The 72089-nt window shown below is 37.0% G+C and overlaps 3 protein-coding genes across 18 annotated transcripts in view; all 3 read right to left on the bottom strand.

The window, feature by feature from the left end:
- RBP2 (retinol binding protein 2) overlaps positions 1 to 1223 on the bottom strand; it is a 10236-nt gene extending 9013 nt beyond the window's left edge. Inside the window, exon 1 of the mRNA XM_008492522.2 lies at positions 1094 to 1223. Within this exon, the coding sequence (XP_008490744.1) occupies positions 1094 to 1166 (73 nt within the window). The 5' untranslated portion in view covers positions 1167 to 1223. The remainder of the gene's footprint in view (positions 1 to 1093) is intronic.
- Positions 1224 to 19395: 18172 nt separating this feature from the next.
- RBP1 (retinol binding protein 1) lies at positions 19396 to 35201 on the bottom strand. The gene is made up of 4 exons (XM_008492521.2): positions 34207 to 35201; positions 33441 to 33619; positions 22780 to 22881; positions 19396 to 19608 (listed from the first exon to the last, which is right to left on the bottom strand). The coding sequence occupies exons 1-4, from the start codon at positions 34277 to 34279 to the stop codon at positions 19555 to 19557; spliced, it is 408 nt and encodes a 135-aa protein (XP_008490743.1). The 5' UTR covers positions 34280 to 35201; the 3' UTR covers positions 19396 to 19554.
- Positions 35202 to 35298: 97 nt separating this feature from the next.
- NMNAT3 (nicotinamide nucleotide adenylyltransferase 3) lies at positions 35299 to 52118 on the bottom strand. Of its 16 annotated transcripts, none has more exons than XM_030456502.1 (9): positions 52083 to 52118; positions 51588 to 51621; positions 50175 to 50221; positions 47219 to 47266; positions 46919 to 46987; positions 44545 to 44681; positions 41696 to 41879; positions 37660 to 37769; positions 35299 to 36195 (listed from the first exon to the last, which is right to left on the bottom strand). In XM_030456502.1, the coding sequence occupies exons 6-9, from the start codon at positions 44651 to 44653 to the stop codon at positions 35786 to 35788; spliced, it is 813 nt and encodes a 270-aa protein (XP_030312362.1). In that variant the 5' UTR covers positions 44654 to 44681; positions 46919 to 46987; positions 47219 to 47266; positions 50175 to 50221; positions 51588 to 51621; positions 52083 to 52118; the 3' UTR covers positions 35299 to 35785. The 16 variants fall into 16 exon arrangements, with proteins under 16 accessions (XP_030312362.1, XP_030312361.1, XP_030312364.1 ...); XM_030456501.1 differs by having other exon boundaries at positions 51570 to 51621; positions 52083 to 52096; XM_030456504.1 differs by lacking the exon at positions 52083 to 52118 and adding an exon at positions 51958 to 52054 and having other exon boundaries at positions 51570 to 51621.
- Between the last annotated feature and the right edge of the window lie 19971 nt (positions 52119 to 72089).

The raw sequence follows: 72089 nt of genomic DNA, 5'->3' as shown, positions 1-72089 counted from the left end.
TAACAATGTTTTAGTATTTTAGCAATTATGAAGTTTGCTTAATATCCTGTACAATGGAAATGCAAAGGATAGCTATCATATATATATGATATATGATAAAAAGGCTAACAAAGTAGTAAGTGAAAGAGCAGAACTTCTCTTTTTACATGTACATCTATATTATTGTCATCAGTGATGGTCATAGCCAGGGGATATTAAGCTTTGTTAATCCTGTAAATATATGTTTAGGAACTCTTGTGACCTAAGTCTCCTTGCTGCATAAGGATGAAAGGATGACTCCTAGAAAAACTGTCAGAAATATCTGCCCATTTATCTTTTACCATTGTTAAAGGCTTTTATTGCCTTTACCATGCAACTGGTACATATAATTTCTAGTTCAAAGCATTAATTAAGTACTTAAAACTATTTTTGCTTTAGTGATACAGAATATGCTATTCCTCTCTAACAGAGCTAACTAGATTGTGGCCTTACTGTTACAGCAGGCATATACCAGGAATTAAAAAAGCCTCTGTATCTGAAAACCTGTTCTGTTGTTTTTTCCCCCATTTGTATCTGTTTTTTCTTCCTGAAATAAAGACTAATATTATGTCTGCAACTCTTCTCTTGCATATACCTGTGGATCATTGTAATATAAGTACATTAAAATTATTTAATTTGTAATGTGATTGGCAGAAACCCTATACCAAAAAGCACATTACAGAAATTAAACCTATTGCATAAGTATTACATATTATCAATAGAAAACAATGTTTTAAGCACAAAGACTTTGAAATTTCACTTTCACTAACAGTGTAGAAATTCCTACAGTGATTACCAGTTCCCCTGAGTAAACTGGTTTCTAGACAAAGCACTGCATAGTTCAGAACACAGATATGTGCATTCACACACAAATTCACCTGACTTCAGCTTTCAGTTCCTGCAGTTCCTTGAGCCTTTGTTTGACTGAAAATGCTTTTAATAGACCTTGTAGGTACATATCAAGATAATTCTTTTGCTTCTTTAAAATTATTTTAAATTAATTTTTAGAATTAATTTTTAGAATTATTTTAATAGAAACATTTCCTTTTTATTAAGTTAATGTTTTTTCATTTACCTAAAGCAACCATGTAGCCTTCAAAGTTTTCATTGGTTTCCATTTCCCACGTCCCATTGTAATCAGCAGGCATGGTGGCATGAGCTTGAAACCAACTTCAGATCAAAATGTGAGCCTGGAAATAGGATCTGCTAGGAGAATGTTTTATAAACTTTTCCATATCTATTTTTTTATGGTTTATGGTTTCCTAGATAATACAGTTTAAGGGTTAGAGTGATAATCCTAGAAAACTTTGCCTTCATTAACAAAGTTCAGTTGACAGCTGGCAGACAAGGAACACTCGATGAAAGATGTAGTAATACAGGATATGATTTTACAGTGACCTTTGTAAGGAACTACAGGCTATTACAGAATAGCTCTGAAATATACTGAACACAGTGGTGAATTGTACAGCCCAGTTAAAGTTTCCAAGGTGAATCCTCTTTTTGTGTTCCTCTCTATCTGCCACATTTCCCTATGAAGAACCAGCCTTGCTGAGCTGACACACACAAACTCTCTTTTAAATTAATGGAAGTTTTCAATTTGCAACAAATGCAAAGCAGGGAAGAACAGGGAATACTTCTGTGGAAGACAATTTTATTTTCCTTTGATTTTCAAAATCTCTAAATACCAATAGCTGCAGTTATACCAAATGCTGTTCCATAATTTTGTTTTAATTTAACAGCAAGTTTAGCAAATATAAAGAACCCTACCAATTATAATTAGTATCAATCCTACCCTACAACTGATTTTTTAATAACTCTGAAACATAGCAGTAGCTGCTATGAAAGTATTTTTCATCCAGCAGCATTACATTGTTGTGGAGGAGTGCACAGATTTCAGTTGTGCAAATAAGCACATTCAGAATGTGCCTGAATGGAGAATTTGAATGGAGAATGTGCAGTAGAACTGAATCAGAATTTAAAATAAACACTAAAAATTAATATAAGTTAAGGTTTTTAATTCGTTGTCTTTAATTAGTCAGTATTACTTATAGATGGCTTTACAAATGGAACGATGGAAGTGATCAGGAGTCCAAACTCCTCACTTTCATTTCTCTTCTTGTTTTATTTTGATGGGAATATTATTAAATTTTTACTAGAAAAGAATTAAGATGTAGAACTCCAACTCATAAATAAGTAAACTGAGGGGTATTGTCTTCTTTGTGTTTTCACTTAGTTGAAATTTAATGTAAAATTTCACAAATGCTGACAAAATATGCAGACATTAAAAAAGAAAAGCTAAAAAATGTTGACAGGCTATGTGAGCTAAGGTTCTTAAAAAACTTCTGTGTGATACTAAATTTAAAATAATTTTAAAGAAGCAAAAGAATTATCTTGATATGTACCTACAAGGTCTATTAAAAGCATTTTCAGTCAAACAAAGGCTCAAGGAACTGCAGGAACTGAAAGCTGAAGTCAGGTGAATTTGTGTGTGAATGCACATATCTGTGTTCTGAACTATGCAGTGCTTTGTCTAGAAACCAGTTTACTCAGGGGAATTGGTAATCACTGTAGGAATTTCTACACTGTTAGTGAAAGTGAAATTTCAAAGTCTTTGTGCTTAAAACATTGTTCTCTATTGATAATATGTAACACTTATGCAATAGGTTTAATTTTACATACCTTTGTATACCTCCATTCTTAGACTTCACTTTGCATTCACATTAATATATACATTAATATTATTTATACAGCTACCTATATACAAAAACATTCTATAAAAATGTTAAAAGATTCTATAAAAACAAGAAAAAGAAAGGGTGGTTGTTCCCAAGGCAGCCACTCACATTCACTCAAAATCAGCTGTGTAAAGAACATCAGTTCCCTTGTGCACATGCTTAATAATATTTCAGTGTATTATCACACTGTTTTTCCAACTGGAGGTTATTCTCTCCTTTGGTGTACTAAAGACAAGACAATGGATTTATAAGCAGGTATTCAGTGTTTTACCTTATATCTCCAAGTGCCTTGTGGTGGATTTATGAGGAATGAATCAGATTGAATGTGCATAATCACCTTCTAAAGTCAGAGCACAGGCTAGAAGCTCATGGTGAGAGATTTAACATACTCATTGATTTTCATTCTGGAGTCCTTTGCTTCCTATATAACAGGCATTTTGCTAAGATGCAGAGGTGACTGAAACTGTATGATGTGATGATCCACAATTAATTGACATCCATTAAAGAATAATAAAAAAATAGTTGTAGATATACAGAGCTAGGCACATCCAGAGAAAATGAATGATGAGACCATCCTTTACATATAAGCCATAGTTAATTAACAGCATACATATATGTAATTGTATGTAGTTGTACAGGTTTGCACAATGGTGTTTTATTTTGTGTGCATCCATCAGCCTTAAATAGCTCTTTTGAGCCTTTCCAGGTAAATATGCAACTAGGAGGTTTACAGACACTAAATTTAACCAATCAAAAAACTGACTAAGTAGGGAATTAATAAAACATGAAATATTGACTAGACAGAGTTCTGTGATACTTCACAGGCTTTTAAAAAGTGTTGTGTTAAGGTCCACAAAGAGAATTTTCAGCTTACAGATCAATATCTTGATGGGCAGTAAAACCTCTACCCCATTCAAATGCCTTCCTAAATCATACAGATCCAAGAGACTGCTCAGATGCTGTTAAAATAATTGTTTTTAAAGCCCTATGTGGATAATTGTAAGCCTGCAGATCACTGACCCCCTGTATCCTCATCATACTTACGGGTTTGTGCCTTGCTAGTTACACTGATATGCCTCTTGTTGCATTTCAGTTTAAAATTTTGATATATTATCTGCTTCAAGTCTTAGAAAGTATTCTATTTTCTCCGTGTTTATTGTATATCTACTACATACATACAGAAAAACTCTAAAAATGGCAAAATGATATTTCTTTTCTATACCTAAATTATCAGTTTGGAGAAATGAAGAAAAGGTGCTCTCTTTAACTCTTAAAGGTGCTCACTTTAAAAGGTGATTATTTTATTCATGGCATCCTTTCTTTTCAAGACCACCAGTAAAATCACTAGGGATGTCATGTATAGCATGCATTGAACCCTGTGAATATGGAGAGACAGGTGTCTTCTCCAGGTTTTTCAATATCTATGTTGAAAACCTAAATCCTGAGCTCATAGCTTGTGTGTCAGGTTTTGAGTCAGAGATCAGCTTTATGGCTGAGTAGTAAGACCTCAGAAATAAAACAAAGTCGTGAAAAATCCAAAGACTTTTGATAAAAGCCTAGGTAACATTTTCAGTCTTCATTTGTGTGTGAAGAAACAAATTTTTTTCTTGCTTTTGTCCTTGCCTCCAGTTCCTCTCACTGTATCTGAGATATAGCAGAAGATAAATCCTGTATAGGAAGTTGAAAAAAGTTCAGTATTCTTGCTATCTGAAAAAGTTGGTAGTGCACTTTTCCAGGGAGAGTGCATTTAGGAGCACTAAAGAACAGAGCCTGGTCAAACAGACTTTTTCTCTAAAATTTTGGGCATGGTATTTTGAAGAGATGGTAGCACGCTTCCTACTCTGTTCTTGCCTCATTTCATTTTCCTTTTAAATTATCTAATATGCATGTATAACACAGGAGAAAACTGCCTAGTACTCCCCCGATCAGCCCCTTCACTCCTCATGCTTGACAGCTGGGACTTTTGCCTGTAGTTATTTAGTTGTTTTTTAACACATATGGCAAGCTGTGTAAGTTTTTCTTATCAACTGAATTCCCCCAAAGGATTCAGACAGAAGCAGCATGGTCACAGATACCTATTATTATTTTTAACTTGTTAGCACCTACGTGCTCACTAGGTTTATTTTTATTTTTAAGAAAATTAATCATTTGAAATGTATGCAGTGATAGCTGCCACTGCAAAAACTGTCAGAGGTGCTATCTCACCACTTTTGTGGCACTGTTCAGCAAACACAAGTAGTCACACTGACATCTAGAAGTGAGTTGGAGGGAGGCAATCCACTTCTTATCAGTAGGTAAGATGCCTTGCAGAGAATTTACAAAGGCGTGGCAGGAGCAGTAAGAAAGATGTGTACGGTGAAGTGGACTGAATCAAAAGGTTGTTTGCAAAATAGACTCAGAAAATAGTATTTGATTGCCCTGTTGGTAATGGTTGCCCTTTCCCTATAGGAAATGTCACTAAATTACCTTGGCTACTCCTGACTTACAAGCTTTCTTGCCAAGTCAGATACAGCCAAGTATAACTAAGCCTTGTCTTGGAGTTAAAGTTTTGGCTTCTGACTTTTAAGGTTGCTTGCTTATTCTGGTTTGGACACTACAGAGAAGAGGTGAAAGTTAGTTGTTCATTTGGCTGTTGCCTAAACACTTATTAAACGTCAGATTAAATGACAAAACAGGAATCTGCGGGAACTTTTTTTTTGACACCTAAGAGAAGGCAGAATTCCTTTACTGACCTCTCAGTAGAGGAATACATCTATGTCTTGTTAATGGACTAGCAGTCCAGTAGTGGTTGAAAATGCTGTGATAGAGAGAGGATGTACAGACACCTTGCAGTTATGACAGTTTGGCACAAAATTGTGATTTTAATCACTCTTTAAAAAATAAAATAATTGGTTTTCTGTCTGTTTTTCCTTTTTGTTTTTATCAAAGGCTGTCTGCTGTCATTCTTATCTCTCTTACTCCATCTGCTTTTGCTCCTCTCTAACTAAGGACGTTGGCTTAGCTCTTGGAAACTTTACAATATCACCTCTCTGAGTTTGATAATAATACAAAGTCATTCAGTGGCTCTTATTGGCTTGAAAACTCACTTTTATTAAAGTGGTTTGGATTATGAAAAATTATTCTGTAGAGAAACAATAGCCAGTGGGTAAACTTGACCTTGATTTTAAAAATAAATGAGGAATACTGAATTTAATTGTTCCTTAATTTCCCTGGGCACTTATTAAGTACTCTTTATTCCCAGTCTTCAAGGAGGCAAGTAGAAATATGACTTTCTAAAATCAGAAAAACTTAAGGACCAACGTGGTTTAGCCAACATCATGAAATAAGTCAAGAGTCAGAACAAGTTAGCAAGTATAACCCTTTGTGTTATCCAGGAAAACATGCTTCCTCCTGGGCTAATTCTAATGAAGATTGAAAACCTAAAGCCAGTGTAAGTGCTTTGCCCTTGCCCCTAGTGCCGCCTAAGTTTTACCTTCAAAGATTTTTTCAGGATCTGAATTCCCTGCATGAGCTATGCATTAATATCTATCACTGTAATCTATAACTTAATTGTATTTATTCTGTGGCAAAGTTCTGCAATTGCAACTGCCACTTCTTATCTTCATCAGGTAAAGGTTGCATTACTCAGACATTGAACTGGAATACTGATTGATGGGGTTTGAATTAGAAGATTCTATAGAAAGCAGTTTTCTTTGATGCTTCTATGGCAAGCACAATTTAGCTAAGAAAATGTATATCTCCTTCAGCTTGCTCATGCCTGACCATAAAAGCTGCAATGCCATTTTAATGGACGGCCTCATCCATTAGAATACCATTTTGAAGAAGAAATTTCATTAAACAGAAATAGACCTTTCACCTCATATGAAGAACACTTTCTAGGGATACTTTGAAATATCTTAGACCTCCAGTTTTCACATAGCTCATAAGTGGTAAAATTTGGTAATGGAAAGATCTTGCTTGAAGTTCTAGAATCCAGATGAACAGAAGTCTTATCAGCTGTTGCAGGTAGTGCACAATTTTGAATTCACCATGGCCATTTAGAAAAAGATTGAAACCATTCTTATGATAACCTTAAGGACCTAAAGCCACTTCCCCAGAAGGACTGTAAATTAGGTCCAGATATAATGATAAAAAACAACAATAGTATTCTGCCTGTTAGTTTTCTTTCACTAAGTTCTGTATCACTAAGCAGATATAGAACTGCTATCCTAGTCCTAGGGAAATTCTTAGATAGGTGAGTATATCTATTTTCTGAATGCTTACTTTCTGCCATAAATCAGTTTTATTACTGTAGCTAGAAAAAATTACTAACTCAGTAACCCAGAAGCAAAATCTTGTATGTAACTGAATGCTATCATCCAGTGTTGTTGCATATCTCTTAGGACATAAACATAAGTCTCTATTTCCTGTTGATTAAGGGATGCTCTGTGTTGTAAATCTCATAAATTGATTCCTATCACAGTGCTGCATGGTTATTCTTTTCTGCCTGCATCTCCAGCTCCACAACAGCACTCCTGGTGCTGGAAATGCTCTGGCTTCATTCTGCTGTATCCTATTTGTGAAACAAAACCATTGTTTAATTCTCCAACAGATCCTGGAACTTACTAGAAAATAATTTGTTGCAGTAACAGTGGCATTTGGATGTCTGTCTGTCCTTGTGAATGTCTGGCATTAAGTTAGCAGTTATCTGATAGAAATAGCATTGAAGATGGAAATACATAGTCATATTAAATAATCTAATATGAAAAATCCAAATATTGTCTGATATAGTTAAATGAATCAGTGTACTCCATGTAACTAAAATGCAAATGCAGCATACTTGGCACTGCAAGATTTATCTTTAAGCACATATATAATCAGCCAATTTAAGAGCCACTGGTAGTAGGCCAAGCAATATGACTCAGGGAACAGTGCAGAAGTTAAGATTTCTCCCAGACATCTGAGAGGATACTTTCTTAGCAGCTGTGATAACATGTGGGTTCAGGGACTGGATGTGCATGAATGCAAAACAGAGGAAAGGGTCATTTATATCTGATTAATTTATATTGTCCTTGGATATCTGAATTGAAATAGAGAATTGATAAATGTGATAATTTATATCTGTAATCCACCACATAATTAGTATAACAGCTTGCCTAGAGTGTTGCCAAATATAATTTAAGAAAGCTGAATGAATAAGGCAGAACAACCTTTACCTTTCTCTTGCTAAAACTATTTGGTACTTAGTGGAAAATGAAAGTATCCACTCTGTTCTCTAGAGATTTTTCCCACTTTACTCTCTCAGATTGTATTTGAGGTTTTAGTTATTCATTCTTTGGTTTCATCTTCATTATATAGGAATTCCCAAGTGATCTGAGGTTTGAAAAGAGAACTGATCAGGAACAAGTATCTTCTGTTTATAACTACAGACACAGACTGTCAGGTGTGTGAAAGCTGTGCAACTGAAGAGTCAGTTTTGGTTTCTGTGACAGCAACAATTAAAAAAAGAGCTTTAGTGGGAAGTCTTTCTTCAGTACCATTAGACCCTTTATGAGGAGTCTCCCTTCATGACAGGGAGAAAACAAAAGTCCTGTGCTGAAATGAAGTGTTTACTGTTAAAAATAGAGCTACCCAGGTAATTTTTCTAACTTGCTAAACATAAAGAGAAGTCTTTGTAATAAGCTCTGTATCTGTTAGAATGATGCTTGTCATTGCAAGAGACATTGCAAAAGACAAGCCTTTAAGGAAGAGGAGAGTGTATTGGTTAGCAGGGCATTGTGTTCTATTCCTTCATAGTTGAAAGACGAATTTCTGGGACAGAGGACTGCTACCTGACAGCTCTTTTAGCTAGAGACTGCAACTAACTGGCATTTAAATGTAGAAAAAAGAGATCTGTTAGAACAATATTCACCATGAGAAAGGAAAAAAGAATCCCTTTTCCTTCTCCTGACTAATACAGCTACATCTTCAGCCTCAAGTCCTAAGGATTCAAATAACAAGTTGTAACAATGACAGTGGTGAAGTACAACATGGTTGGAGGGTATATGAGCCCTACTAAAGTTGTTGAATTGCTTTATGCCTGCCAGATATTGGAATATGCTCATTGCCTTTGGAGGCTGATTTGCTATCTCTGTTCAACAACATATCCTTCACTTGTGAGTAAAGGTTGTATTACTGCATGGCAATCAGAGATATCTGATGCTTCAAAGAAAACAGACTATCCTTATAATCATTTATATAGTGCCCATAAAATGAACACTTAATAGATTGTGTCTCTAATGGGATGCTCTGAAAGTTCAGATTTATCAAAAGCAGCCTCAAACTGTTCCTCTTCCCCCCATTAATACATTTTTCATTAGTGTCTGACCATGCAGGCTGCTGAGTAACCTGCCTTTTATCTAGAAAGCACATCTACATAACTTCTGCTTTCAGTCAGTGGAGAGCATTGTGTTTTAATAGTTTTTGTATCAAGGTAGAGATCTCAGTGCCTTGCAGAATCCCATTCAAGCACATTTGCAATGCAGACAGTAGATTGAATTTCAATACCTAATTATAACAAGGAAAAATATTTGCATTAATCTTAAAAGTAGTATGCCTTCTAAAATCCTTGGTGCAATTACAGGTAGTTTTGCTGTCCTTTCAAGGAAAAAAAAAAAAAAAAGAATGAAAATAGGGTTATTTTAGCAAATAACTTCAGTGCAAAGAGATTGTCAGCAGATAAGCACTGAGATGACCCCTTATACAGCTTTATAAGGCTGAATATTCTAAAAATAAGGAGCACTTGTACCACGAAGGGAAGTAATATGAAGAAAGGGAAACCTGTTTCATGAGCACTTTTTTTTTGTCCTACAGAATGTACATGGTGCACAACAGCATATAATGTACTCCAAAGAAGTTGTAGCAAGTTCAGAAGAGCTGTACTTCAAACAGAAATGTCTTACCATAATTGTCCTTTTCTGTTGATACATATTACTTTTATTTATTACTCAGACATTTTTAGGAGGAGAAATTACCAGGCAAGTCTGCTATCCTGTATTTAGACATATGATCCAGTGTGTCTTGAGGCTTTATACTTTAGAAATGAACTGTAGAGGACCTTTGGTCAGCTCTGTTATTGAAAGCTGTGTATTTTTTGCTACTGATTATTTTGTTGTTGTTGGTCTTTTCTAGTTCCATTGAGCAGGGGGGGCTTAAAAGAAGAATGATGCTGTTTATTTTAATTGGAGTTGGACTCCACATTTGCCTCCACTAAGATTTAGGTATTTCTGCTGCAAAACTTTGGTGTCTAATGAGAGAATCTGATTAATCAGAACTGATCTGTTTTTGTGTACTGAAAGCCATCCCATTGCTTCAGGGGCATATGTGACTGGGAAAGCAACTTGCTGTTCCTGGAGTTAAGCTGGAGTGGGAAGTGCAGCATGACACTGGGCCAGCTTTTCAAATCACTTATGTGGCTGAAGAAGGAAAAAAAGCTCTCTCCTAAAAAAAAATCCACATGATGTTCAAGCAAAGTAGGTGCTTATTACTTGTTAATTTCAGCTAGTGATCTTCAGCAGTTTAAGTGCCTGTTTCTTTGGTCACCAGAATACATTTGGAAATATAGTCCAAAATATATGCCATCAGGCTGGGAGTTAGAAACAAAAATAGAATGTTGTGTAATGTAATATTTGAAATGTCTAGACATTCTTGTCTTCATGTCTGGACAGACTTGCAGTGTGAGAAGAATACATTATAAAGGATTGTGCATACATTGTGAAAACCATTCTATGATATAATCCTGCATATGTTTGGGGGAGACATTTGCTTTGTGTTCCAAAATACGACAAGGAAAATTCTTAATTTGGGGGTTTGGTGCTTATGAGCGGGAACTAGACTGTTCAGAGACTGTTTTACTATGGAGTAAAACTCCACAGAGTTTTACTATGGAACTCTGATGTTCTGCTTCTTCTTTGTTTAGACTGAAAGAGAATGAGTCATCTGTTTCTGCACCATTTAGGACAATGTGAAATCCAGTTTGCTGTTCTTGTCTGTCTAGCTACTAAGCCAGATCCCCTGACTGAGACTGGTTGAAACTGATCTCAGGCAAAGCTGGTATGATGTGTTACTGCTGCAGAGTGCAGGGAAAGACTGTTCTGTACTTTCTGCTGTTTCTTGGGTATAATAGGTCAAAAACTCACAAGTCATTTTTTCAGAATTCTTTCAGAATAATCTGTGAGCATCTTTTAGGAACAGTGAAAGTGTGTTTATATCTAAAAATGGAACATATGTCTTGGAATAAAGTTGTAATCATAAATAGCTTTCTAGATAGTGGTATTTTAGACCTTATGTCCTGAGCAATTAAGTGTCAGTGGTACAGTGATACAGTAGAGAGAGCTGGCTGCATTGCAGTGAACTACATTGTTGTACCTAAAAATAAGTGTTTGGAGGAGCTGCTTGGTAGTTCTTTGCTGTGCCGATATAAATCGGTGTTTTTCTCTTCTTTTCCTCTCCAAAAATAAATTTGGAAATGTCAGCTTCAAGAATGGCAGCATGTTTTCTGACAGAATAAGTGAAAGATCACACAGCCATTTCACAGAAGTACTACTGAAATGTGTTAACTTCTGCGTGCCCTTAACATGCTCAGCATTAGATAAGTGTTCAAAATTGTAATGGTTATGGATAGTAAGCATTGGTGTCTTGGTAAGAATACATAACTTTACTCATGCTCATTAACAGTTAGAGAAGGGGAGCAATGAAGTGCTATGAGTGGGAACATCAGGAGAGAGAGCGACCTTTCACTTTAAGTGTAACTTCAAATTCCAGTCCAATTATGCATTAGATCTTTCTTCACCTTTTCTTGTATTTCAACTCAACACTTCTGTAATGCTGCTCTGCGTAGCTGAAAGGGGAGGGGAAAGGACAGTCAAGAAGTTACAGGAAAGCTCTTAAACTGATTCCACAATGTAGAGAAAGCATTTTTAGGAACTGCAAATCTTTGCAGTTTACTTCTGATAATCATACTCTGTGTATTTCTGCACATGCACAAACAAGTTCTAAATGTTAGCTACTCTGTCAGCTTATGTACCCATGACTGACTGCTCATGCTTCTGCTCCAATTTTGAACTGCCAAATAGCTGAATATTTAAGTAAAATACTCTAAATTTCAAATTACCTTGTCACAATATTGGCCATTTAATTGGTCATTAGAATGGTGTTTTACCATAAGATTAATGGTCTCATTATACAAATTACTGTGGAATCAATAAACAAACAAACACCTTTCCCCATTCTGCTTTCTGCCCCTCATTTAATAACAATGTGGCCCTTGAAAGAGGGAATTTTGTTCTACCTCCATGGTGTAGAAACTTTATCTTCAGGCTGTCCCATTGAAGGGACTGGTGAAGAAATGAAATTTCATTCTGCTTAAGTGTTTTGTGTTGCTACTTACTATTAGCTAGTGCTTGCCTTGGCAATAAAACACATAGTACTGAAAGGACTCTACTTTTGTAAGCACTTTTGCTAGAGAGGAGTAAATTACTTAAATAAACATTTGCTTAAAAAGAAAATCCTTAAGATAGAAAAGCAGTACCACATCAGTAGCATTCTAAGATAAATGGGTTCCTAATAGAGGAGGAAAGGATGAATGCTATGAATCTGTTATGTGATTACAGATGAGACTGTCCAAAAAAGAATAGATTATAGTATGATACATACGAGGAAGTTTTATTAATATTGTACTGCAAAACTCTTGCTTTTTACTGTCCCTTAAATTTAATATAGTAGAGTCAACCAAATGATAGACGTTGATGAAAGTGGATTATCTAATGGAGCACATCATTCATGACATGCCAGTAGACTATTACCCTCCACAGCTCAGTCCTGTAAGAGACCCTTTGGAAATCTAATTCTTGTTATAAGGTATTTGCTATTCAACTTGCTCATGCTTATTTTACAACAAAAGTTTTACATTTATGACACTAAGCAATTTCCCCCCCCATCTTTCATAGTTAGACTGTTGCTTAAATGTAGACTGCAACCTTAACTCTTACTTCAATTCTGGTTTCCATGGATTAGATTGTAAAAACTGCTCTTAGTCCATGTGTTTCCATGGAGTATTTCATTGATGTGACCTGAAATGGGAACACTGATCTTCTGGTGTTCTGAAAAAAAGCCTCAAGGAATAAAACTAATTAAGTTTATACACTGGAGTCAGCCTGGTGACTCTGATTCTGTTAGAATGCTTTGGTACCTCTTCCAGTACAAGATTTAGGAGGAACTATATTGTAAGGGCAGATAGCATGTTCAAGCATACAAAAAGATGTTTTCTCAACACGTGGCGGAGGTTGTTGTGTTTTTTAAAAGTTTACATTGATCCCAAAACTGACTGGGGAATTTTTTGAATAAAAAATATGATAAAGTGTATTAATTACAAAGATAACATCTTTTGGCTTGAGCTACAGGTCAGTGAAGTGTGGAAGAACACTGGTGTAATGTAATTACAAAGGGCAGTATTCTGCATAGATGGTGCAACAGAATATTCCCAAAGACAAAACGCTGTAGAAAAACTAAAGGCATGTCACAAGATTAATTAATGCAGTTTATTTATTAATGTCAATTAATATTAAAACATTTCTTTAGGTAATGGAATCAGGTTAATTTGTGTTCTCTTTTTGCCAGAAAAATATTTTGGCATCTTAAAAAATGAAAATGCAAGAACAAAAATTGAAAAGTCCTAGAACTTATATGTTATGTATAGATAAGACTAGATTTGTACTCATATCAAATATCCAGTCTTCAAGTACTAAGATAAATGTTTTATGTCCTTATTTGCTCCACTAATATTAATGCCTGCTTTGAATTATTCATATAAACCAGACACAAAGCATTATCCAAATTAAAATATCATCTGTATAGATTAAGCTGTTAGATCAAACATAATCAACTTGTTAGAAAATATTAGTGCTGCTGGTTTTCCCTCTCTCATTTTTACCCTTTCCTCTCCTACACTTAAGAGACCATCCTGTTTTCTTAACAGATCATGTGAGTACAAAGGGTTTCAATTCTGTATCCCATCTTTGTATTTGCAGATATATGGTTTTCAAACACTACTAAAACTTTTTTCATGATCTATTCTGTGAAAGCCTTACTTTAGCTTAGATCATTGCAAGTTCGATGTACACAACCTAGTTATTCCTGGCTTTGTTATGTGAAAACATGGGTAGATCAGATGGGAAACAATCACAGATGCCATGAAAAAGGCACAATTAAATGTTGAATCTTTATTGTTAAAATAGGCTGAAAAGCATTTGAGGAAAAGATGAAGAATGGATTCAGAAGTGTCATTCCTGTGAATAGTCTTTAAAAAGGGTATTCATCTGCCTAACCTGCTGTCCTCTGTGAGACTGAACATTTTACTACTTAAATCTGTAAGAATGTTCAGTAGTATGAAAAAAGTACATTTACAACTTGCTGAAGCGATTTAAACCTTGGATTAGGGCAATGACATTTAAAAGAAATGTATAATTCTAGGAAATAGGGAATTTGGTATTTCCTAACAGTCAGGCCATAAGAAGAGTCTTAGTAGCTGTTTTTGCTCTAAAAAATTAAGAGTAGTCTTCACAATGTGTGAATGAAATACATTTCCCTAGTATCTGTAGAGCAGAAGGTCTGTAATCTGAAAATGTGACGTGAATCTCAAGAGATTATCTTGTCCCCCAGTGATGTTAAAGATGTTTGGGAACTTGGTTAATTTCCTGGGTCCTCCTTTCTGTTGGTGTTTCAATAAGCATTCTCTTAGGAATTCTCATTAGGTTTTAACTACCTGGTTGGATGACATTGTGTACCATCTGCTATCCTATGTACTAAAACAGAGGGCAGCAGGTTGCCATGCATTAGGATTGTTGACTTCAAGGTTAGGAATTTCCTCTGATCTTATTTGCATTTTATACCTGATTTGCACAGAGATAGTAATGTATGCACAGTGCTGCACATTTCCACCATTATTCTAGAACAGTAACACGTTAATTTCTAAGTTGGCTGGAAGCTTACAACTTTAAGTAGGTTGGAGAAGTGTAAAACTGAATGGTAAATCAGCAATTAAGCTTGGTACTTACTGTATTTTACACCAAGTGTTATATTCAGAGTGGAAACTAGCTGTTTCCTATGCCTCCTGCTTTAAGGAAGTGTCTGATGAATAGCAGATTGAAGTAAGACACAAATTCAGTACATTTATGATTTTTACTACCAAGCTTTTTTTTCTAAACTTGGTCTCTGCTTTGATGAAAATTATACTGGATGTATGTCTGTGCTCCTGTGAATATTAGCTATGAGACATGTGGCTTTAGGATTCCTATTATTTGTATCAGTGGAGGTATTCTAAGCATTGGATAGCAGAAAATTGTCAACCCATTTACCTGTTGTCTGCAGTCTGAACACTGAAAATAGAGTTTTAGCTAAACAAACAAGGTGTTGCAGCAAGAAATGGGAATAAGTAATGTAATTCTGCAACTATGCTCATAAAAACGAAACTTTGGCAAATATAATTCTTGACAGATCAGTGCTTGAGATATTCCATTTTAATTTCCAACTGCTATAGAAAGACTTAATGATTGCTTTGTGTTCAAGTATTCTGTCTAGAGGCCAATTTTAACTGTATAACCAAGCATCTGAGATCAAGCAAGTAGCCTGTTGCACTGATGTTTTCAACCATAAATGAATGCAGAAAATTTAATAGCTGCTGCACTAAGCACAAGCCAGGAAGTTCCTTTTCCAAATTATACCATAAGCTTGTTTTTATTTTTAAATACTTTCACAAGCCTTTTCTTTGACTCTGTAGGAAAGACTTTTGTGAAAACAAGGATTCCAAACTAGTACCTCCACAGAGACTCCTGTTTGGGGACTTTCCAAGGTCCAAGTGGCCTCCAGCTGAGAGTTGAAGGTTTTTGGTAGAGCTGTTCGTGTACTTGGCCCAGGTCTGGCACTGGAACTTGGTGCAATAAAGAGTCCCACTACTGCAGCACTCTGTGCTTCTCCTGGAAGTTGTGTGGGAATTCCTGGTGGAGATAAGCCTCAAGTTTTTGTACTGTCCAAATGAACAGAATGTCCTTTGCTGGACAGAGAGCAAGAAAGGATATGATCTACTAACTGAGAGCAGTCCCTGGGGAAAAGTAAAGGTTGTGTACAGGAAGGGAGCTTCTGGAGTAAACGGTTATAGAAATTTAAGGAACAAACATGAAATTTGGGTGGAAGGAAGGAGGGAGAGAATTGTAAGAAAGCCAGTAGAAAACTATCTGTATTCAAGACCTTCCGAGTCAGACTGTGCAATACTGTTGAACAGTGAATGAGTTAAGGGCATCAGGGAAGAGAAACAGGAGGAAGTCACTGATGCTGTCTGTAGGTTAACACTGTGTTGAAAACCCAGTAAGAAATTTCAACATCTAAGCTGCAGTCACTCTGGTCTGCAAAGAGAGAATTGAATTTATGGGGTAGAAATAAAGTAGCAGGATAAGAGAGAGATGCAAATCCAAATTTATGGATGCATTTCAGAAGCAGACATATAAGGGGCTTGTAGTGAAGAGATCTGCACAGAATGCTTTAACAGTGTTGCAAAAGGTTGAGGTTGACATTATCAAAGCAAACCTTTCCTTCCTCAAAAAATCAGGTGATTAGCCAAAAAATTTTGGGTGAGCTTACAGGTATAGAGTTGTAATATAACTCATGTGGGTTAAGTTTGGTTAATCCCTAATGTTTATTTAACTCTCTGTATCTTCAACAAAACTGAACAGGTTGCTCACAGCTGTATTACAGTGCTGCTTCTGTTTGCACAGAACATTTGGCCATCCTGAACTTAAAGGCTCTGAATTTTGCTCTGCTCCACCATGCTTGCTAAAAAATGGTTATCTTTCTAATTCTTCCATAATGCTAAAAATTCATATGCTCAAATGCCTTCATGTGATACAAGGACAGCAAGGATGTATTCTTTCTGTGCGTATCCCCCACTGAAAAGGCACAAAACTCTAAAATGTGGCAGTTGGTTCCCCAGTCATCTTCAGAAGGTCACACTCAACTAGAAAATGAACACAAAATCTCAGACTGCAGGAAGAGAAGAAGCAGAACAAGCATACTTATGGAACACATTCACCTTAATTTCCTCTTTGGCTTTTGTCACCCAGAGTGTTCTGAATTGAGCAGACTATTAAGACTGGAATTAACTTTTAGAAATGGTGAAATGCACCTTTTTTTGCCTTTCTATTTATCCAAGCACTGGTCTTTCCTTACAAAATTAAAACTATCCATTACCTGGAAATAATGCAGTAGTGCAAAAATACAGGGTTCGTATTGGCAAACGATAGCTAAAAGTCCATGGAAGATCAATAAAATTAATGTGAAGTTCAGTTCCTGAGTAGTAAGCAAATCTGGATATGAATTCACTGTTAAGGTCTTGGCTACTAAGTAGCTTTAAAAGTAGTCAGGGAGGCTAATGTGTGGTATGCAATGATATAGTGTTATGCATTCAATGACCAGCTCTTCTATGGAGAAATTTTTAAATTACATTTTATGATAACAAGTTGTTAAAGTTTTATGGAAATAGCATGGCTAATTTTATACACATTATTTGAAGAGCATCATCAGGGCAGCAGTGAATAAACATAATTTCCTTTCCAAGAGAAATGGTTGCTACAGTAGAGATAAGAGGTTACAATTATACTGACAAGCAATTGAGATGATTTGAAGAGAATGTACTCAAAGTTAAATACTTCTGAAGTTTCTGTAGTTTACGTATGTCAGCTGTGGAAGTACTTCTTGAGCTTACCACTTCTCCATAATTAGAAGCCCATTACACTGCTTCTGGTAGATAAGCCATTAGTTATTAGTACAGTGCTGAATTTGCCCCTGTACCAGATGACCCAAAGGGGAAAAGCTGCCTGTTTGATTACAATAATAATAGTTTTTAACAATTGGATTTACTTAGATAGATGTTAATTGATCCACTTACAACCTTCTGCAAAAAGAGTTTGTGAATGTTACACCGGACTGCAGGGAACTCCAGGCAAAAATCAGAATTAAGGGTTATGAACTGCCAAGTTCTACTGAAGGAAAATTGCATTTCAAAAAAGCCAGTGCTGAACATTAAAAAGAATTATGCAAAGTTGAACTGTGGACAGCGGTGTGAAACTTGTCTTTATTGTGTAGTTTAGATTTTCACATTATAAGGAAAATATAGGTGGCCTGAAAAAGTTAAGATCTGTTATAAATGAGAAGTTTGAGTTGATTCCTTATTTTCCATTCTTTCTTGACTTCCTTGGGGCTGATGAGTGCAGAGATATCTGGAGGGTGTGCCTAGTTATGAAATCAGTAATTTAGAAAGTTGAAGGTTTCGGTGTCCAATAATCTTTCAAGGAAAAAAATGACTGATGCACTGAAATTTAGCAACTGGGGTATCCCCAACCTTGTGTAAGGTCATAAATAACATTTTAAGTAAACAGTGATTTGCAATTTCACTTAAGCAGAGCAGTATTTTTAACCCGAGATACAGGGATTTCTGATCCTTTTCCTCCACCACAACCATTTCATCTTACTTAACTGTCACCAGTTAAAACACAAGAATCCACAAGGTGAGGGAGCAATTTTCACCTGTTTATCGCATGGGGATGCTCAAGTCTTCATGGATAATATTTTCTGTGTAAATTCTGATGTAAAGATAAACTGAAAATTTCACAAAATTAGATTAGATGTCCATTACAGCACATAAAATACACTCATAAAATATTTTTGGTCTGGTTGAAATACCATAGTTCAGAAAGATTATCCTTGCTGTGCTAACTGTTCTTTACAGTAACTGTTTCTGAACCTCCATTTCTTCATATTTGTTGGTGCTGCTAGAGGGCTGATCCAACGAGAAACTCCTTGTTTTCCTAACCTGATGTGAAGTGGTGGTGCTAGCTATAGATCTGGTGTGTTACTAGACTGAAAATCTGTTAATTTTGCTTGCAAATTACTATTATTATAGCTAGGGATTACATCAGCATTGGGAACTGCTAGGACAATGCTTTGTTATCCATTCAGTCTGTGTGAGAACATGAGGATTATGATGGGTTGTAAAAACATCTGCACATGATATTTTACAAAGTAATGCTAGTCACATCTTTTGTGTGGTGAGTGTACAGTTATATGGAAATTCTAGCACTGATCTTATTATTAATTGCTTCAGAATAAGAAAAAAACCTGCATGGGCAGATATTAGTGACAGCGCTTAGAAAATACCTGACCCTCGGCCATGCCTCTGTAAGTACTGGTTTTACACACTACTGATCTGTCATTACTTATTTTGAGAAATCAGATTTCTATTTTTGGTGGAATACTTTCAGTGAAGTATTGATCCCCCTGGAGCTGATGGTAAAATTCTCACTGGCTTCAGTGAAATCAAGATTTAAGTGTGAGACACATATAGCAGTACTCATTTGCTTCCCTACAAATACAGTTCAGCATTTGAAAACCAGACTACATGAAAGGTCCTTACTAATGCCATGGAAGTGAGATTCTCACTGTAACTAAAAATTAATTTAGAGAGTCTTAAACTTCAGTATCTTATTTTATAGCTAACAGTCCTATTTCAGTGTAGTCAAGAATTACAGTACACACAGTTAATAGCATTTACTATCTTTAATTGGAAATTCTAAAAATAGTATTACTTGCAGTTATTTCTTTAAAGTTATTTGTTAAAAATACTTAATTCTAACTATGCAGTTTTAATGTGATCTTCATGGCTGTGTTTGCTCATTAATGATGATGTTCATTACTGGCATTTGAAGATTTGTTCTTCACTTCTGTATCAGCAGTAGGCTCACTGTACCTTCTTAAAGACCTGCTTACACTTGACTCCACACACTCTTATTTCCTAGAAAGAGAAAATAATTTAAAATACAAATTTTACGTAGGACACATTCATATGTAGCCTAGCCTAAGTTTCTACCAAATTAGATTGGTTAGCTTATATATATTTTAGCCTGTTTTTAATCCTAAAAGAAAATAGCTTGTTTTTGTTTGTCTCTTGGTGAAAGGTGGAGTAAGAGAAATTGTTTTGGCATTTCAGATCTTAAAGGCCCAAATATACATTATTCTCTATTTTCTGTATAGGCAAATGATCAGGTCTGTGAAGTGGGAATTCTCTGTTTTGGACACACAAAGCAGGTATTTGGGGATGGCTTTCAATAACTAGTTCTGAATCTGTATGTGGATGACAGTTCAAACCTACAAAAGCTGAAAGTCCACTCTAGCAACACGATGATCATGGCTAGAAAAGGAGAGGTAGTTGTGTGCAGAAGATTTGATCTAAGTTTATAAATCACAGCACAGAAGTGAGTTTTGACTGAACGTGGCCATGTTGGCTGCCTGCTGTCCCTTTGTGTTCCAAAAGAGCTTTTCAAAAAATCCCCACATTGGATCATCAGGAACTGTGCATTAGCAGGTACAGTGATGTTTATATCTTGGGAGCTAATTTGTGAGATTTACTGGCTTTTGCCTAATCTCACAAAAAATGCAGTTTAATCTCCATTACTGAAGCTATTTAAGTCAGGCCTGAGAATGCACCCCATATGAATGGGGATGTGTGGAGGTGTTGACTAGCTGTGACGGAAGAAGAAAAAAGGTGTGGAACTTCTGAAGAGATGTAAAGACAAAGTTTATGACCTAGCAGAAGGGATGTACTTTCTATTCCAAGATAGACTTTTTAATAAAGCCATGAAAATATTTTGAGAAAACAGGAGGCAGAGTTTCCTGGGAAGTGATGTACATTTTCTTATGGCAGACTTGGATAAAATAATGTATTAAAAAAACCCACTGAGGTAATTACCTTATTGACATACGTTGGTAGTCCATAGGAACAGAAAGTGCTTCATTGTGAATAGATGAAACAAGCAGACAGACACAGTGATTTTAGCTAGAACCTCTTTTGTTCACCTCTGTATAGGTAACCTCAAACAAAGGATGTGCAATAAGGGCTAGGAGATCTGCTGACAGTGACAAAAACCTACAGAGCAGAAGCAATCAATACAATAGAAAAGGGCAATAAAACTCAGAAGGAAATGGAGAATGGTGGAATAAGTCACTCACATAAAGTAGAATCTAAGGAGGAAAAAGAACTACAAAGTACAGACCATAGAATGAAATAGAGAAAATAGGAGGCAATAAACTGCTAAAGGATGTGGTACTGCTCTCTACAGAACTGTGGGAAAAATTAAATTAACACTTGGCTCATTGTGTAAAGTTCAATTGGATCATAAAGGTATCGAAGTATCAATTTTTTAGAGGTAACTGCCCATTGTATCAAAGGATTCTCCAGAGTACAGGGCAAGATGCAAATTGGGACTCTCTTACTGTATGTTTAATGGAAAGTGTTACATTAACAAGGATTCAGAGAAAAAGGAGGACATCTTTTTAAGTTCATTAAATATAAAAAGTGGTAAAATGGGAATACTGGGGACTGGCCTCTAAAATACTTGGTTGGTTACTTCCTTTGTATTAAGTAATTTCATACTGACTGTTGTGTGCATGAGAGACAGATTGTGATAAATTGTACAGGTGCCAACAAGTGCATGGGTGCCTGCAAAACTGGCAGGGATTCTGCAGAACTCTTCACAGTCTTCTGAAAAAGCAGCATCAGGTCAGGCAGGTTACCCTGGGGTACCTAAAGTGGCATCAGACACATATGCTTGAGCAACTGACTAAGAATTTATGACTTATAAATTTAAACTCCTGACAGGCATAAGTGTAGAAAGTGGACTGGCCTGGAGGTCCATGAATCACAGCAAGGATAACAGAAATTTGTGCTAAATAAATTATTGTTTGGGACAGGAAATGGGAAGAGATAATTACTGTGGAGCTGGTGAGGGACAGAAACCAGGATGCCAATACAGTGAAATTCAGGAGCAACTGGTAATAGTGCTTCATCTATGTGCAGATGAGTGCAAAAATGGGTATGATACGGTGCAGCAAGGTGTAAATTGAACTCTTAGGCCATATACTGTATGGCTAATTGCAATCTGATTGCCAGCAGAGAACCTGAAAGGGCTGATGCTTGGTGTCAAGGCACCAACTGTTGTGAAGCTGGAGGCAGTTTGATTTTATCTAGATAGATGGAATATGTATACACAGGAAATTCTAGAGCATCCTTTTTATTGCTTCTGCTCTACTTCCAGTGAGCCCATGGCCTCAGCTATAAAGGAATCACTTACACAGTAACTTTCTCTCTACCTGCATTGTATCAAGCATGTAGTCCAGCTGGTAAGAAATGCCATATACATTCCTTTTCCAATCTGGTTTCTGGGACATCCAGTACTTCATGAAAATTTTTTCGTGATAAGGGCTTTGGGGTGCTTTTGCAAAGATTTCATAACTCTGCTACTGATTTGAATATTTAGGGAACATTCATTTAGACTTCTGAATGCTAATAATAGTGAACAGCGAACAGAAATGGAGGTTGGATTTCACTGTCTCAGCAGGAGAACTGCCTTCTACCCACACTGATGAGGGAGGGAGGGTGCTATAAAGAGCTGTGTGAGAAAAGAATAGGCATCTTCTTTCAGGTCCTGTTAACTTGGAAAGATAAAAACTATGATCTGAAAGAACATGACATTTCAAAAACTTAATTGCTGTTTTAGTTCTCTATGCTATAATGTATTCTGGCCTGTAATTATTTTAACAGAACAATGGTGTTTTTCCTTTATGGCTTGTTGTTGGTTGCATGATTTCACTAGCTCCCATACTGCATATTTCACAGACTATGGGGAGGACATTCTGTTACATGTCTTCCTCAGTGTAAATATTTCAAACTGGTACGGCTGGATAGACAGTTAACACAGAAAGAGCACTGCTTTGAAATCAGGCAGTCTTTGTAAGGGTCATAAAAGCATAATGGCTCCAAATGAAATTGTTGGTTTAGAAACAAGTCAAATGCTGCACAATAACACCATTATGTCAAAGTAACCCAAGATAACACCACTCACAGCCTGCTGCATCACATCTAACCATTTTAACAGAGTGGCATTTAAAACATTTTACATCATCTTACCAGGTGCATTTCATCTCCTTCAATCCACTGGGTCCAACCACGACCTTCTTTTTCTCCATTCTGTACACAAAGAAGTTTATCTCCATCCCAAGATACCGTGGTCTAACAAAACAGGAGCATTCAGTGTTACTGTAGTATTGTCTGCTATTATGATTACAGCAAAACCTCCAATATAACAAATGATTAATGTACCTCATAAAAAAATAATAGTAGAGTGTTGTAACACTAAGTATAGTTACAAAAGAAATTAACTTAAATAGAAAGTTGCTGCTCAATTGCCTGTCAAAATCTGGAAGGTTGAGGTAAAGCTGTTTAAATGCAAGGAAAAAACACCATAAAAAATAATTGTCTAAGAGCACACTGCATTCTCCCTGCTGACAAATGTACCAGCAGAAGGGATGTGCAGCCTAATACTGTATTTGCAGAAGGATCTGAAAACTCAAGATTCAGTTAGTTTTTTCCACTATAAGAAGGATTCCCTAGTTGCTCTACTGGAAAAAAAGGTACCCAACTACTGACAGCCACGCATGAACAAGACTTTTAAGTCCTGAGCTTTTTCCCTCATGTCTTAATCTGCCTTCTGTCATCAAGCAGAGTGGTTTGGAAGCATCAGCAAACTGGTAACTTTGCCAGCATTCTGCTTTGTGTAACTCTAGCTGGGGAACTGCTGGAGCAACACTGGCAGAGTAAGAGTGAGACTAAGATACTGAAGGGTTCAATATAGCACTTTTGTGAATATTGATGCTGCCCTGAGTAGTTCAGTAGAACTTGATTCATAAAACTACCTCCATGTATGAAGGTGCATCCTACAGCTTGTTAAGTCTGCTCAGTCTTTACTGATAATTTGCCTTACTTGTCTCCCTAAGATAAACAGAAGCAATACCCTGTAACATATCTAGAAGTGGAAAGAAGAGCAGTGACAATTTGTGCTTCAGTTGTGTTTAAAATCACACCTGGCTTTTAAACCAGCTTGTTTGAAGCAAGTCTGAGGACTAAATCTGGAATTCATAAAAGTCTTCAGCCACTGCCTGTATGAGCACTCATATAGAGAGAGAAGATAAATTATGATTTGTGAATCTGAATCTGTGACCTGAAGGAAAACTTATTGCTTCCATGCTGTGTAATTTCTAAGAAAAGAAGTCAGCCTACACTTGCCATTTTGGGAACTAGAAGCAATTCAACATTTAAGAACTCTGCAGCTCTATTTCTTTAATTTCTGTATGTCACAAACAATTAATTCTTAAATGACAACCATGATAACCACCATCTTTAAATAAGTCCAGTCAGCAGACTCCACCCCTGGGAAGCTTTAGAGTAAACAAGCATGGGAAATGAATCACTAGAAAGAGTGACAGCAAAGGCAAGACAGTGTCTTTAATCCCATATAGACAGTGCACCATATGGACTCTCTGAAAGAGACTCATGTCTCTGGAAACTCATGTGTCCTTGCTAAAAATTTCTCTGATAGAGAAAATGCTCTCAGAAACTCTTCTGTACACTCTTGTAAAGTAATGTATTTAAGCCACACAGTAAATAACATTTTTTAAAAGCCATATCATTTTAATGTATAAAATGCTAACGTGGGAAAGAACAGCCCATTTGGGTAAAGCCATAGCTAATATGGTCATCATCATTTAAGTCCCCTGCTGTATCTGTTCTGAATCCGTAGACATCCAGTTGGAGATAGAAGATAACAAACAATACTAGTCAAAGTGAAAAATGTTTAATTTGTAAGAATTTTTTATGATTCTAAAAGATTAATGTATCAGAAAGGGAACATGATTTTGGCAATTTGGTGATAACCACAAAGAGTATGATACCACACACTGTTCATCAAGCTGTTTTAAAGCCATTATTCTTGGTTATCATCCTAAGCCTTCCATTTGAGAAATATAAATACTGAAGGGTAATATGAGCAAGCCATACAGCTTTTAATGTTTCTATGTGGTTACTTTGCAAGGAAGCTTATACAGGACAGAATACATTGCAGGAGAACATAATGTCCTGTTCTTTGTTAGCAGGAAAAAACACTTTGCTACAGTAAGCATAATCAGTAGCATTTTTATCTTCTTTTTCTTTAGGTCAATCTCTAATATCTCATATAATAAAAGACACAGCTGATGGGGAGGATAGAAACTTCTCTATTAACTCAAACTGAAAGAAGTTCTTCCATTCCAAATAGGACACACACTGAATATCAGTTGAGGTTGGTGTTGCTATGGCTCCTATAAATTGCACCAGCTGCTGCTAATAGTCCACCCTTTATTGACAGCTAAGATACAGTAATTAGACCATTTCCACATAGTTGAGTCAGAACATAATACGCTGAAATACCACTGTAGGACAAATGATGGTAAGTAGTATTTCTTTTGTTGTATAGAAGAGCAAAGATTTATTTTTAATGATTGGATCATAATATCACCACTGTATAATTGGGAGTCAAGCACTTGAAAGGACTAGTAAGGCAATTGTGTATGAACTTAAAACTAAAGGTTGCTGTTTTTCTCTCCTGGCACACACTTACATCAAGATAAAGAGATGCTTTACCTTTTATATAAAGCATTTTCTCTTAGAATAGTAGGCTTTTGTAATTAACCTTGCTTTCCACCATTTTGATAATAGCATTAGCTAAGGTTTGCCTGGTTACAGAGACTGAGCTATTGCCTCTTATCTGTAAGGACTGAAAATCTTTGCCAGATCTTGGGGAGCAGAGCATCCCCAGGCAGGAAGTTCCTGTTCTTCCTCCACAAGTCAGAAGACAGAAGGAGACAAGACTTCACAAATCAGAAATAGACAAACTCTGAGAACTGTGGAAAGCTGCAGTTTCCTGATGGCAACAGAACCAACCAGATAGAAACAGTATTTCTGTAACACTGAAGGCTCCTGCATTTTCGAGCACCTTATACTGCTTTTAGGTTAAATGGAATACTTCCATTTATTCCTTTCAACTAGGTAGAGTGTAATCTGGTTCACCATAAGCAAGCTTTAAGTTTTGCTTACTTTCTAACTGATCATACTTAAATCTAAGATGGATACATAGGTCAAATGCATGTAATTCTGAACAAAACTTCAACAAAAAATAGCGATTAATGCGGTGACTTAACATTGCAATTAAAACACTGAAGAAGTGCAAGAAGAGTTAGAGATAAATAGGAGTGTGTTTTGCCTCAATTTAACTTTTATCTGAATTTCTAACCACTAATATTGCACATCGTTTAGATTACAAATACTTCATTGTTGAGGTATAATAATAGAGAATCTCCTCTGAGACGTAAAGCAGCCTTTGAAGGCTGAGAACACAAAAAATGCTGAAATTTTCTTTTGTCTTACATGATTTCAGTAGCCTTACACTTTTTTGTCTATCTTCCTTTTGTTACTTGGCCAGTCACATACTCGTGTTAGTGATTTAATCTCTTTGTGTCATGAAGATTCAAATACACGTGCACAGCAACAGCCTCTTCTTGAAAATTAAAGCTAGAATAAATTATATATATAATTTTTATAAAATTATATGAAGTATTCTATTGTTTTCAGTTTTGAGACAAGGTATATTAGTTAAAATATTATGTAAAACCAAAACAAATGTATTGACTCTGTATTTGCATCTTCTCTAGTAGCAGTTAGAGTAGTGAACTCTTGCAGAATTACAGTAGATATTACTTTCAGCTTCTAGTGGCAAATCATATTGACCCACAGCCAGAGATACTGACTTCTGTAATTTACTGCAATAGTAACCATACTATTTTTTCAGAGAACTTTGCATTTTTCAATGAGCTCAAAAAACATTTGATTTTGACTTGGTGCAGCATTTCTTACCCCCATATTGGTAATTTCTAGTGTGCTTGTTTGTGTCATGTGTTCTGCAGTTGAAAATACATAATGTGCTTTACAGGTGAATCAAAATAGCTTTTTTTTTTTTTTAAAGTAGTCCATGAGCATTTTTTGTTAATGCTGGGTATTTTTTTTTTGCATTTACATAGCATTTACAAATATGAATTGCAGCTACAACCTTCCATCAAAAATATGTTACTGATTTCCCACCTGTAGGAGAAACACAGCAGTACCAAGATTTATTTTTCTTCTCCTTCCTTTCAGAATGTTGTCTCTATATTATTGCACAGCAAATGACTGCAATGCTCTATAACTGTACTATTTATTTGGGACTCCACCTCTATCCAGTAATTCTCTGCTTATGAGTATGGCCAGCCATTTTACATTTGTATTTAAGAACTTTACATTATGATTTAAGAAGAATTACACAGTGGAAAGTAACTGTTTAGGTCAAACGATACAGGAAACTCTAATCTGAGGTGTGTCCTGTATGGTGTTTAAAGTAACACCAAGGAAAATATCCTAGAATCTCTAGTCAAATATGGCAATACATCCAACCAGATATTTAATAATGTCTCAAGAGGAATCTTTTTCATCTTTCATCATACATAGAAACTCTTTCTATGTATCAAAGTGATATAAACCCCCCTGGTAGACAGTTTGCAAGAGAAATTTTAATGTAATGATGTGCTGATAGAATAAACTAATGTTATCAGAGACTAAATCTAATGCAAGTGGGAAAGGGAATTCTTCAATGTTGTAGTAATTACTACAGCATTCTGCATATAGCATGCTGCACACTCCTAACAGGAGGGCTACAACCACTAGGTTTGTCATCTCTCCATCCTGTAATCCCTCTTATCTCATCAAATCTGCATCAGGCAGGTTGGTGACAGAGAAAATACTAAGAAAACAACAATGAACTAAGGGAAAAAAACAGTAGTAAGATTCCTGGATTTTTATCTCTATGTTGAAAAGTCTGTACGTATTTAGCCATCCTGTACCTAAATTGAATGCTAAAATCTATACTGACCTCTCCTTTCCTTTCTAACTTCAGTTCAACCCAGTAGAAGCCCTTACGAATCTCATCTCCCATTTCATCAATCTGTTTTTAGCCATGCAGCAATAGAACTCCCAAAGTTAACTTCTTGGAAATAACTTCTCAGCTGCTTCTGAGGCTGGCAGATGTGATGTCTCATAATAGGTACTTGCAGCTACAGGACTCTGAAATGTGTTTATGCCATTAAAAATTTGCTCAGATTGTTCCTAAAAGACAAGGTGGTTATAATGTGGGCATTCTGCACCAGACAGATAAGCTGAATAGTTCACTGCAGACACTTCCAGAAGCAGTATTTTGCTCCTATGATTGTCAGCATCTCCATTGCAAAGGGACTTATGATTGGATTGACAAACTATAGACCAAAGGGTAAGCTGCTGTCAGATAGGATCAGATCTTAAATGTTCAAATTCCTTTTTTTTTTAATCCTTGCTCACAAAAGCAATGAAGCAAAGCAATGAAATGTTCCAAGGAGAAGGAAAGTGAATGCACCAAAGCTCCAGGCCAAGCAGATCACAGTATGTGGGAGAAGTAGAAATATTCATTTGGACAGTGCATAGTATTTAATTTTTTAGGGATGATGGATTTTTTTCTTACTGAAATGAAATTGTATACAAATAATACAAAACTAGGAAGACGTGTATATATCCTGTGCCAGCAAAAAAGTACAACACAGCACATTCAATTCACAGAATCAATTCTAAGAGGTTTACTGTTTAAATTAATGTGTATAATTGAATTATTCTCCCTGTAACTTTAGCAAGATGCAATTGTACGTATCACTAATGGTCTGTCATTCAAAATTGGATTTGGTAAGCCTAGTTCTCAGGTTTTCAGCTGACTCTTTTTGATTACACTTTCTGCATTCATTATTCTCTGAGCATTTTAGGATTCACAAAAAGCAGAACTGCTAAGCTCACCAAAAAACACCTCTCTTGCAGAGCTTCAGCATGTTAGCAGTGGTTTTGTGGCTAACTAGCTCAAAGCTTCTGATCAGTCTCAGGTTTTGGTCAGGAATCCAGCACTGCAAAATTTGAAGTTAATGACATCCTAAATTATATGGCAAAAGATTCTGGAGATCACATTTGATATCACCCTACATACGTGCTGTGCGTATCATTTACAGGTAATAAGTAGTAATGCCAAAAGAGCACAGTGTGAAAGGCAGAAAAAAGGAGACAGCTCTTCTGTAGTGAGGCACAGAGACTGAATGAACCAGAGTTTCAAAGAGCCCGAGAAAATTCCAGGAATTGGACCTCAGGAGCTCATCTTGCATCTTGCAAGAGAGGTATAATTTATTTTGAGTCTTCTCACCCTGTGGGGGATCCCTACTGAAATTTCAAGACTGGAATGTTGTTTGTTGGCTGTTGTTTTTCTGGCACAAATTCTTCATTCCAATATTCTAAACTAAATTAACAGCTGTGAATTCTATTTGTGGAACACAGGAACCCTGTCTAAACAGTTAAATGAGCTTTGTGAGCCATGAGATTTTATAACAGACCTTTATTCTGACCTTGCAAAAGGATGAATGAAATTATGTCCAGAAAGACTAAATTTCTTTGCATTTTTCCTGAATATAGAGAGCAATCATTCTTATGTTTTCACAGAGGCAACAATGGTTTCAAACAACTGTGCTCCTTTCACTAGGATACGGCACATGTAACTAGCATTGGTTTGGGTGACAGAATGACTGGTCACATGCCTATGAACAATCCTTACGTGAATGTCTTAAATGTTAAGCAACTACATATTTTGAGGAAGATACTTTATCTGGTAAGATGTATGATAGATCAGATGAATTCTACAGTTCCCCAATTCCCCTATTCTACCCTAGCAAGCCTTAACTGTGACTAAATGCTATTTTACTTCCAATAACAGAATCCTAAACAAGCATTTGACATCTTACCCATGGTTATATTCTGCTTGTATTCTGTTTTGTTTAACTAAATGGTTAATAGGTATGATATCCCACCTTCAGTTACAAAGTCTTGCTGTTTTATCTGTTTACCAGTCCCCAGACCTTGCCATATCCTTTCCTGCTTCAATCCAAGAAAATTACCAAAGAGTACAAGGCTCTAAATTATAGAAGCATCCTTCCCTTGCTTATCTAAATACTCAATTCTAATGCAACCAGCAGTTTTTAATTATCCTAAAATATTCTGCTACTCTATACTCAGAACACAGAATTTTCCTTGATTCTTTTAAACAGATCATTTGCCCTTAGCCTCTGTGAAAAGAAATTAATTCTGGATAGTGTGATGTAATGCAAGTCAGTCTCATTCAAATGCTTAAATAGCAGAGAAAAAATGTAATACAAAACTTCAGCAAATACAAAACTTTATCTGACTTTAGCAGCAAAATTATTAGAAAAATAAAAATTTGGGGGAAGGAATTTTTCTATCTAAGCTATCTCATTCTCAATCTTTTTTGATTCATTTGAGTGCAGACTTGGAACATGAAACTTCAGTCTTTGTTTCAGCCTTTAAGTTTTTTCAGTTAATTTTTTTTATAAACTCGACTATGTACTAGCCAAATACACTGTGAGGGTACATAAGGCTAACTTCTCAACTTAGTGATAGATTCTGCACTATTCTTATGTTTAGCAGTAGCCTTTATATTGCACATGTTTCCTCAGCTTCACTGTCTCTTAAAAAGAGAGGCAAAATTATCTGCTGTTGAATGGCACATACTTTCGGAGATGATTTTCAATAAATTGTTGTTTCAATAAGGTCCTGCCTCTTTTGTGCACAGTAAATTCTTTTCCTCAGCAGTTTATAAGCATGAAATAAGGTTTCAGTAAAATACTTGAAATAGTCTATATTAATCACAACTATTATAGGTTATAGAATTTACTTTTAAAATTAAGGAAATTTCATTATGAGACTGGAGCTTCACTGAGAATGAAGACAGCAGGATCAAAGAGTTCAGGAAATACCGAAGTCATAGTTATCATCTTTAAACTTCTGTCTATGGACACTATACGTCTGGTATATCCTACCCATTAAAACCATGAACAAACCCTTCAGAGTACTAGCAACTTTACCCATGGTCTGATTCAAACTTCACATCATATGAGAAATAATGGACTACAATATTCATGTTCTCAACTTCTTTCTACACCATCTAATGTGCATCTTGTAATATTGGCAAATAAAAGACGCCGAAGTATCTTTTACATCTTCAGAAGCACATGTAAACTTTCATTCTACCTTTTTAGTTCAAACAGCCAAGTTTTAATAGCCCTAAATATTAAATATGATTAAGATTGCAGAAACATATATTTCATTTACTTGTCAAACAGAGAAATTTTTTTTTTTTTAATCTAGGAGATAAAATTGCTGGGAAAAAGCTCCAGAAGCAGCATGACAGGCTATGGTGCAGCTTGTCCATACAGGGCTTCAGTACTGCCTAGAATATACTATCAATTGTCTTCTCAGGAGTGCCTTGTGCTGTGATTAGTGATCTCCCCTGTGTCCACACATCTGTGTGCTCAACTATCCTAATCTCTGGTTTTACAGAACAGAGAAACTGAAAATTACAATTGTAAAAAAAGGACAAACTGAGATTGCTAAGGTTTATCCAGCTCAGTTAACTCAACACTCCTGAAAGTTCAGATAGGCTTCCAGGAGTGACCAATTATAAAAATGAAAAAATTCTTACTAAAATGAAGGAGGGAGCCTATACCATTACAAGTGTATAAATTCCTACTGTCTAACTTTTGGCTTCTAAAATAAACATAGCAAAACTTTTTAGTCTTTACACATCACACACAGTTGTACTCTGCCCTGACTGACTCCAGGACATGATTTACAACTGAAAGGTGAACACAATTTCACCACACTAATATGATTTAAACTGATTTTACCTTTAGTTATGTGATATATTCTTTATTAAAAGAAAAAAATTATCTATAGCTATTGGATGAATTACTTCTAAGCTTATTTTTGCTAGTCTCCTGATGATTGCTCTGCTATATAGATTAATGTTTAATGTACCACTTGGATTATCCATGTTACTTTGTACTTTTCATACACTGAACTACTTGAATAAAACTTGTGCAGTGGTCTGCTCAGTCCACAATCTAAATAACAGTAATTGAGATTCACTCTCTCCCAATAAACAGCCTATTAAAGATTAAGTCATTTAGGGCATGCAATTTCACAAGCAATAGATGAGAAAAAACATACCAAGAATGCTATTCAACCTTGCTTTTATGGTGGTGTTCTTCATAACACCACTCAGGGATTGGTCCAGAATCAACTGTATCTTCTCCAAGACCCTTCTGTCACAAGACACTTCCTGGACCATTGGAGTGATTTTGCTGCTTAACAGCATTGCAGTTTTGCCTGACACAGTTGTCAGATTTGGGCTGAAGTGCCTTGCTAGGCAAAGGTCCCACCGTATCTCCTGAATCTGATTTTTCAGCACCATGGTTGTCTGATCCATTTTCTAAGAACTCATCGCAGATACATGCAAGACAGCCTCAGAGCACAATTCTTTCTGCCACATTGAGGCTGTTTCAGTCCTCCCTTAGGTGGACTTTAATGATGTTTAAACTTATAATAACTTATAATGCTTAGATGGAGACAGTTCTGTACATTCATGAACATTACCTCAATGACTCAAACACTGAAGACTTCAGACATTTCTAGTGCTTGAGCAGCTATTTTAAAATTTGCTATCTTTGACAGTCATTTTAGCCACCTAAATCTAAGTCCATTAGGCTCATAATTATTAGGTTGCTCTGAACCTCCCTTCCTGATTAAGAGCCTTCCAGCAGCCAAAAATGCATTATAACATTGGGATACTTCTCTATACACAACACATTGCTTATCCCTTCCATGGATTTTGTATTCTGCACTCTACCATGCTTGTTGAGGCACTCACTAGCTACCTATCCTTTGTTTTGCATCTTCACCATCTTTCCTTTTTCTGCCATCACCAATGAAAGAGCAAATTTGCATACCCTAGGATTAGAGAACAGTATTGGTTTCAAATGGCACTGTCTTTCTAGGAATGGAAACCCATTAATTCTCTTTTATGTGACTTTTCCTCTACAGTCCCTCCTGAGATCATTTTCTTTTACTTATCAACTCCTTCACTATAGGGTATTGCAGATGTCATGCTTTCAAACTAACAGGAAAGTACGTGGCATTCTCAAGTGTTTCCCCTGTTAATTGGTATTTATCAGCCATAAGTTAGAAAATATTGTCTCTCTGGCAAGCAAAAGAACTCATCAGGCAGAGTTCTCATTGTTTGCTTATTGACTGCAGTAAGACTTGTTCCAGTGGGCTAATTAACACATCCGCTCTAATATACTCAGGAAGGAAGGAGCACAGGAACAATAACAAGAAAGAAGAGCTGCAATTTCTAAGCACTTGGCCATTCTGAGACATGAGGAAAAGTGCCTGACCCTGCAATAACTGTCCTTCCTATTTTTCAAAACATTACTCACTGAAGAGATTCTGAAAGCCTGAATCTGACATTTTAAAATAACATCACGGTATAGTTGGATAACTTTTATTAAAGCTATTATTTATATGTATTATCTATTAAAGTTACTATTTATTCACTGATAATTTTTTTGTGCAACTGATTTAAATTAGCTTTCCTTTAACATAGCAGCAAGCCAAAAACTGTTCACATCTCAGCAAAAGTACAGAAATAATTTTAGGAATAGCCACACCAAATGGTTAACAGATGTGGTCTGTGAAACCCCTCAAATTATTAATATGCTTTTTTCCCCCCCAGTTGTTACAGTTCTAATTCTTACCATGCATTTGCGATCATCCACTCCAGCTAAATCCTCCTCAAACTCCTTTCCTACATCAAATTCCATGATGTAGTTTCTGAAAGTGCTTAGCGTTTTAATGATCATATGATCCCCATTCTGAAGGATTTCTTTGTCAGGTTTTAGCAAGTTTGCTATTTTTCTTACAGCAACATTTACATCTGAAAAAGAAAAAGAACTACTTTAATCCAGAAAAGTCTATCACAAAAAGGATCTTGTAACTCTGGGGAGAACCAAAATGAACCCAGAAAAATACATGCCCACATCTTTCAGACCAGCTTTCTCATCAGTAAAAAGTCCATAATTACTTCTTCTAAAGGAAGTTAATATTTTCATTTTCTAATTATGTGGAATCCTACAAATATGCTATTTGTATTTGACTGTTAATAAGGCCATCAGTATTTCTACAGAAATACTAGCAATTTACATCAAGTGCAACACAAAATTGCATTAAGTACGTTATTGTCTCCTTGTTACATATGAAAACTTCACTCTTTCAAATTGTGGTTGTTTTTTAATGTTTGAAATCTGCCACTTTCCTCTTCAAGCTCTATACCTTAAGGGCTATTAATGAAAGCTTCATGAAAGTAAAAATAGAGGCTGCTTAAGACAAAACAATTTTGCATGAGGCAATACTTTAAGTGCAGTCCTGAAGAAAGGATTTCTCACAAAAAGTTCTGTTTATGCAAGAAAACATAGATTCATCTAGACAGCATTATTTATTAAAGAAACATGAAGAGAACCTTACCCAGAGCTTTCAGATACTCCTCAAAATTGTCATTGCTGACCATTTTCCAGTAACCATTGAAATCTGCAGGCATCCCTACTTTAGATGGTTGTCAAAATCAAAGTCTCAGCACAGTGTGTTGAACCTGCACCCCACAGCTCACTGCCTTTCTTTGGGGCAAGTTCAAACTCTGGTTTCTTTTATCTCTTTTTTGGAGCATGCAGCTATGCAAGTCCTCCTAAGCTGATTATTGTTGAAGTGTTGCATTTAAATCCTTCCACAAGGCTGAACCACTGAGATTTCTTATGATAACAGGATGACTTGATTTAAACAGAATGAAACATGCCCCTTCCACATAACTTTTGTAAGGGTGCTGATCATCTGAAGATTTATTTAACCATATTACTCTCCATTTTTCATGCCACTCAAAAAAAGAACACATTTATTTTAGGATATTAGCCAAAGCTATGCAAGTGCTTGTCTTCTACATTTTTTGAGGCAAATCTGTTTTTAAGCATGTTCTAGCTACTTTATGTCTTCTTTTCAGATAATAATCAGACTCTTCCAGTGAGAGCAATCTGTGTCTGGCCTTAATGTAGCATTTTCCACAAGCTCCTAAATCTAGAGAACTAGCAGTAGAAGCTGTTTGACCAACTGAGAGCTCAAAAAGAACCAATTAGGTGGAAACAAGTATTAAGAAGTGGTTAATTCTGCATATTGATAAATGCCCAATAACTACTGAATGTGGGCTTTCAGTTAATTTAAGTAACACATAAGCACTTTACAGGTATCCTATTTTCCATAAAGTTTTCTGCTGTCAAACATAAGATCATCAGCATAGGCAACCAACATATAAAATAAATATTCCTGGCTAACATTAGGGTTCAAATATTCAGGCAGCTTCTTAGTTACGTTCACTTATTTTCCACTGCATATTTTCCAGTGGTACAGCTGAAGTTCCTCCTGAATACGTTATCTATTCGAGAGCAATTACTTAGTCTTATAGAAATCTCTGGATCAGAAAAGCAAAGAAATTCACTTTAAATCTGGGAATGAGGACTGTCTATCATTTATGCATCTGGAGTCTTAAAAGTGACATGAATGGTGCATGCATTTTAAGTGCTTGCACAGAAGAAAGATTTATTTCCATCTCTTGTTCAAATTGCCAAAACATAAAAAGTTATTAAGGGTCCTAAAAAGTCAAAGTTTAGCCGTACTAAATATATATATAAAAAGAAAGTTAGGGTTAATTTTGTTTCTTCAGAACAGCAAGGCCTCTTCTTACTAAAAACGGCTATAGGTTTACAAAATCACAATTGAAGAAAGTACTATGTTTGACCCGTGAGTAATACAGGAGATTAATATTTACTGTTAAGCTATTTTTTTAAAATTATTTTCACAAGGAAGCTGTTTATTATATTTTAAGCTACACAGCTGAACACCCCAATTTGCTGAAATACTACCACACACACCACAAACTCTAAACACCACATGAATTAAAAATATTTTGGACAGATGTACATTAACAAGAAACAACTTTCTCAAGAACTTAACATGAAAAAACACCAGGTCAGTCCTCTCCAAACATTCCATCCAGACATCAGTCATTCAGTGGGTTTACTGTTATGTTGTGCAACTTCAGAGGCTGGAGGAGATCACCTTCATTCTTCCGCTCACTCTCTTCTGTGTAGATATTGTGGTGTGCAATGTAGGATATAACAGAATCTGGTATGAGATATTTTACACTTAACCCTCTGCACAAGGCATAACGTATCTGTGTTGCACTGATCTCATTCTGAATCCATTCTTTCACTAGAAAGATATTGTGCTGAAATTCAGCTAAAAGGTCTGATTCACGGATATACTGAGCAGGATCAGAGCCAGCACGGCTAACACAGACCAAACCAAACTTTTCCACAATTTCTTTGATGTGCTCTTCCTTCCACAGGTTGGGTGTCCTAAATGTCTGTAGAAAATCAGCCCCACAGAGCAGCTTTAACTCTGGTAGAACTGGAAAGACAAGAGAAAATGAGAGATTTCTATTTGATTAGTTCCTACTTAATTAGAATTTGATTAATCTAGACTTAAAATTGGTTTTAAGTCAGTACTTTCTTATTTTTATTATATATTTATTATATATAATATTTAATATTTGTTTTTTTATTTAAACAATGTTCCCTTACTCCAGGTTTGTTTTTTTTTTCCTTGAAAGAAACATACCAGTGATGATGCCTGAGTTTTGCAGAGGTTCAGTATATACCATTGAGTTCATTATACCAAGTATTTCTTCTCTTCTTACACCCCTCACTACATACCTTCTGATCCTCTCACTGCACCTTCCTTAGATCTGAATGTGGTGTAACTACAGAAGGAAGACTGCATGGGAAAAGGCTGTCTAGAAACATTCAAGCCTGACAGAGGCACCCTAGACTGTCCACATAGTTGAAAAAATAATTCTGGCTGGTTTACAGTTTATAATTAGTGCATGTGGTAGGAACGTGAATCCCTATCCCACAAACCACCCAGTAAATTTTATTTTGGTACTCAAATCTGTGACATTGGAACCTTTAGTTCAATGGTCTCATCTCTGACACTTGAGCTAGAGCAGAAAAACCTGTAAAAGTTGACTCTGATCCCTGTCTGGCCTAGAAGAGTATTAAACTCTAAAATAATGTCCCAGATGCTTCTGACAGCTGAAAATGGTGAGACACCAAGAATCCTGGAAGCTCTATCAGGAAGAAGCTGACTTTTCTGCTTCATCCCTTTCAAGCTGTCCTCTACCCATCTATTTCCTCATACCAGTTCCAGTCTTCTTGTCTTTCCACTCACAGATTTTACTCCTCCTTTCCAGTTGAATGTCCTCAGTTCCACATTTAGACTGTTTCTAGTCCCCTGTCTTACCAGAGGGTTTTATGTCACAGTTTGCTTTTTTAACTTAACAGCAGCCTCCACAACCCAACAGTGCTGCTCTGTGTCTCAAGCCGCATGAGAGCTAATATTACCCCAGAGCTCTTATGGAGTTGACGGGTTTTCTCTGGCTGTACACACAACGCAGCTCTAGGGTACTAAGTTAACAGACAGTATGCTTCACAAAAAGGCTGGCATTTTTCCAAATATATGTCCAATATCCTCCCATCTTCTCTACTAATGAGAAAATGTGTCCTTCTCCTTTCAAGGATACTTTGCTAACTGGTGATCTGTGAATTGTTGAGAAGGTAGAGGGTTTTTGAGGGGAATGCTTATAAAACCAAAAATTAATACACCATCAAAGTAATTTTCCTGCCTATGTGGAATTTACTATAAAAGAACTGCACCAGCAGTTGTGCTGTCAATTGGCATGGTTTGGGTTTTTTTTTTTGGCAGGCAGCTCCAAGACTCAAAAATTACTATGCTCAACTTTTTCATCATTTAGACTGGTAAAGCTGTTATCATTTTGAAGGATAAACAGAGTTGTTTTTACAGTTATGAACCAACCTGAGTGCTGGTAAGAAAGGGAACCCCCTGTAGATCTTTCTGTGGACCGTTTGTTTTCCATTAATTCTTTCTTGGACCAGAACAATCTGAGTGCTTCATTGTAATGGTGCCTGCATTTAAAATAAAGGCCTGTGTGTGAGTTAATCCTCTCAGAGATGCACAAAGCGATTACCTGGCACTTTCAGATTCAAGAACACAGTCTGCTTTTATGCACTTTGGATTTGAATACAATTTGTTAAGAATTTAGCATATTCATTCTACTGTGAGATTAATATCAGTGCAGTTAACATTTTGCAGAATTCACAAGCAATCTCTGTAGTGGCATTCTGGTTTTCAACTTCTTTTTAAAATTCTACCATTATAGCCATTTTAGTAGCAACATTACATTTAAAACACTGTGGAGGTTTTTTCTAGAAACAGCATGAGATCACACTTCAATCACTACATTTAATTCCTTGATTAAATACAACCTCTCATGTTGATGTTTCTCTAATGTGCTGAGCATTCAGGGGGAGACATTCTTCTCTCTCATCCTCTTCCCCACAGAAATATGTTCTGAGTTTTCACCTTGTGATTTTCCCTTTTATTTTTAATTAAAATAATCACAATCCTGAGAAACTCAATATATGCAATTCTCACCAGATTTGACATCTGCTACACTTCTAATTTGACTGAGTTGAGACCCACAAAGGCAGGCAAGGATCCTATTGTCAGTTTTTTCCAGGTTTCTATTGCTTTATTCTTTTGCTGCTCCTGAACACTGCTGCACCACTGCAATACTGCTGCTATTGCCTCAGTCTAGTGGCAAGTCTAGGGGAAGTGCCAATCTCAGAACCAAATTTCTCAGCTCCCTTCCTTTTCAATCAGCATGGCCTTGCCTGTTCAGAAGAGTCCCTGACTTGCACCACCCTGAGCTATGCTTAGGCATCACTCATATTGGCACAACCCAAAATCATTTAATGAAACAAGCTCATGGGTAAACAGGACAGACTCAGACTCCAGCCAGTGTCCCATCTCTGTCTAGCACCTCTATGGCCAAGGTGACCAGCAGGTCTCATGTAACTGTATCAAAGCAAAGATTAGGAGTACAAAGTACAGTCTGAAATCAGGACGTGTATAAAGCCATGGATAAACCTTTGAATCTCTGGCTATATAATGACTTTATAGTTTAGGGATTTCTCAAATGATGTAAATACCTTTAGCCACAGGACAAAGTTGCACAGGTGTCAAGAACAGACACCCAGACAGGCTGTGTAACTATCTCCAGTCATTTTTGATGTTTAGCTATCATCTAAAGAAACTGCATAGCAAGAGGTGAGGGCCATATGGTAGGAGAGAATAGGTAGCAGTAGCTTGGCCTGTGCCTTCCTACTTTCTATTTTAAATCCTGCCTTGTTGTAACCAGGCTGATGCTATGCACAGTCAATTACACTACCTTTGTATCATGGACTCATATTAGGCCCTGATTCAAAAAGAAGAACTTTTGGCAAAGGGCTCACTGCAAAACATGACAAGCACTGCAAACGTTACAACTGCCAAAAGGTCTGTTCAGTAGGAGCTTCAAGCGTTGGGTGACGGAAGATTACATTACTTTAAGATACACTAAAAAGGACAAACAAATCTGTCAGTTTATCATGCATTTTCTGAACTGTGTGCGAAGTTTTGACTAATTATATAATTAAATCCCAGGCACAATTAAGCCAAAGTTGGGCAAGACAGATATTTGCCATTGCTAAATTAATTCATGGTATATCTGCAACATGATTAATTAAGAGGAATTAATGTTCTTTGGTTACTGAAAATACTCTTTTCTTGTCTAGGAAGTACATTCAGGAACAGCAGCTAAGTGGGAAATTATCACTCCTCCTCTCTGAAAAGAAGCCTTGAGATAGTCTCCAAAATTTCCATACTCAATATAACAGACAACTGTTAGGAATAGCATCACAAGTGGGATATGAACTTTGCTGCTTAAAATTCTTTCATATCATAACTATTTCAGAGGCTCTGCAAAATCCACAGATTTTTATGAAATGACATTTTCATCACAATCACGTAAAAAAGTCCTTTAGGAAAAGGCCATTCATGTGTCTCAGGACACAGTGTCCTACTGCAAGTAAATGTACAATTCAGAATACTGATATGAAGAGATGCTTAGGTGCAAGAATGTTTCTCGCCTTTGCCTTGAACGAGCAGAATCTCTTTCTTGGTATGAAAGTTTCCTACCTGAAGGAGCCTATACTGAAGGAAGCAGTTGATTCTTGGTTCTTTTACTAAGGAAAAATCTATAGATTAACCTTCAACACATGTGAAGAAGCACAACTCCACAATAAGCCATTGCCTATTTGTACCTTGTAAGGCTCTAGATTAGATGAGGACATGGTTTAGCTCATTAGTATAGGTCATCATTTGGGAAAATTATTTATGTTCATTTCTGTCCTGAACAGCCATCTATTTTATTATTAAAGGCTCACTTTCTAGGCACACAAGAAGCTTGATTGCTCATCCTTCATTGATGCTACTTTCCCTTAGTAGAAAATTGCACATGCAGGTTTTATTTGCTGTGCTTCTTATTCTAAAGGACTCTGAAGTGGATTTACTATTTACAAATCCTTCAAGTATTATTCACTTCAGCTTGAGTTGTGCAAGATCAAAGTCTTTGTAAGTAGGACCACCTGACCTGTAAGATTTGTAGCTGCTTCTCTGGAGGAAAAGTTTTACAAAACTGAAGAGAAAAATCCCAAACCCAACCAATACTACAGGACAGTCCTTTTAGTCATTTCTCACACTGGAATATTCAAGAGTGACCATAGAAAATAGGTTTTCTGCAAATACATTTCTGCAAATACGAGGCAGCATTGCCTCGTCTGTTCTGCTGGCTGCAGGGAATGGGCACAAGAAGCAACTGGATGTCTATGTTCAGTGAAGCAAATAAAAACAGAACTAAAAGGCTCCAACAAGTTGTTTTGTAAGCAAACAGGGTATGCTTATGCATGGCTTTGTACAGTAAGAGGACTCTATTAATAATTTGCTCTCATATTGAGCCATAGGAGATTTCTGGGCAGTCATAAGAAAGAAAATTTTAGAACCTGAAACTATACAAACAACTGTGTCCACGGAGAAAGTCATGTACAAAATATGGAGAGAGATGAACACTTGACTCTTCTTACCATATAGTTTCTTGAAAGACACCTATGAAGTCTTTCTCTTGCACACTATCTCTTGACTTCTGCAGCATTTGCTTTTACAGGAAGTGGCTAGCACAAGAAGGTTGTGCATTCATACCTTGCCCCATAGTGCATTTATTACCAAAACCAACCAAATGGGAACCAGGCACGTTTCAAGGTCACACAAAGCACACAAAGGTGTGACATGCCTTGATCAGGCACATCAAGGTAATGCAGGTTTTGGAAAAATTATTTAATTTTTCCTCCCAGCACAAAACCGCAGCAAATTCAGTGATTTTGAAGAAAACAGCAGCCAGGAGCTGATCTAACTTGCTATTAGAGTTGTGAATAGATGAACCTGCAGGCATAATAATGCCAATGTAGCTGCCCTGGAATAGGGATGCTCCTGTAGAATTGGTTTGTTTGTAAGCTCTCTCTTTCTGATTAAGATCTCAGTACTACCTGCTCAAAGACTTAAACCCCAGAGAAATAACATTAGCGCCAAGAATTTGCTGCACTTTTTCAGTGACTACAGGACCCTTTCTTGGCAGAAGCTTTCCACATCTAACTACTTGAATGGCACATCTACAGTACTGCTGGACGTAAGTCTGGGGAAAGCCTATCTGCTTGGCATGAGGAAAGGAAAGACTGAAGAGGAGGAATACTGTCTCGGCAGCCTTTCCAAAAAAAATGGATGTGAATTTTTATCACTTACAGATTTAATTTTTTATCTCATAGCTGAGGATGACATTAACATACATGTTCTGCTTTGCCTGGGTGTTTTACAAGTGAGTTTTGTGCAATAATCTGGTAGCCTGACAGATTTTTGGCAATCAGAAACTTCAAAAAGAAAGGAAAAAAAAACTAATTACCTTAAAACTTTTACTGTCTCTGTCCATGTCTCCTGCTCACTCTCCCATGGATCAACTCGAATCCAATCAGATGTCTCCAGTGCTAGTTTAGCCATTGCTATCCGGTGCCCTGCTGAAACCAAACCTTTCTTTCCATAGTCGTCATTAACAGGAGACACTATGCCTTCAATCACCTGATACCTTCCTTTTGAAAATAAAAATAAAAAAAAAGTTACCTTCACAGAATCTTGATGATTTAGGTTGGATGGGACCTTGGGAGCTTATCTAGTCCACCTTCAAATCATAGTTAATTTCCAAGTTACAAGAGCCTATGAACAACTTGATCTGTGTTTTATTTTTAATATAAAAACAGCACTTACAAAAAAATAAAAAGCAGCCTTCTAGTTTCCCTGTGAACTGCTCACAATTACTATTTATCCCATTAGATGATTAAAAAAGAAAAAGTAGATGAACATACAACTTCCAGTCAAGTAGAAATGTTTATAGTTCTTCAGGCAAACTATCAAAATTGCTAGGTATGATTAAGATTTATACTCCAGTAAGTACAGCTCTGATATAGCCACAGTAGTGGATGACTGACGAGTACTTTGTTTTTAAACACCTGATGCTTGCTATTTATTAAAATCACTTCCCCTGTTCATAGTGATAAAACAAGAATGATAGCACATTACTACAGATGGGATTAATGCCAATCACACAGAACTTTCCAAAACAAAATGGGGCTAATGGCATCTAGAAGGAGACTTAAAGCACTATGGTCCAAATATTACCTAAGCAGCCACTAATGACCCCTTCTATCTGGCTGATCATGCTAATTAAATTTGAAAACATGCCCATATTTTTCTCCTACTGTTACATAACAATCATTAACACAAGAACTTTTTGTTAAACTGTGCTGTTTTGGTTGCAAATTAGGAAACAAAAATGTAGATCTTATTTTAATAAATCAACAGGGAACTGAAGCACTGGTATGAGCTGTATCCCTCAAGAAAGAGAAAAGAGAAAGGATGTTTCAAATTAACAGAAATTAAGCAAAATTATCTGTAATGTAACACATGCATTTTAAATAACTATGATAAATATGATAATGAGGGGGTAAAACTTCCTTTTTCCTAATTCAATTGTTTCAGCAAAAAAACTTAAAGAATGCAGAACATTCCCTCTATTGCTTTGTAATGAAAATGATACCCTTGGACTCACACTTTCTGATACTGGCACACAACAATTTAATATTCTACAATGACAGGTTAGTAGCTACACATTTATTTGGATGTAACAGGGTCACATTTTCAAAAGAACTTAAGTAAGTTGGACAGCCTTAAAATTCAATGAGATTTATAGGCTTGTCTCCTGTTAGAATGTCAGTCCAAGCTGCTGAAGTTGCACTGTAGGCAACCCAGACACAAATGAAGTCCTCTTTAATGCATGAAGCACCAATGAGTAAGACTCCAAACATTACCTAAGAAGTCAAAGGCAAGTCACGTCCACAACTACGCACTGATGGTGGAGATTTAGAGTATAATGCAGAACTTACACATCAGCCTTTCAAAAATGAAGTTTTAATATCATTTTCACTAGAGTTGTTTAAGTAAACTGCTTCAGGTAAGGGGTAGAATCTTGCTACATAGACCCTGGAGACAATTAGTTGTGATTCAGACAGAATCATAATTCATTTCCCAGTTCAATTCTTCTTTCAAGGTAAAGAAGTAAGTTACTGGACTATAATACACGACTTAAACTCAATTACCAATTGGTGTCCTATTGCCTTTATACTCCTTGCACACCTGGGCAGCAGAAGCAGTTATAAAATTACAGCGAGAAAAACCAATTCAAGCGCCTTTATTTAACCCTTTATTTCCAGTCCCACATAAGCAATAAAAACTTTTTACAGTTACAAAAGGAATTCTCAGAGGCAGCCCTCATAGCCAGTTGTGTAATTCTTTCTCTTCCAATTATTCTGTTTATGGTGAATAGGTAGTTGCTGCTTTTACTGCACAGTGGTATCAGTGGTTTACAAGATTTTCCCCCTGCCTCCTTACAATTTGACAGCTAAATTCCTTTCTATTGTTACGTTCAGTTTGGGTTCCTACTGAACCACCTCCCTAGGAACTTCTTTGTCATGTTACAATAAACTATTCCCTTCCAAGCCCTCCCATAAATGTGTATATTTTAGCTGCCAGACAGCAAAAAAAAAACCAAAAAAAGCCTCAGCAACTAAGTAGCTGATAAGCTTAGAGTTCAATGCTAGTCAGTACCTTTTATGATCCTTTCTCAAGAACTTGTTGTTACCCACCTTTCTACTTTATTCCCAAAACTTTCTATCCTGCTGACATACAGCTTTTCTGATCTCCTTTACGAGGGCATTATTTGTGCTAGGGGAGGTAACTTGTACCTCTTAGTGGAGATGGCTAACAAATAATTAACAGTTCATCTTATCTGCAGTTTCGCTCAGCTTTCAAAACTGATAGCTGTAACACTTCTTCAAATCAAAACCCAATTTATCATAAAAGCATGAACTTTTCTTCTCAGTTTCAAAATCACTACGCTTACTCTTTCACAAGGCTCAGTCTGTTCCATTAACATGATCATAAAACTGCTGATAAAACTTCCAGTTTAACTGCTTGTATGTTCATTTTGATACTGGTTTACGTACTGAGTCAAAGCAAAAGATAATGCTACACTTTCTAAATTGAATATGCAGGAAAGCTTATTACTCAATGATCAAAACCAATACTAAGAATAAGCCAGCTGTAAAGTGACAGATTATCTATAGTGTGTTAAAAAAAAATCTTCCTTCCTTTTTACTGTAAGACACCATCTGTGTCTGGTCCTAACAAGACCTTACTGACCTGTTTGGTGCAGGTGATCTCTAGCCAGCTCAAATAAACGCATATGCATGTTTGTGATGGGGTTAAAGGAGCCACAAGCTAGAAGAATGAGAGGTATCCTGCTCTTCATCCTGAAATCAAAACACTAAAACTCCACCCTAAAAAAAAAAAAAAAAAAAAAAGATAAACTTAACAAAGTTTGTTTCTCAAACTAGAAGAACTGTATTCCTGTAACCCAAGTAAAGTATCAGATGAGTATCCTATCATAGCATACAGGAAGTTCGAGCTCAGAAACAAATGTCTACATTGGTATTAACTGGGAGAGCATCAACAAGTTCTGTTTCTCCACACACAGAGATACAGAAAATATTTACAGAAATTCATATTGCCACTATGATTGAAAACTGTCAGGTTTGTTACATGTTTTTTGTCACTATTTCAGTCAACCCTCTATTGATAATTTTGGAACTTGTGGGCCTGCTACTGAAGCAGAATTTTGTTTTGTTAAAGTAAGTTCTTAAAAGGAACTTGTGCAATATATGTGAACACTTCACATGAACACCCCAACCTACAGGTGTGATTTCCTTGGAGGTGGGCAGGCAGTGGCTGGTGACCCACCACCCAGCTGGCAAATACTTGTAGCCAGATTATCAGCAATTGCCTGTGCAGTTTCTTTGTTGGATGGCAGTGCAAGTGATGGTAGATGACTCTGCACTGCAATTTCTAAACATAGAGGGAAGATGCACAGGCTCCAGAGAAGGAATGCAACCAAAAATTCCAAGAACAGGCACTTTGTTTCACATCATTTTCTCAGCATTCTCTTACTGAGTTTATAAATCGGTACTGTTAAGAAATAAAACTTTTAGTAGAAAAGATCTAACCTTACAGTCTTTCTCTTGTAAGAGATTAAACTAAACTCCCATAGTTCTTCGTTTACTGCAACTTTCAAGCTCCTACTCAAAAAGCAGAGAAAACAAATTGTAGTTATATTTTAGTTTACATTTGTACTGAGGCTTTCCCATCTCTCATGACTACCATACCTCTGAACTATCTTCATATGACTGAAGTGTTTTGTTGCTGTCTTGCTTATAAATGGCAAGATTTTAGCAGCTGGCTTTGCTATTCAAGTGTTTGCTACATCAGTACCATGTCTATGGGTACACCTCAGAGGATCAAATCAAACTCAAAGCTCTTGAAATCCCACTAGGAAAAAAAAACTTATATCAGAATTCTGAAGAAAATATTTATAGTCTGTTAGTGAAAAAAATATGGATGCCAGTTGAGCTTTTTAAGCTTTTTTGACATGATTAATATTTTTAATAATTGCCTATGCTGTTTCTACAGCAAAACTGCACCTTCTACTTTCAACTAGTTCAAAAGCATTTGACAGAAACCTCAGGATAAGTCAGTTAACATCACTATTATCAAGTTTTAGTGAGGTCTGTAGTGTTTATTCTGAGTATAAAACTGAATTAATTTTTAAAATATAATTGGTTTTAAAAAGAAAGAATATTTGATTTTTGAAAAGTCAGTAAACTCTGTGAACATATCTAGTATTTCTGCTTTCCACCCGACATGACAGACACTGCCTTTTTTGTACTTCTAATCTGTAAATGATAACACATCTTCTGTCATATTTTCTGCCCGTCTTCAAAACTCATAATGGAAGCAAAAGAAAACTGTTCTGACCAGAGACTGTGAAGGTTTGCTTCTTTGGAACGTAGGTATTATTTTAATGATGAAAAAGATGTCTTAGAGAATAAGGTTTGCAGAAGACAAGACGCAGCATGTTCCCATTTTCTACAGTAACTGTGGATGGTTCCTTCTGGTGAGCATTTCTGAGGCTGTGTGCTCTGCCCGGGGCAGGCAGGTATCTTTTTTTCTAAGCAGCATAACATAAAAAATATGGTACATCATGTGGCTAGAGATATGAGGGTAGGTATCTCCAAATAAGGAGGCCACACTTAAAATATAAATTTAGGCTTTATGGTGGAAAAAGCATTGTAACTTCCATTAGAAAATTCCAGCAACTTCTTTTTCTGTTGCCTATATTCCTTCAATATGTCAATAACAGATGATGTTACAGATGACCACAATTAAGTTCTGCTGAAAGTCAGTAATTAGAGCCATATCTGATTAATTATCAGAAGCACAGCGGAGTGCTGAGCAGTGCAGTCTGATTCATGAGCTGTTAAATTAGTAAACTGGAGTACAAGACACTGATACGTGCAGACCCACCCTTGAGGTAAAATTTCTGCAAAGAGCAGAAATAAACCAAATCCTAACAAAGCATAGAAGTGTTATCTCCTCCCATGAGGGTGAATTTAGATGAAATTTAGATTTGAACAAGTTCAAAGAGGCCCACATGCAGGCTTTCACTGAACCACATCCTTACCTCATATAAATTCACGTAGCTGCACTGAAGCCAGCTGAGATGCACCAGGTGACAGTAAGGATGTTAGGACTGCAAAACACAAAGTCAGAAAATCAAAAATAAATTTTAGTAGCTGACCCAAATCATAGTGAACCACAGTATACAAATATCCCTTTAAAATGTGACCGAGTATAAGATTTTCTGATGCTGTTACTGGGAGTTAATGGAAGTCACTGCCATAACAAAACCTATTCCAGTCAGTAAGCTCTCAGCATGTGCCATCACTGAAATCAATCCTCCCCAACAGTGACAAATACTTACCTGCATATCTCCACCTTCTATTTTAGTAATGAACATAACACAAATTATCTGAGGAAAAAAGAAAGAAAAATGCATGTTTCCATGTGATATTTGTTCATCAGAAAGTTGCCTATCCCAGCCAAGAATAATTTTACAAGGTGTACATAAATACTACACATAGCCTAAAATGACACACTAATCCTCCAACACAGCTTTTTCAGGTCCAAATGATGGATCATATTATTGTTAAATCCTGGTGAGTCAGGTGCCTTTCATTTCTTTGACTTTCATTGGAAAGTCATTAACAAAGTGGGTAAAATACGTGGTGTTCTATCAGATTCAGCATATCAGAAGTATGAAGCTGCACCTTCCAGTCCCCACACCAGACATGTAGTCAGAAAATGCAAGTCCTGTTGCAGTTTCTAAATCTGCTTCAAAATAACCCCCAAACCTAATCACCTCCAAGCTCACTGTAGTCTTCACCAGAGCAGCAACTTATACAACTGTTTCATAGAAGCTTATAAACAATATCTGGGCTTTTTTACATATGTGAAAATGGCCTAAAGCAGAACAAATATTGTCTTCAGTAATGCATAACATTCTTTTGTTTCTGATAGAATATCACTTTAATTTTGTGGTACTCTCACTTTCTTTTTTTCAGCTATGTCCAGGCAGCAAACTGTACTGAACAAAAAGCTACCCACAGAACAGTTACCTAATAGAAACCTGCATTATGTCTGTTCCCCAAATTCCAAATGCCTTGGCAACTAAAACACTCAGAATTGTCCCCTCCTCTCCTGAGATTACAATCCTTCAAATTGTATCACAATACTACACCCTTGGAATTTATGTCAGGCTGTAGCAGTGGGGAAATGCCCTTTCATAGAAAAGCCAACAAGGCCTGTTCATTAGTCACGAAATTAACTTAAATATGATCTACACTTGCTTTGGCCTTTTAGCAATATTTTCTTCCAAATAAAAACTAGCACCCTTTTAAAAATTTCCATTCCTAAGCATTTAGCTCTGTTTCCAAAAAGAAACTACAACTAAAAGGCATTAGACAAGAAATTGACCATAAAAAGTGCACATAGCAAAGCATGAAAAATATAAATAATTAAATGACCACAGGACATTTTATTATTTTGTCCAGTCTGAAACACATTCTCAAATTAAATCTCCAGTTAATAATAAATATGGTATAACCTTACGTTATTTTGAAGTGCAAAACAACTGCGCAGAATTATTCCTTAATAAAACTTAAAAAAAACGTTATTCTCACACACAAAACAGTGCCAGTAAATTCAAGTCAATGACAACATAATAAATTAAGCCTCTGAGTTGCAGGTTTATAACTAAAATTACAGTGGGACACAGCAGGATCTGGTCCTCAGAGTTTAAACAATAAGATGCCCAGAAATACTCCTGTGATAGCATTCTGTAGGATATATTTTTCTTAATATTCTTAAAGTGGGCCCTCATCCTGCACAACAGTCATGCTTACAGGCTGCCTAGAGCCTGAACAACAGTACAGAATCCAACTCAGCAACATGAAATTCAAAAACCACCATTCATGCACATCTGTAGTAAATTCCCATATAGTTAACGTGCATATATATGTACATTTGCTAGAAATCGAAAGGCTGTCAGATTTATCTGTTTTCTTTAAACAGGAAAAAAAAGTTGAACAAAATACAGCATAATTCTCATGATCTTTCTCTGTTTTCTATGGGAAAACCACAGAATAATCCCCATTTTGGAAAAAAGACATTTGATTCTAACTGCCCATAAAGCATTCAGTAATGTGTGACCACAGAGCCTGCAGCACTTTCACCTGGTTGCCAAGCCAGTGACACTACACTAACCCAGAACTATGCAGCAACAAGAGAAAAAGACCAGCTTGGCAGAGAACAGAGGTTTGGTACTTGCTGGGTGTTGCAGGATCGCAGCACACATTAGACCATAGTCCCTGCACCTTTCTGTAGAATTTCAACAAGGTCAAATAACCCCACAATCAGTGCCTGGCATCTTCTTGTATTCACTGTAGTATCATGTTTAGAATTAGCCAATAACCCCTAGTGACCTCTCAAGATCTAACACTCAATTCCTTTTCAGTTACTTGTACTCTTATCACACTAATGAAAAAACTGATTCTTCTACAGTTGTATAAACTATTTTAAGTAAGCAATAGCCATCCTTTTACTTCCATGTGAATCAATCAACCACAAAGAACAACATATGGATTTCTAGAAAAAGAGGATACACAAAATACTGAACCCTGGAGTGGCTATTTTTAAGTAAACAAATTGCTGATTTAGTGAAAGCAGCAACTTGTCTGTAAAAACAGAATTTACTAAACCTCAAGAGTCCCTTTAGAGAAGCCATTCAGAGTGATTTTTCTTCTGTCAACACCTGCAATTTTCTTTCAATTAGCAAAATACATTTAGCACCTCGGGCAAATCTAGTAACAGAAATACAGCTTGCACACAAATGGTAGATAATTAAGTGGTAGAGTAAACATCTTCCATCACTACAATGTGTTCTTATAAAGATGGCTTGAAAAGGTAGCAAACTAATGAAGCCTCTGACAGTACCACAGGAGAACACAAGAGATAAAAAATAATCATATATAGCAATCATAGGGCAACGCAGGATTTCCAGAACATCCAGCAAGACCAAAAGTAAAACATCAACATCTCACTGCTTACTTTTCTCTTTCAAAAAAGAGATATTTATTAAATAATGTGTTAGGAGCAATTAACTTCTGACACTATTTGTGCAATTAGGAAAGAGTATCTCAGCAGCTGTACAGTTACAGAGTTCACGCAGCTTGTTATCTTTTCGTTTTAATTAAATCATCACCTCAGAACTTCTACTTGCTTTATCATGTATAACCAAAGAATTCGAGAAAATTTTACAAACATTTGTGTTCCCTGCCTATTGTTCAATATGTTTTGTTTGCTCTTTAGAAATATCTTACCTGCAGGGGAATTTCTATCTAGCCAAAGAGAAGTGAGTCAGAAGTAACTGCAATGAAATGAGACACCTAATTACCATGGCAATCAGATTACAACTATCAACCTACATATTTATAAATTCTTACCATAACTGAAATAAACATTAATAACCATACAGTAATACCCTATTCAAAATTTTGACTACTTCTCCTCTATGTTTTGGTGGCAGTCAAAAAGCCAATAAAATGCTGGGCATCATGAGGAAAAATAATGAGCCCAACACATGGGATTATACCAAAACCCTTAATAGGCTCACATTTTTATTGCTGTGAGCAGCCCTGGTCTTAAGAACAACTGTTGAAATGGTCAGGTGAATGGATCTACAAAACAAACAAACAAAAATTGTAGAGCTGTAGGTAACTTGAATGCAAACCTTCTCCCTGCAATACTAAATCCAGGGGGCAGTCATTGAGCAACAAGAAATTTTACTGCCAGCAAAAGTGTACAGCAGAGGTGTTCCTGCGTATCTGGTGGCCTAAGGGGGCTGCTATGGCTGGAACCCAAGGGCAAGCAAAGGGCTTTCCTCAATTCCATCTCCTCTCCATTGCCTGACACAGACTGCTGGGCTCAACAGGTCATGACTCAGACACAGTATAGCATTTTATATGATTCTGAAAATCTCTCTTACAGCTCACCAGCCTATTTGGCTAATTTATTAGGTTCTTCTTGCTAATTAAAATACACAATGCTTGGTGGGCAGAGCGGCTTCTACAGCATTTTTTGACTAATGCATTGCACCAAACCAATACTATGGGGAAAAATTATAGCTGTGAAATTAGTTTTTGATACTGAGGCAGGGCAGACAGTTGGGGGTTTGCAACTTCCCCCACCCAGTTTCAATTGCTATGCCAGATGCAGCAGTAGGCACTTCAACAGTTTAGAAAGTAAGACCTTAGAAATCATCACTGCAAGGAAATCCTATTTCTCTCTTTAAATTCTTTTAAAAAGGAGAACATCAAATAGCTCGAATTCCTCTTTGCAGGACTGTCACCATTGTGTCCTCAGTGTTTCCCTCAGCACCTCTGGGCTTCTCCAAGGTCTTTCAGCTGTGTGCTCATTAGCTTATACTAACCAAGAGAATTTCTACAATTTGCATTTCTGAAGTTCAAGAATGAAGCTAATTTACTGCTAGAATCACATAGTGTAACTAGAATTTAGTAGCACATAATGCCCCAAAAAGGAACTACTGGCATATACAATGTTGCTACAAAACTTTTAAAAAAACCAAACACCAGGGACTGTTTATAAAAATCAAAAAACAGCTACTGCACAGGGGGGAAGCAACCTCTTAATGTGAGGCAGAGAAGATGAGTAAGATAAACCGTGAAAGCCAGATAGATTAAAACATATAAACAAACAAAAACACGGAAGGTAACCAGATCTTCTCTTGTCTTTAACTCTCACGAACACCTGATTAAAAAAAAAAAATGAGAAAGAAAAAAAAAAGCTTTCACTTTCTATTTTATATATATATGGTACTTGACACTGAATATATGTTTATCCCGTATTGGATCTGCATCGCAGTTCCCGAGTTTGAAGTCCTACATAGTTTTCCATAGTGTCCCAGGAATTCACGGGCACTCCCGTAGCCCTAGAGAGTCCAGTCCCGTCCCGTTCCTGCGCGCAGCTCCGCTCAGCCTCAGGGGTCACACCTCGCACCCACCGCACTGCCCCGCGCAGGGCCTGCCCGTTCCCTCAGCCCCCGTTACACGGTTTCGGGGCTCCCTGCCGGCCCCCGGGACTCACTCCCTGCCGGCCCAAATCCCGAGTACCGGGCCGCCTCCGCGGCTGGGACGGCCGCTCCGCGGAGCCGCCACTACCGACCCGTTCCCAACTACCCCTGCTCCTTTCTCCCTTCCTTTCTTTCTTACCACGGGGGGGGGCAGGCCAGGCCGGGCCGGGCCGGGCGGGGCCAATCGTTATGGGGCCTTTTGGGCCGTGCAGAAAAGGGGCGGGATGGAAAGGCCGCTCCCTCCCTTCCCCCTCTCCCCCCGCCGCCTCCCTGCGTTTCCCTCATAGGTGCCACGTGTCTGGGGACTGGGTCTGAGGTGCTACCTGATCTTGATAACGCTGCCTGGGGACAACTTTGGCTTCCTGCTGTTTTTTTGTTTTTAAGGACGAGCTGTGTGGCTCCAGAGTCGTGCTTTAGGGGTGGCGAGGTTGATTTGCAACGGATAAGAGTTTGTGGGTCCTCGAGGGTGTTCTCAGAGGCTTGGAATAACGCATCTTAGGTTTCTCTGATAAAGGGCCTCATAGAGTCACCTGCTTCTCCATCACCTATTGTTTTGCTAAATGTGCAGGTATAATAAAGTGTGTAATAGATTCAAAGTGAAAAGTGAAGTCCAGAGAGTTTTGTCATTTACCTACTCTTTAATTGTTAGGCATGTAAAATTCAGTTTCTTGAAATGGCAGAATGTCACTAGTTTTAGAATCTACACAAACTCTCTTATCTTGATAAAAGGAAATGCAACTGTTCCTCTTGTCTACATGGTGATAAAAAGTAAATAGGATCATGGACTGTATTTTTAAACTTTACTGTGTAAAATACACAAGCAGACAATAAAACTTCACAGCTGGATAGAGTCTCTGAGCCCAAATGTGGGTTTGGTCTCCCTAATGCTTAAGTTCTCAGACAAGCAGATGATCCCTGCAGCTGAGAAATTCTATGCTAGATGAGGTTCTGTCCTTCACCATTTCTATCATAAACTGAATCATTTTAGTAATGTGCTTTTCTTAGTTGTTGCCTTTAAAAATAAGATTTCAATTTAAGATTAGTGTTTTTAAGAAACTTTAACAAATGGAATACTTTTTGAACTGTGTTGTATCTACTATATTTTGCTAATGGTAAACAAATGGAGAAATATATCTGGTCCTACATTGGTCTCCATTGAACCCTCTTGCAGCAGACAAAATTACAATTGTGCCTGAAATGCAGTGATGTAGAAAAGATGATATAGAAGATTAGTGTCAGAAAAGAAAGTGCAAGAGCTGAAGCACCAAGATCCTTCTTTCAAGGGAAGACCAAATGACTACAGAAAGTTCCAAGCTAATTATCATAGAATCATAGAATTGGCTGGGTTGGAAGGGACCTCAAAGATCATCGAGTTCAACCCTTGAACCACCGTTGCGGTTGCTAGACCATGGCACTGAGTGCCACATCCAGGCTCTTTTTAAATATCTCCAGACACGGAGAATCCACTACTTCCCTGGGCAGCCCATTCCAATGTCTGATCACCCTCTCGGTAAAGAAATTCTTTCTAATATCTAACCTGAACTTCCCCTGGCACAACTTGAGACCCTGCCCTCTTGTCTTGTTGAAAGTTGCCTGGGAAAAGAGCCCAACCCCCACCTGGCTCCAACCTCCTTTCAGGGAGTTGTAGAGAGTGATGAGGTCTCCCCTGAGCCTCCTCTTCTTCAGGCTGAACAGCCCCAGCTCCCTCAGCCTCTCCTCATAGGGTCTGTGCTCGAGTTCCTTCACCAGCCCAGTTGCCCTCCTTTGGACCCGCTCCAGGACCTCAATCTCCTTCCTAAACTGAGGGGCCCAGAACTGGACACAGTACTCCAGGTGTGGCCTCACCAGAGCTGAGTACAGGGGCAGAATCACTTCCTTGGACCTGCTGGCCACGCTGTTCCTGATACAGACCAGGATGCCATTGGCCTTCTTGGCCTGTATATTATGAATGATGAACTAATTAAAATTTGTCTTCCAGCAATTAAATTAAGACAAGGCCACTACAAATATCATGTAACATTCTGATAATTGCCTTAAGATAGTGGTAATCACAGGACCAGCTTCTGCTCTTTTTCACAATAGTCTTATTTTCATGGGTTTCAACACTGGACTAGTTCCAGTGGGAGTTTGGATCAATAATAATATTCTGTTATTCTTATCTAAGTATTCAGTAAAACATAAGTTAGAAGGTGTAAAACTATGGGAGTGTAATTCCAAGCCAAAGTTGTGCCAGATGCTATTAATTGGTAGCTGTATGGAAATTTGGCATTCACTGCAGTTCTTGAGATACAATGCTCCCAGGGTTTTACATAAGTTGGGCACATCAAAGCTGTAGAGTTAGACCTTGTAATAACAAAATCTGCCAAAATAGCAGAACAGCAAGTCAGGGTAATCTTTTAGGTTTTGGCATCAGGCCTTCACTGATTTGTTGTTCAGATCTGAAAAATAAGTTCTTTTGGGAGGAGATGGAGAAGAGAAACACAAGAGTAGTGTTCATTAACCTTTAGCCTCCACAACAGAATTGGAAAGCATTAGCTTGAAGTCTTGGCTTGGACAATAAGGTAATCATTCACTTGGCTTCATCTGTGAAGTAAATACACAAGCTTTTATTTTTAAATCCCTTAAATGCTGCAGTTATGGTTACTTTGAACATCAAACCAAATATTACAGATACTGATGGACAAGACAGTATTAACTTTATGTAAATTAAAATAAATCATTTGATTGATTGGTATTAGAATTAAAGGCAAACATTAGCAAATCCATTATTAGGCAAGCAGTAGAAATCAAAAGACAAAAATGCAGTACAGAAACAAAGCGAAACAGGCTCCAGTGTGCCATATTCCTCTGAAGCTGCAGAAGATAAATGAACAGATGTTGAGTCAGGACAGAATACAAAACTTTAATTGGAAGCTAAGAAAAAAACCAGAAATGCAAATAAATATCTTTATAGGGTTCAAATAACAATAGTAAAACTTTTTAACTTGGCTGTGAGGAAGACTTATCTACAAGGTAAAAGAGGCAAATAAATAAAAAATTCTTGCTTGCTTTAGGCTCCATGACAATCATAGCAGTTTGTTGTCACAGGTGAACAAAATGGAATTTGTGGTTCATGTATTTCTTTCTCTTTTTTATTAGCAAGTCTGTGTGACACATGCATTTTTAGTTATTTTGTTGTTGTTTTTCTCTCCTTAATGCTTTGTAAAATTCTGTGAATATATATCAGGTGTATCTTGGTAGGCATTGACTTCCATTCATTCACTGATTGTGCTTGCTTGTGTTTTGAATTTTTGGGAAGGTAAAATAGCTCAACTTGTTTGCATAATGTTTCAATAAAGTTCCATATTATATTTAAGGCATAGTTGTATTGGTTTATAAAATCTCAGAATTGGGGTTAGGTTTGGTAATTTAATGACTCTTGAAAGAATTGTGCAGGGCTGTATCTGGAAGTAACAACAACAACAAATATGCAGGCCAAGAGAATTTCTGTCAGATCATTTAAAAGTGAGTTTTTTAATATAAGAAACTTTGTAGTGTCTCTTTCAAGTGGATTTTGTAAAAATTATTAGACACCTGGCTTTTCATTCCTAAATTCTTTGGGATATCTGTTGGTGGATGTTGGCACGCTAATGTATTCTTCCTCTGTAATCTCCAGACTTTTACTGCACATATTTTCAATAACCACAGCATCATTTTTGTCAAATCTCAGCTTTGCTATACCTAAACCCTCTACATCATCAGAAATTTGAGGTCAGTTTCAGTTCTGTTGAGCTGGAAGTGAGAGTAATACCTATATCAAAAGGAAAGTGCTGCTGGTATGGCTTGTTTTAACCCAGAAAGGACCAAGACAAAAATATATTAATATATTTCTGTACAGCACAGTTCCTGCCCAGCAGTGGTGCTGTGTGGCACACGGGTGCAGAGGAATAACCCCTCCCCTCCCAGGGACTCGGGGTGATGCCAGCACCCTCTGAATCTCTGTGCATTGATGTGGCTGCACAGATGTCCCTGTACTGAGAGGGACAGTGGCCCCATGGGGGACAGAGGCACTTGAAGCAGTGCTGTGAGCCCAGCAGGCTGTGGGGAGCACAAAGTTAGAAAAGTGTCTGGAGCAGAAACTCCAGTATTTAAAGGGTTGTAGTGAGAAAACAGGATGTACTAAAGTTTACATGGGTTTACTAGGAATGAAATTGGATAAAAAAGAAAGTCACTTCTGTATTGATAGAGGACCTTTGCCTAAATAGAACCACTGCTATATATGACAGGAACAATGAAGCTTTGGGCCCTAAGATTCTGTTTAAAGTAAAGTGAACAGTCCAGTAATGATTAGAATAATTTTAATTAAATTACTTCTAGTTAAAATATAGCACTAGTCAAAATTGCAATGTATCATGGTGGTGTATTTTTTTCTTACAAGTTTTTGACTGTACAGTATTTGCTGATTTCTTGCACAGGTATGGCAGAGGGGCAAGAAAAGTCTAATACTGGAAAGCATGAGGGTGTATATAAAATTTGATATCTGACACAATTCTGTTCTACAAACACACTGAGATGATCTCAAGTTCTTTCAATGAAGAACGAAGACTTATTTCAAAACCTTGATGGTTTGTTGTGAAACAGTTGTCATGTTTTGAGGAGCTCTATGATTTTTCGAATAGCTGCTTCATAGGATGGATTTGTTGAACATAGGAAAATGGGTATACTATGTGGATTACATTATTGCTTACCTGAGAAGAATTGCTGTGAATTGCTCATTCTTTTCCCACTCTAAGTAATGGAGGTAATCCAGGTTTTGATTCCTGTTGCCACAGACACACAGGTTTACTGAAATGCTGAAGCTTGTTACTATTTTCTGAGAACCAACTATAGTTACAGGTGTTTGTCCCCATATAAGTTCATTTTCCTTTCCACTTCTTCTGTCAGAATGAAATTGAGGGAGTTTTTGCCTGCTCATAACAGATCTCAGGGTTAGTGCACCAGGATTTTTGTGGACACAGTGGTCAGTGGGGTGGGGTTTGTGTCTTAAGGCAGCATTGCAGTGTCACTCTTCCGCCCAGGTGCTCTTGCTGCCTTTCCTGTGGAGCTGATATTTCTATTCTTCTCAAGGACTATTGATGCCAAACATGGTTCTGATTAAAAAAAGAAACAAAACAATTTTTTCATATTTATACACTTGAAAAAAAATGAATTACTGTGGTTTATAAGCATAAAAATTAAATTTGATATGAAGATCACAGTTTACCCATTTCATAACATAGCTTTGGGTTTTAGCTGTCTTAGTCAAAAGTGGAATTTCTCTCTATCTCAGGCCTTACCAGTCTCATTTGTAATGACTTGGCTGGAAGATTATTTTAATTTGTTTTATGAAAACTTTAAAGTTGTACGCTGAGGCATAAACATAATGCTCAAAATCTTGATTTCAGTATAATTTAATATAAAGGATCTTTCACAGAGCAGTATTGTGCAACACAAAGCATCAAGGATTTAATGTCTTCATTGTTTCTCATTTGGGCCCAGATCCACTCTTACATGCCAGATGGCAGCTGCAGAGGAGTTTCAAGTTATAGCTGCAGTAGATGAGAAGATAAGTGCCTCTTGAGAAAGGGAAAGCCAGACAGCATATTCTTTTCAATTGCACCTGATGACTTATTGCTAGTCACTAATTGCCTTGTCCATACACAAGCAGTTCAGAATGTGAAGGCAGTGCCTAACTTTATTTGTAGCTCTGTTCTTCCTGCAGAGATCGCTGGTGAAATAAACTCTTGCAGAGAAGATTATTTTATATAAAGCTCAGTGAAAAAAAAAGACCTAATGGTTTCTTTTTCTTTTCTTTACTGCTGTGTGAAGATTTTTTTCCTTCAGAAGAGCCATAAAATCTTGTGTGACTGTCATTGTTAGTTATTATTGCAAAATAGAGTAGCCAACTATGTTATGCTATAATCCAGTTGACACTATGTGCATTTTAAAAAAGATACAGGAAACTACACTAAAGATATGACTGTTTTAGTAGCTATCTTCCTTTTTCACATATATTTGAGTGCATTTTCATTTTAGTCCTGAGTGGGGCATGTGAAAACTTAGTTAGACTGCATACAGAGGACCAAGAGAACTATAAACAATATGAAGTAAATCAGGAATGAGAAACTGTTGGGTTTTTTTCACTACTTAGAAGCTCTCAGCAGCTGAAATGTCTCTAGAGCTTTGTACCAGTGTTGTTGCTTGCTATTGTTGATGAAAGACAAAATCTGTGTGTAATACAGAGCCAACCTTGTAATAAGTCCTTTAAAAGGTGAAGCCTCCACTTAGAATACAGCATCCCTCATGCAATCAAATGTCAGTAATTTTCCAGCTAATGCAGAACCTGCATTATCTCCTGCAGTCTGCAATTCAGAGCATTTTCATTTTTATAATTTTACCTAGATAGGTTTTGCTAAATGCAGTAACAGTTTAACACCATTACATGCAAACAAAAAAACCCCAGCTCTCTGTGTTATAAATGAGTATTGATTGTCCTCAAGAAAATGAAAGAAAACCAGACTATATAATTAAGATCTTAGCATAAAGTATCTTTGTTGAAATCAACATCTGCATCATCTGCAGTCACAGTCCTGACAAAACCAAAAGCGTAGGGGTGGAAGTTTCATGTAACAGGGCCATAATGTGAAATAAATACATAAAGAGAATATCTCGTTAAGTAAACATGAAGTAAAATAAATTGCTGGAATCAATGGTATTTCACAAAGGTACTCTCAAGAAAGAAAAATTTAGAAGAATAGAAATATAAAATCCAACAGGACCCCATTTAGAAAAAATCAGTGAAGAGTTCTAGCATTTTAACTGGACCATGAGCTGAGTCCACATCCTGTAAGTTATTGTTTCCTTCAGAAAATCGCTAAACTTACTTTTCCTGTTAGGCATTCCATCAGTAACAGATGGGAAACAATCACAGACAAGCATCCAATCAAGAATGAAAGTGTTTAACACTTGGATATTGCTAAACTATCCAAGTAGACAAGCCAGCAGTCCTCAGGAAAATGAAACTTAGACATTGGAAGAATATTAGAAGTCAATGAATGTAGATTCCTGGGCAAGCTCTTACCTGTGTTTTTGTCTTCCAATATATGAGATCCAGACCTAAAAGATAGTGGGGAACTTGTAGTGTCAGCTGAGCCAGTAATTTCCAGCTGACAAGATTTTAGATCCTTTCTGTATATGCCAAGGAATTATCTTAATCCTCATTAGACACAGGTGGGTGACAAACAACACTTACTGAACAGAGCACAGCTGTTCTGCTTTGTTGCCTTGATAGCAGTTGTGAAAGGGCATTTGGCCAACTGAATACACAAGGTATCTGTAAGTTACTCCAGAAGTGAATTTTAAAAACGTATGGGGTTTTGTATACCTTCAACTTGCAGCTGTGAGGTATTGCTGTGATAGTATGGCCCTTTGAATGGGCTCTGTAACAGTGAACTTGCATTAGGACTTTATAGAGTGATCATCAGAGTGGTTTCTATCATAGCTTTGCAAAACTGGCCTTTAAGGAAGTGCCTCTCAAGTTACAGCTGGCTTGGGTGGGTAAATGTGTTTGTAGTATACTTTGTCATCTTGCAGAATAAGGGGTATTTTGTATTTAAAAATGTTTAACTCTCTGGGGGAGACCAATTAATTGTAAATTAAGGGGAGAATGTCTGCTGTGGTTTGATGTGAACACATAAAGAGGCTAAAACGACATAATCAGATGGATGGCTGGGGAGATAGCAAGAATTAAAGTAAGCTTGCTAAGAGATGTTTGAATAGTGTACTCTGTAGTTATCTGAGAAGAAATGCTTGCTAATAGTAATGATAAAGCAATAGGATATTCTGTGACTGGAGTATGTTAAAATGCTAAATGAAATATAATTTTTTCAGTATATATTCTATTGTTTTCTTATTTCAGCCTGTATATGCTATGAGATAATGTAATAGTTAAAATTATTAGATCAAAGCAACCTTTAACCAGAGCTGACTGATCAAATCAAAACTATGAAGGTTTTATTAATATCTCCTTATTCTTTTTCTATCCCAGTGACCTGAAGCAACCCAAGATGATGCTCAAGGCAAATTTGGAGTAAGTAAAAATTCTGAGACTTCCAACAGTCCATAGGTTTTCACTGACCTATCACTGTGTTGGGGGGAAGGAGGGTGTTTTACAAATGGCTAATTAATTTAACATTTATAATTTTACAGATAGAGATAAAAGCAACTGGTGTCTTACTTCAGGGGATTACTGTTTAACTCCTGAAGCATTAGTTTTTAGTTCTAGTCAGAGGAAATTCAAAGGCACTTATTGGGCCAACAGTGCAGTTATGGCAAAGTGACATGAACAGTTTTTATCTGAAGTTATTGCTTGTAAAGATGTGGCCTTGACAGATACACTGTAGACCAACTTCTCCTTTAGAAATGTGGCTTCCAAAGATGAAGAAGGAGTTGTGTTACTGTATAACTAAATGGTAATTTTTCCTGATGGAGAAAAATTGCTGCTGTTTCTCTGTGAGAGTAAATGTTGTTCATTGGAAGTTTGAGAGACTGTTTACTTGAGTCTACTTTTTGTTTTCAACTAATACTGTTGGTGCCTGAAACTCCCAAGGCTGATCATGATTAGGATTGTTTGGAGAAAGCAAAGGTGATGGAGATGTTTTTTGGGTTGGTTTTTTTTGTTTTGTTTGATGAGGTAGAACATCCTATATTTTGCTACAAAAGCCCTTTCCTACAAACCTTTTTGGGTACCGTGTCTGCTAGGAAAAGTGGGGATTTTCTTATCCTTGCTTTTGTGCCACATGGATGTTAATATGCATGAGTAATCGTAATTTTTTCTGTGGCTTTTTTTTTTTTTTTTAACTTTGCTATAAATACTCTAACCACTATTTTTGTGTGTTGATATGCCATGTCACACATCTCTGCAAATACAGTAGTAACTAATTCTGTTTTTGAGGTCAGGGCTGTTACAGGAGGTGCTATTTTCCAGATAAAGGTTCAAGGTGCTTTTCAATGAATCACTGCTCTAATAAATCATTTTGTATATATACAGGTGAATACAAGTTAGGATATTAATTTCCAAGCAGTGCCTGTCATGAATATGTAGTTGAAAAAGCCTGAGATGAATAAAGCATATGGCCTTTACATTTCAAGACCATTTCTGTAATTCACTGTACATTCATGCTGATACACAGACAAAGGTGAATTAGTTCCAGACAAAAATGCATCAATGCTCTATTGAATAGTCAATTATTAAACATATAATGGAATCTGTGGTTATCAAGGCATGCTCAGAATGTGCATAGGATGCATAATTGGCAGCAGAATGGAACAGAATCAGGCTATTTCATAAAAAAACCCGAAAACCAGAAAAACCCACCAGGCTAAATTAACATAGGATTAAAATGAGCAATACTTCTCCTTTACAGTAAATGGACTTTAATTTATTTACCCTCCCAAGGAGTTAATTCCAGCATCTTATTATATATACAACCTAGAAAAATAGCAGTAAACAGCATTCTTTTCATTGCCTTCAAGAAATAATCAATTCAGTTTCCAATGTTCCACTTCACAGAGAAATAATGTTTTAATAGAACCATACATGAACATAAACATTGCAACACAAATGTCATGGCAACAGTTCTCTTAGCAATTTGGTTGAATAAAATGAAGAAAAATTGAGAAAGTTATTCTGAGTGATAAGAAAAATATTTAACTATTTGTTCATTTCCCTAAACCTACATTGAAGATTTTATTCAGGAGAAAAAAAAAAAGTTTGATAATTCACTGGAAAAATTCAGACCAGCATGATTTATGTGGTTATGTGTGAAAAAAATTAACTGACCTGATGTACTTGGTGTGTAAGAACAGAAGGCAAGTTTACAAAAGAGGTGGGATAACATTTCTGTCTTCATAAGATGTTTAAATATGTTACCGAATGACTAATACAGATGGGAAAACAAACAAAGAGAACATGCTGGCACATTGTGTTTGTGATCTGAAATACTTCTTACTCTTAGCTGTTTAAAACAGGTATCTGAAATAGCATGATATCTTCTGAGAAATTCTTGAAGTTAACTCGACTGGAGTGGACTTCAACAAAAGATTTTAACAAAAACTAAGAAAATTACTGTAGTTAAAATTACCAGTCCAAATCCTCAACATATAATGCACCATTAAATCCTAATCCCCAATGCATCAGTACTCTAACAAAGCTCTGAGAAGAATTATCTTTGTGTTCAATCATTCATACCACTGGGGCTCTGTACTCTGTAACTGAGGCTTCCAGGCAGGAACCTGCCTTTAATAGTAACGAACTTCAAGCACCTGTAGTCAAGGCATTTGCTATGGCTGTCACTCAACTAGGCTTTCACTGCTGAGCTAATTTATCCTTCTGCTCCTGTCATTGATCAAGTAACTTCTGATACCATTTTTGAGTATCTTGTTGATACCACAGCAGATGTAATTGCCTCCTCTTTTGATTCATGCTGTTACTTCTATCAGTCTTTCTGGATTGTTTTGTTCTTCCCAAAGATGGGGCCTTTATGAATAACGATGTGATCAGAGTACTGTGAGAACTATCTGGAATATGAAACTATCTTGGTATGAAGGAGGGGCTCCGTTATGTCAATGACATGTTTTGCTCATATTTTTTGAGCTGTAGGTATAAACCTCAGAATAAGTCTGCTTCTTCCTACTTGGACTTCAGGCAATGATGGTCTCATATTAAAAGCCATTCAGGAGAAGGATATTGTTCCAGAAACTTTCTCATGGGTATTCTATGATGTCCTCTGAATGAAAATAGACAATTCCACTAACAAATTCATTAGGTCCTGCAGGAAGTCCTGAGGTAGCTGACATGTTTTGTAATAGTGTGCCCTAGCTTTGATACCTCTGTTTAGAGGGGAATTAAGAGTGTGCCAGTCACTACTACTATACCTTAGCATGGAAAATGTTTGATTTTGTTTTGTTTTCATGGAGAAGGTGGTTATTTGAGATCTTTGCCTGAACTAAATGTTGTTTCCAGAAGACCAAGAGGGTGTGAAAAGATACTTCAGTGTTCCTTGTTTAAACAATATTCCTACATTGTGGCTCCAGTAGGTAAGGACTACTGTCCTTCCTTCTTAGCTCAACTCTTATTTCATTTGCAACTTGCCCCAGTCTTTCCACTCAGTTTGGTATTTTTGCCTGTCTTCCTTACCTGTATTGTTCTTTTCAGGTTCACTTTCCTCTTGCTCTACTGAGCAATTTTACTGTTTCCTCTAATGACTGTTTATGCAAAGCTATGGAATGTTTATTAAAAGAAAACACCTCAAATGTGCAGTCATAATGACATGTGGGTTTTTTTAATGTAGCAAGACAGACACAAAGATCGGGATCTGCATATTTAGTTTGTCAAAATTACAAGGAGGGTTGTGTAAACTAGCAGCAGTTCAGCAGCAGGAAAAAGAAATTTAATCCATTTAAAAAGATATTTCCTATGTGCTGCTTAGATTAGAAGAGAAGGGAAATGGAAACAACACTTCAGAGAACATTCATCATATGCAGAGCAGATTATTTACCCTGCTTCTTCCTACCCGTCAGACATCTATTGTAAAAATAGACAAAAAACCCCCCACAACCCAACAACCAGCAGTTCCATTTGTCCCAGCATGCCCTGAGATTTTCCCAGCTGGAGTGTCTTTAACTTAGTGGGGCTTGAAGCCAGTTGCTGGTTTTACATAACAAACCTTTTGCATGAGGCCACACCTCTAGCTCTGCATCCTGGTGCCTGCATGGGCAAAGATTGCATAACTGCATAATGGCAAGTGATGTAAGATTACTGTTGTCTCATCCCCCTGTGCTGCTAATCTTACAGAAGAAGACAAGAATATATTAAAACAACTCATACCTCTTCACTCCTATCTTTTCTGCAAAAGTTTGAGACTCATGAGTATAACAAATAGCTTTTGGCTTTTGTTAAAGCTGTGGTAAGCCTGCATCCCTCAAGTACTGCTGAAATTTGGTATTTCATTCCTTCCTTTTTTTCAGTTTCTGGGCATTGCTCCCAGTAGTGGTATTTGTTGGCAGCAGGGTATGACACCAGCATGGAGCCTTTCAAGTTGCGTAAGTGAACAACTTCCATGCCAGCTGCAGGACTATCAGTCTTTTGCAGTCTAATACTGTAAACCCCAGTGGAGACAATGACAAATTTTGTAAAATAAAAGTTCTGAACCTTGAAGGTAAAGCGTGGAATTGAATAGAGAACTAGTTAAAATAAAATTACTATTATGCATCAGAGGAGTCATGTCTCTTTGCAGGAACTATTACATTTACAAAAAGGTTAAGACATTTGTGTCTCTAACCTCTACTTTTTGTTTATGTATACAATGCAGGCAGTCAAACAGCTAAAGATAGGGCTGGCCTCTTTCAGAAACGAGAGAAAATCAGAGTAAAACAGTCTAAAGAAAGCCCAGAATTGTAATGTACATCAGCATTGAAATGCAGGGAGTTCAACAGTGGCATATTTAGAGAGACAGAATGCAAGAACAGTTATGTAGACAGGACTGAAACACGTGATGTTCTAACAAAGGTAATAGTTGTTCAACTCACAACAAAATACCCAGGGAAAAAATATAGCCAGGGAATGCAATACCTGATTTAAATCCTTTTCACATCTAAAATAAGGCATCTTAAGCCCCGAACAGTTCAGCCATCTATGGTTATGATATTCCCAAGAACAAGTGTATTAAAGGAGGATTAGTTTAAAGGAGACATAATTACCATTTACTTTATTCTTCTCCAGAGTTTCCTGAGCCAATACATAGCAACTCTGCACTATGATTCTAGGAGCTAGGCAATAAAGGGGTGGTCTTACCCAGTTTTCCACAGTGAGGATGCAGGTGCTTGTTATCTCTGAAATTGCTTTATGAAACTGAATTTACATTTCCTACTTACTGGCTTTCTCTAAACATGAATACTTGAATCAAAGCAATAGTAGGTGGGGTTTTTACCAGGGATTGCAATTCAGTGAGGTTAATGGCAGTGGTATTGTTTTATTCAATAGATGAATTTGCCCTTAAATTGGAATAAGAATTCTTCAAGAGATGTCTCAGAAAACCTAGATAGCCTTTCCTATTATCAATCATTGGCACTTGCTACAGGGCAACTGATCATCTTTAAAACATTTATTAGCTCAACATCCATATCAGGCAAGGATATACTGTCTAGTTTTTGGAGGAAAAAATGGATACAGATTCTTAAATTTTTAATGTAGATAATCACAAAGAAATTCTATATCATTTGGTCAAGTTTTGAAGGCCTGGTTTGTGTAATGTGGTCAAGGTGAAACAGGAAATTTATGAAAGAGCAGAAATCCAAATTGGAGTGTCAGGCCAACACTCTGGGCAATGTTCTTGCCCTGTAGAACTCCTGTGCTTATTGAGTAACAGACTTCTCTCTGGGAAGCTGATGCTCTGATGCCACCAGTGTCAGTAAGATACACCTTTTTCATGCTTTTTTTCTGAAATTTAAGTAAACAATACAAATGCTGTTGAACAACATATCTAGAATTTCTTAGACTATTAGTGAAGAATATTTTTTAATTCCATCTCTAGAAGAAGCTATGTCAGGATGGGCTTAGAAGCAAGAAGGCATCTAAGAAAATAAAATGCAAATATTTTAGGTGTGGGTGCTTGTGTCCTTCCAAAGGAACAGTTAAAATAGCTTCACTTTTGAGTTCATCAGTATAATCTTCCTCTCTGAATTCTGGAATCTGGAAGAGGCTTGCTTTGTCAATTCCTGCTTTATCCATCCAAATTCTCACTAACATTTACAAATACAGGTACCCAAAACAGTTTAACAAGCTGTGTCTTGGAGGGAAAGGGTTTCCACCTCTTTCCTGTGCATCTGGTCACTTTTGCTTGGATCCCCTTTTTACCATTCCCTGTTGCATTTTACTACTGAATGTTTGGGTCTTTAAAAAAAAAGCTGTCTAAGATCAGCTATTTCAACAAGCTGTCATCAGCTGCTGAAGTAAGGAAGATGCACACAGTGGAGTTCCCAGTGCAGTACTTTCATTTTGATGCATCTTAGATTCAGCTGAAGATCTTGTGCTTTAGTCTTAAAACTTTTGCAAGGTATTTCAAAGGCCATCTCTCAGCAATCTGCTTTAACAACTGTGATAAATACAAATAAGAACCTTTGTAAAACAACTTATACAAGAGATGAAGAGGTGAAGTCTAATGATGCAGAAATTCTACTGCAGGTTTTGTAATTTAATATTTCTTCCCAATAGGTTTTGTTCAAGTTATTTCTCACAGAAAAGAGGCAGATGATCCTATATACATATAAAATGGATATGTACATGAAGTGAGCAGCCTACAACGGAAAACACAAGAAATGTGCCAGCTATAGTCCAAAAAATGAAAAGTAGAAAAAGTGGCAACTGTTAGAGTTGCTGCATGTTGTTTTCAGTTCTATAGTACAGCTGAGGAAGTTTGATAACCCCATGGTGCCAATCCTTTATTGCAGGCTTTGCTCTTCTGATATGGAGCAGCCAGAGTCCCTGCAGGTCACTCAGCTGAGGGGGGTTGGCTGATGGACATTGCCTCAGGAGCTCAGACCTTTCAAATATGTGTTGACAAATCTGATCTTTCACTTCTCTTGTCAGAATGAATCTGACATAATCTATATGAAATTGTCCTGGTGTAACTGAAATCAGATGATCTCATTTGTGTGAATATTGCTTAGTTTTCATTACTATTGACTGGTGCAGCCTCTGCTTTTTTAGTGGAATAACAAGGATTAAAAATAAGCTGCATATTTTAATGTAAACATCTCTTATAGATAGAAAAATAATGCTGCTGAATCTAAACTTAGAGCATTTAGATTTTAGAAGGTTAAATGAATTTTGCTCAAACAGAGTTTGCATTCAGAAGTGAAACTTGGTTCCAAACTCAAGCCTGGGTGCTGCTTACAGCCTCTGTAGCCAGGGCAGGATACCCTGCTACCCACACTTGCTCTGTGGCCCTTTTGTTGCCTGAACTTCCATCCCATCTCCTCACACTTGTGGGCACATGTCAGGGGCACAGATCAGTATGCCAACACAACTGCAGTGTCCTCTACCCATGATGTGTAGAAACCCTGGCTTTAATTTGCAGTTTCTGTGTACCACCTGTGCTATGCCTCAAACAATTTTTCTCTCTGAACAGCTGATGGTAGAGAACTGAGATCCACGTAGTGGGATATCAGGCATTTGTTTGCTGCTTTTCACTATGTTGTATTAAAATACTTTGAAATAGGTTGCTAGGAATAAGGAATTTCCTCAGGCCTTCTGACTGTCTGGCTTTGCTAAACACTAGGGGGAAAAAAGGTGCACTGCAGGCATAAATGTGGGCTGGAGAAGGTCTGGCAGGTGGGATGGAAGAGCATTTATTTTGCTGCAATAGATGATGGGCAGCTGAGATTCAGATCTGCTTTTAGGTTATATTATGAACCATCTTGGCATTTTTTATTTCACCCACATTATGAAATACTACATTACAAATGCGTTTTTTTCTTTCCCTAATATAATTTTTTTAATAACAGTGTTAACTTGTTTGTTATTTTATTTATTATTATACATTTACCTAATAATGATAAAATAAACATATTGCCAGAGAGGCAAATTGCTAAGCTCTAATAGGTACCCAACCTAGGGCTGGGTAGGATGGTGGAGTACTTGGGAACTTAAATTGCACATCGTAAAGAGGCTAACATCATCTGTCAGGGTCTAGTCTCCACCACATCTGAGGGACAGCAAGGAAACAGTGAAATTCTCATTCCTTAATGCAGGGAAATGGCTCCCTGTTTCTAGTACTACTGGAACCCAAACCTCTACAGAATGCAATGGAAATTTCCTTTCTTTGGGAACTGGGACAGAAAAATACTTATCCTCTGACACAATGCAAGAAGTGAGGTTTGACATAGAAAATGTACTCAAGTTCTAAATGGAAATGAAGGCCTTAACCATGAAATAGTCTCAGGAGCTATAGCAAATCCAGAAATAGATGCCTTTATTTTTATATCACTAAGAGACTTATGCCTCATGTTCCTCATGGTAATTGTCAAGGATTTCTTTAACTCCTGGTTCCTCTGACAGAAAAAAGTTGAAAAGCAGATGGGACTGATAGATGCCATCTTCCACATCACACAGTGTATTCCAGCAATAAGAGATAAGTAGTGATAGTCCAGAAATAGGAGGTTTGTGTCAACTGCAAACCAGTGATTTCACAATATGTATCCCTGCTGGGTAGCACTTAAATTAATCCTTTTGCACTCCAGATTGTTTGGTTTTGCTTTGGTTCTTTTATTTTTTTTTTAGTCTGAAAATGGAGGAAGGTAACATGAAAAGCTGGCAGGACAGATCACTGAATTTCCTATATCTGCATTTAATTAGCATGAGAGACTTTGAATCACTGTTTAATTGCTGTTGTGCTCTCTATTCCCTCAGTGTAGGATGATACAAAAAGCTGAATTCTGCCCCAAATCTTGGTGGCTTTAAGGACCCAAAAGTGATTCTTCTACTGTCCAGCAGTGGATATATTTCAGTTTCTCATGCTGGCCTGGTTTGGAGTTCTCCCCAGATTGTACAACACTTAATATTCTTTTTCACCAGGCTGTTCTTTCCCCACACCTCAGTAAAATCTCCACTTGTTTCCCATTTGAAGAAATCTAAAAAACCCCAATCTAGCCACAAATGAAGCACAGCTAGACAGTCCTGACAATAAAAATGCCTAGAAGAAAATCTTCAGCAAACATTGCCATATGTGTATTAAGTAGAAAAGGAGGGAGTTTATTTCCTGACTAATAACTGCTTGAGTTTATCTTATTTTTGATATAGTGAAGATTCAGGATGAGGGAATTTGGATTTCATATGAGGGAGTGAATGAAAGAATAGCAGAAATGCATTCGACCAAATTTGCTTTTTATTGAAGCATCGAAACTACCTTGTGTACACCACGAGAGGGAGCCAGCGAGTAGAGCTACAGTTAAACTGTCTCTGCACGTCGTACAAAGGATTACTGAGTTAAAAAGTCTGTGCTTTGCCAGTTTCGGTTCATTTACAGCATTAAACAGGTAGCAGAATTTTTCTTTTTGATGTTCTATTTGATTTTATTTTAGTGAGCTGATGAGAGGATAATTTTCTTATTTCAGATGTTGACTTCCCATAGAGACCTGAGGCAAGAGTTAGTAAAGGGGCAATTTGTTTTAATGCTGCTTTAAGAGAGAAGAGTAGTGGCCACATGGCTTTGTAGGCTTTCCCCAGCACAGTAATGGTTCATTGCTTTGATCAAGTCAGCCCTTTATGTAGGGCATCATTTTCTGGCAGGAAATATGTCAGACAGGACTTAAGGATCTGTGACTGGTGTGTTCATAAAGGTCAAATTGATCTCATTAAGGAGGGTATAACTGTGTTCAAAACCCATTATTTTACTGGAAAGGTTTGCTTGTTTCAGGTGTTTCTGAAGCAGTCTTTCTTTCAACTAATAGGTATAAGTATGCTGCTTTCTAGGGATGAATATCCCTCCCTTGCCACCCCAATCTGAAGTGCAATCAATTAAGCTTTCATTTGGAAGTGCTCTCAAATTTGACAAATGCTAGATAAATCAAAAAATGCTAGATAAACTGGTAAAACATCTAAAAGCTTTCAGATATTTCTATTTCTTTAATTTGGTAAAAGTTTTTTTTTTGTTGTTATATAGTGCAGCATAAAGACAGGTCTAATGCTCATAAGGTGATTGTTGGTACTGTGGACAGGGTTCTAAGGGAGAGTGAGGGCCAGCAGGAGTTTTCAGAGGCCACTCCTTGTGTTTGGGAGCCAGGTCCAGACATTGGGAATTTTGGAGCCAAAATTGGAGAGGATGGGAGAACTCTCAAATTGCTGGTAGACTTTAATGTAAGATCCAGAGAGAGAAAATAAAAAGTGACAAGAACATGCACCACAAATCAAGTCTCTAAAAACCTTGCTTTAAGTTTTCTTGCCTTTGAGCCTATGAGATATATAGCTTCTGTTATGTTTAGGTACTGCCATAAGGGAAGCTTTTTGTTATAATATCAACAGTCTGAATAAATCATCATTATAGATTGAGCCTTGTTGTTTAGGCACATGAAAAATGAGTGGGAGTGATGGTGGAAATAAAAGTGCTGTTAAATCTTTGAAATGAATCAGCATATTAACCATCGATTCCTTGAAGAAATACTCTATTCACACTTTATGTGAATGCATGTTTAAAATGGAACTGGTATCCCTGTGCCCTATAGCTTTTGTTGTGTTGTGTAGCTGTGTTTTGTGCTGTATGGGTGTTAAGGGGACAGAACAGTATCACACAAATGTTTGTGTAAGACAAGGTAGTTTGTTAAATCTGTCAGCATCTAGGGTAAGTGTCTCTATGCAGAGAACAACAGAATAACTAGAGACTAAATCTGGCTTTTTAGCTTCCTTTCAGACAACTTATTTTTTTTTTTAAGGAATGCAATTTCTATTGAGGCAGAATAAATTAAAAACACCCAAAACACTGGATGTTAATACAGGGAGTTGCCAATGGGAAGGTGTGAAGGTCTCCATGTGCAGTTTCCCATTACACTTAAAACAGCTGTTGGAATGGTGTGGCTCTGTTGCCCTTCAGCTCTAAAGATTCTGTGATCACTTGGGGAGGAAGATTACTTAGTTGGTCCTAAAGAAAAATAATGTAGGGAAAAAGAAAAAACAAAGGAGTGAAGTGATTTCCATCAGAGCAATGAAATGAAATGATTCACTGAATCTATTTATCCGACCACTGCAAGGAAGAAAATAGGAAGCTGGAGAGGTCAATAGATATCTAGAGATTAAATTGGACAGCAATTTTTGCAATTAGCCCCCAACATGAAACTCTGCCTTCAGCAGGGAGAGTCTCGAAGGAGAAGATGCTATGGGATTTTGGGTTCTTTGACTGTGAATTCAAATCAAGTAGAAAAAATGGCTGGAGAAGAGAGATGGACAAAATACAGGGACATGGAACACTGTATAGACAGCAGTAGGGGAAAAGGTTTCAAGAAGACATGAGTGGAAAAAGTGATAATCAGTCTGCAGCTCCTGTATTTGCTCTACCAAAATGATGAAGAACTCTGCAGTCAGATTTTTGCTGCAAATATGTTTCTACATCTATAGCACAAGCATATTTTGCCTTTAGCTCTAAGCCCGAAGAATTCTCAGGATTGTTGAGGAAGCTGAGGTTAAGAAATGGATATAATTGTGGTTTTCTTTCATGCATGTGTGCACCTCTCTTTAATGAAAAGCTTTAGACTTTAAAAAGGAAAAGCCTGTTTCCACTGTTTTGTGTCTCCAACATGTGAATGTTAAAATGCCTGAGTGGGCCATAGGAAGTGTCAGCCTCAGGACTGGGAGTTCCTGTAGGGTCTTCAAGAAAATGCCCTAAGAGTCCTGTTGCTGTGAAGCTGTAGCTGGTAAAAATTTGGTTAGACAGGGAGAACTGGACAGTACTGAGGTTGATGTGACATCAGAAGGTGCATTTGTTCCTAAATGGACTTAGATGAAGCTAAAAAAAGAACATGCTTTTTGGTTGGGGCTAGAATAGTAGCTGATACTCCTCCCCATTGCAGTGCATCTGGGAATGCACTGGGAAATATGTGCCTTTTCCTGTAAGAAAAGATGTCTTTTTTTTCTCCCCTTTACTTCGTTAGAGCAGATATTGCCACCTCTGGGCCAAGTGTTTTTATGTCCATCTGACACTAAATTCGATTGTTAAATAATATTCCCTTTTTTCATGAAATACAAGAATTGAAAGTTTCCTTTGAAATTAAAATGTTTTCTTGTCTTCTACCATTGGTGTTGTATGTGTGTTGCTTTCTACCTTTGTCAAGCTTTAGGGAAGAGGAGGAGACCTGTTTCTGCCTGGTTCTGTAAAATATTTCACATCTATTGAAGAAAAAATTTATTTACTTATGTAAAAGCATGGGGTTTTTTGGAAGGGCAATTCTGATGCATGCTTTCAAAAATGCAAGTGATGTAAAACTGAAAAAAAAAAAAAAAAAAAAAGCCTGGCCTTTATTGAGTTATCTCAGGTATCTGTATCATCTTTGATTAACCTAACTATATGCGGCAATACAGAGG

The sequence above is a fragment of the Calypte anna genome, chromosome 9 (assembly GCF_003957555.1).
Source record: "Calypte anna isolate BGI_N300 chromosome 9, bCalAnn1_v1.p, whole genome shotgun sequence".
NCBI lineage: Eukaryota > Metazoa > Chordata > Aves > Apodiformes > Trochilidae > Calypte > Calypte anna.
The sequence above is the reverse complement of the archived record's forward strand: the minus strand, read 5'-3'. Positions and strand labels throughout refer to the sequence as shown.

What these genes read in the sequence shown, in the direction of transcription:
- RBP1 (XM_008492521.2), bottom strand. Translation starts at nt 34,279, where the DNA reads ATGCCTGCAGATTTCAATGGTTACTGGAAAATGGTCAGCAATGACAAT. An exon ending in TGGATGATCGCAAATGCATG is followed by an intron (nt 22,882 to 33,440) that starts GTAAGAATTAGA and finishes CTGTTTTGTTAG; the next exon opens with ACCACGGTATCTTGGGATGG. An exon ending in AAGGAGATGAAATGCACCTG is followed by an intron (nt 19,609 to 22,779) that starts GTAAGATGATGT and finishes TTCTCTTTCTAG; the next exon opens with GAAATAAGAGTGTGTGGAGT.
- NMNAT3 (XM_030456502.1), bottom strand. Translation starts at nt 44,653, where the DNA reads ATGAAGAGCAGGATACCTCTCATTCTTCTAGCTTGTGGCTCCTTTAAC. An exon ending in AGATCACCTGCACCAAACAG is followed by an intron (nt 41,880 to 44,544) that starts GTCAGTAAGGTC and finishes TATTTTCAAAAG; the next exon opens with GAAGGTATCAGGTGATTGAA. An exon ending in CCTTTCTTACCAGCACTCAG is followed by an intron (nt 36,196 to 37,659) that starts GTTGGTTCATAA and finishes TTGTCTTTCCAG; the next exon opens with TTCTACCAGAGTTAAAGCTG.